Raw genomic sequence first — 72,089 nt, 5'->3', positions numbered from 1 at the left:
CATATGACAGGACTTCACTATCACTCGAGTGCCAAGCCTGATTATGGGTGGTGAGCTTATCTAGCAAACGGGTGATCACTATAAATGATTTGTCCATAAAGCACCCTCCTGCGGCTGTGTTGACGGCAATCTGGTTCATTGTCTCCAAACGTTTATAGAATTTTTCGGTGAGGATAGCATCCGAAAATCCATCGGTTAGAGATTGAGCTAGATAATATTTGAAACGCTCCTATGCTGAATACAATTGTTCCCCTGGAAGTTACTTGAACTCGAATATCTTGTCTCTAAGCTCAGCCTTTTTGCTTGGCGGGAACCATTTCTTTAAAAATGTATTTGCCAACTCATTCCAAGTATGAATGGAATTGCTTGGAAGCTTTTCATACCATTCCTTGGCTTGACCAGCCAAGGAATATTTAAAGACCCTCAACCGAAGTGCATCGGCAAAAACAACTCCTTGAGATTGTTGAGAACATACATGCAAGAAGTTCCTTAAATGACGAAGTGGACAATCTGTTATATCCCGTACTTTATACATTCGGGTAATTCGAGAAAGTCGTGGCAAGTTAAGGACAAGATTATTTTCAAGAGTTATTTTAATGCACGAGTGTTTATAAATATTATTTATGAATATTGGTAGTATGGAAATATTGAGAAAGGCTAAGGGTAAAAAGGTAAAGTTGCAAAGTGGCATCATGGGAATAATGTGGAAGGCTAGGGGCAAAATGGTAATTTTACATGGTGTTCAAGAAACTTCATGAAGGGTCATATTGGCCATGTGAAAAAAAAGGGGAAAAGAAAAAGGATGAAAATGATGACAAAGAAGTCATCTTTTTATTTAAGAAAATTTCAAGAAAATGGAGGAGAATTCTAGAAAATAAAAGAAAGAGAAAAAGAAAAGAAAATTCTAGAAATGGGGCATGTGCCCCTCACGTACCTACAATAACTATGTGTGTCTATATATATATATATATATATATATATATATATATATATATATATATATATATATATATATATATATATATATATGAGTTCCTCTTTAATTCAAGACAAAAGAAAGAACAAAAAAAAAAAAAAAAAAAAAAGAGAGGAGAGCAAAGGAGGAGTATTCGGCCACCATGGCCAAAAATTGGCCATGGAAAATTGATGAAGAAAAATTATTTTTTCCTTGTATTCCCACTAATTTGAAGGCCCTAATTAACATGGAGAGGTTGTTGGAGCAATTCAATCATCCACTTGTGCAATATACGGATTCTAGCCAAGAAGGAAGCTAAGTGGAAAAGGTAAGAATTTAACCTTCTTTTATATACTAAAGATGATTCATGCATGTTAGAATATGTGAAAATGAATGAAATTCGTGAAGTATGTATGTGCATGGTGTGACCGTGTGGTTGGTATAGTTGGCCGTGAGTATAGTGTGGTGTGGGAAGATTGAACTAATCTTGTGTAGTGTGTTACTTGTTGTTGTAATATATATAGAAAAAGATGGAAAATTCATGAAAAATATGTATGATGTTATTGTGGCCGAATAGGAGTTGGTTTGGCAAGTTATGGAGAATTAATTCTAAGTGATATTTTAGTTGTTGTATTGTGGATTCCATGACAGAAAATGAGGACTTAATGTGGTTAGAGATGGAGTAGTGTATTGAATTGAATTGAATTGAATAGACTTGAATGTTGAAGTGTTGCTAGAATGGTTGTTGATATTGTTGATAGTTTGGCCGGGTTGAATTCCCGGATTGTTGTTGATTAAAATTGGCCGAGTTAAATTCTCGGGGATGGCGTATTTACAGGCGAAATGCTGCCGAAATTTCTGTAGACAAGTGTTAATTCAAGATTGAACTTCTAAAGGCTCTAATCAACGTTTGGTAAATGTGACCAAATTGTAGATTCTGGAGGATTTGGAACTTGAATTTGGAGTAGCGTAAGAAGCGAAAAAGGTATGTAAGGCTTCACCCTTCCTTCTTTGGCATGTCTTAGACCTAATAGGTCTGGAAACGAGCCTCGGGGACGATCCTATTCCTAGAAACCCGAGTTTGAATTTGACGCTTTTTCATTCAATAGAATTGAATTAAGTTTGGTATGTTTTGTTGAAATAATTGTTTAAACATCTCTAACTTGCCCAAATGGAACTGAATGACCCTAAGACCTTCATAAGTGACTCCATGAAGCTTAACGTATGTAAATTGTGTACGCCACCTCGGTTGACTCGAGGTGGGCCCACTACTCCCGAATTTTCTCCTGTTGTTCCACTTGGTTTATTTTCGTACTATAATTAAAGGAAACTTGTGGCTATCATTCCGACTACTAACTAATAGTTGTTTTAACTAATCCATTGATTCTAAGATATGATTCCTGTCCCAATGACCCATAAATGCTTTCGTAAATGTTCGTATTTCTCAAAATGGAGGTTTATAACTCTGAAAGTTCTTATGACTAAGATGACGAATATGATTTCATAATGACAAAGATGATGTTAAACATGAGAAAATGTCTACGAGGAATATGTCAGCGATACGTTCCTACCATGGATATGACAATATGAAAAGGTTAAGCTATTCCTTGATTTCTCAACTCTATTTACGGATAATGGCTAGTTTAAAGATTCCAAGTATATGAAATGATGCCTTATGATCCTGCTCTATGTTTTCCCATGATGTCACTCTCCATTGATAGTCTCGCCTTATAATTATTGTTCCTTCAAGGCGAGACGAAGCGTCCATGATTATTCCATAATGGAATCGGAGGCTACCGATCTTACGTCACTCCGATAGAGATATGACTTTCTTTGGGCTCTTATGCATGCTGTTATATGTTATAAGTATATGTATATGTATATGGGGAAGACGGGAAAAAGGGCAGAGCGCTATAGACGCTATCCACCTGATCAGTTGGTATTATATGACATGATATCGTCCCGGACGCGAGAGATATGTGGTTAAATGGATCGGCTGTCGACGCCTCGGCAATATGATAAGAACTATTTTTTAAATTCTATGATAGATGTATATGATACATGTATGAGTATATGGGGAAGATGGGATAAGGGCAGAGCGTTATATAGGCGTATCCACCTGATCAGTTGGTGTTATATGACATGATATCATCCCGGACGCGGGATGCCCGGCCGTGGCACATATGTGGTTAAATGGATCGGCTGCCGACGCCTCGGCAATATGATATATTCTATTTTCGATATATATGAAAGAGAAATGTTTTCAAAGAAAGTAAAAATATGATATGATATGATATGTTTGGAAAAGCAAAGATATGATATGATATGACCAGATAAGCATGCATGGCATCCGCCCTCAGAGGCACTCATATGTACAGGTTATTCTTTTAATTATTCATATGTAAATTTCTTACTATGTTATTATTCATGCCTTACATACTCAGTACATTACTCGTACTGACCCCTCTTCTTCGAGGGCTGCGTTTCATGCCGCGCAGGTACACCCAGATAAGCTGAAGCTATTATAGAAGATGTTCTAGCGAAGTTGGCGAGCTCCACTTGTCCCGGAATGCTGCCGAGTCAGAGCTTGTATGCTAGGATTTTTGGATTGATGTTAGAGACTTTACAGACAGAGTCGTGGGTATAGAGTGTCAGCTTTGTAGACGGCTTCGCCAGTCGATATGTTATTATGTTTTATGTCACGAGTCCCATATGATAACAGATTTTACTTATGAAAAAACAAATTTGAGAGCTTAATATGCATTTTATTCTTAATTGGTTCAAGAGTTTATATATGTGACAAGAGTCAGCGGGTTCGCTCGGCTCCAGATATGGAGTCGGGTGCCCATCACACCCTAGTAAGGTCGGGGTGTGACACAATCCTCCAAAGAATTTCGAAAATAGCCTTCGAGTTTCAGCAGTTGATAGTTAGAACGATCAATCTTTAAGGTAGCATTTCCAGTTCTAGGAGAAACCACAACGGAAGCATAATCCGCTTCATTTATGAATTCCGCAAATATATTTTCATCATCATCCTCTTCTGGAGCAGGTTGATTCACTTGGAGTCCACCTTGGCGATTCGGTCTTCCTGCCATATTCACCTGGTTCACCAAAACAGCAAATGAGGTGTGATGGAATAGAAAAAGTTTTAAAGAAGAGTTCACAACAATCAGTAATTTCTAAACCATATTCCCTGGCAATGGCGTCAAAATTTGATACGCTCAAATTACACCTGTTAATGGCTTAAAACGGACATTATAGTAACCCAAACAAGGTTGGGGTCGAATCTCACAGGGAATATGGAGAGAAAAAGGTACAAAATGTATGCGATACTCGTCCTTAAAGGCTTTAATCCTATTCCGAGCATTTTACAAAGGAGATTTGGTTTGTATTTGCTACTTTGAAGTAATTGAAATTTGTTTAGATTGGAAGAACCAAAGTTGTGTCACCGCGATGATTAGACGTTATGCTATGGGTGTCAATATGATATATTTCTAATGGGTCGCGATTATGTATGCGCTTAATCTCTAATACACTTTCCAATATTTTCCAATGGTTAGAAAGTATTTCTTTTCATGATTTTCCCAAGCAAAAAAGTTATAAATAAGGTTGATTAAATATGCCAAGTAAAACTCATCTTATTCCTAAGCGAGTTTATTAAACGAGGGTTAGCGCCCCTAGTCCTTGTTATATTATTTCAAATCACACCTTAGTTCATCCTTCCGAATAAACTAGGGTTTGAGCATGAACAAATGTTTGCAACCATTTGTAGAACAATGAATAAGAGAAATAATAAAATACATCACATCCTATTATACATATATACAATGTTAGATACCCATTACATATCACCCATCATCTTGGGTCCACAACTCTAATTCAAGAGACTACTCACACATTTTGGTCTCAAAAGTGGTAAGTAATAAATGAGACATAAAGCTTACAAATATAATAAAGATGATGGAATATGGAATCTTGTGTCTTCACTAAACTCCAAAGGGAGAGTATTCAATGCTCACCAACCAATGGGACTTTTTAGCTTAGTATCATAAAAAAAAATTGAATGCAATAAATGACCTAAAATTTTCTTTAAATAGGCTCCAAAAACGCACAGCAAAAGCTGACAAAATTGCCCCCCTGATGGCAAGATCGACGGACCTTCGATCGTTCGACGATCCATCGATGTCTTCGTCTTTTGTAACTCCAGCCCTGTGTGCCATTCGACGGTGGCGTCGATCAAGTCGACGCGTCATCGAGTAATCCGTCATTTTCTCCGCTGTTGAGAGGACCTGCTTGATGACACAAATGATGAACCGTCGATATGTTCGACATTTCGTTGATGCCTCCGTCCTTTGTCGTCTTCAACTTTGTACTCTTTGGAAATTTATGCTTTTTGACGATTCAAAGGACGGTCCGTCGATTCTCATTTCTGGCCAATTCTTTTGTTGGTCTTTGCTTTTTGCTTTTGGACCACTGTTTTCCTAAAACACAACAAAAACATATTAAAGAGAACCAGACTTACTTGAAAACAGCCAAAATTCATAGTAAAAAGGCATCGAATGTGCCACAAATCTGCGGCACATCAGTTACACCCCACACTTTCAGAGCATGAACATGTCACGTACATCATCGTAGTAATGGAATATCATGACGTCCCATGATGTTTTGGAAGATACAAGCCATGGGAAGTATGTAATAATGAAGTAAAGGATGAATTACGATCTCGTAAGTCGTAATCGGGAAAGACTAATTTAAAATACAAGAACATGGCCATTATCAAGTATAATAAATGATAAATATCATGTATGGAGAGTTTTTGGAAGATTTCGAGATCAAGCAAATTGAAGAAAATAAGTTTGACAGAAATTTGAGAAATGTCGGTAGGATTTTGGGCAGATTTTAGTCAATTTTAGAGGGGCATATCTCCTAGTATATGAGGAGTTTTAAGGTGTTTTAAAAGTCAAAAATGAAGTTCGTAGAGTCTAGTTTCTAATGCAATAAACCGCTCGTCGATAGGACATTGGAGTAGAGAATTATGGACGTTACAAATTCAGCTGACAAAGCAAAAACAGAGCTGCTACAGTACTGCTACAGTGTTGCTACAGTGATGCCGACTTTTAGCCACTATAAAAGGGTCAAAAACCCCATTTTTTATTCATCATATTCTTCAAAAATTTCTAGAAAATTAAGCAACTTAAAAGAGCAAATATACATCATAAAAGTGAGGATTTTGAGTAATTTCAAGTTACGAAATATTAATCGAGGTCCGGGTAACGCGCAGTTGCGATGATAGTACTGTCTTGTGGTGAAATTAGTTTGGATACAAAGGGAATATTGAATATATTGTTGCTCTATCAAGAATAAGGCATGAATCTCTCCTTGTTAATATTAATTTCAGTTTATTTATGGAGATAGAGTTATTAAATGATCGTATAATGAGCTGGTGATGGAGAAATTGAATAAACATCATGTGGGATGTTTATGGAGCATCTTGGTGTTGATATTATTATTGTTGATGTTGGTATTGTTGTTATTGTTGTTGGTTATTGGACTGTGATTTCGGGCTAGGAATATAAAAGGGGGAGATGCTGCTTGAATTTCGGCAGACTATAAATGGATTTATTTGAAGGACTAAGACAAACGTATAACGATGAGTCTAAAGATTTTGTGAACCCTCTTAAATGTAGACTTGCGAGCTCGGATGTGTAGATAATTGGAGGCTGAATAGGTATGTTAAGGCTAGACCCTTTCCTTCTAAAGGCATGATCCTTTTGTTATAAACCTTTGTGTTATACCCATAATATCCTTGGTTTCAAAAATGCTTGAAGTCCACGAATCTCGTGATCCTTATGATGTTATTGAGCTTCTAAAGGCATGATTCTTTTCCTACCAAACAATACGTGAAATTCCAAGAAAATCCTCATTTCCAAGAATGTTAGAGATTCATGACTCTTAAAGTTTTTTATGATGCTAAAGATGAATAATTTTTTTTTATGATAACCATGGCGATGATTATGAGAGATTTATATATCAAAGCTCGAAGGCATATAGATTTCATCATATTATGAGATGATTTTATTCATAGAGATTTCCAAGTACATGAGATTTATTTTATTATGAGGTGATTGAGCTTACTTTGCAATTTCTTAATTTCTTTCATTGTTGGTAATCTCACCTTATGAACCTTGTTCCTTCAAGGTGGGATAAACGATGATGATTGATCCATAATATAATCAGAGGCTACCGACCTTACGTCACTCCGATATAGTTGTGCTATTCGATATAGTTGTGCTATTGATTGGGCTCTTATGCATGCTATATATATATATATATATATATATATATATATATATATATATATATATATATATATATATATATATATATATATATATATATATATATGTATATGTATTTTCTCACACCGCGCCGTGCTATATTCGGCCGGGCATGACACGTAGATGTGCACACCACTGCAGTGGGCATGTTCTGATATTGCCTCGGACGCGGGCTAATGATGATAACACCGAGCCTTAACGGTTGGGCATGATATTATATATATGACACCACGCCTTAATGGCTGGGCATGATACTATATATATGACAGCGAGCTGATGTGGCGTGATTTTACGCCACAATCGATGCTTTTTAGCTATAAGTTTTGCGTGTTTTTAAGCGAGTCTATGTGATTTTACGTGTTTTTTAGTGTTTTTCAGGAAAAGGGACAGATTTGACTTGATCACAGTTGAAGTGCAAGAACATGTCGTAAATGCAGTTTACGGACCGTATTCCACAATACGGTCGTATTCCATGGTCGTGTTAAAGAATAAGAGAACCGAAACTCAAGTTGGAAAGGCCGGTGATTTACGAGCTCGGTTACGGACCGTATTTCGGTTACGGTCCGTATTCCATTTCGTATTTAACCAATCGAGCGGTTAGCGTAAAAGTCTGGTTTTTGGAAGCTGAAAGACGACGAGGAGGTTTACGGACCGTAAACCACTTTACGGTCTGTTATATCCCGTACTTTGTGCGTTCGGATATTTCAAGGTAGTCGTGGTAAGTTAAGGGCAAGACTATTTTCCAAAGTTATACAAGGATTAGGGATGAATATTATAATATTTGAGCATAAGAATATATGTATGACATTGGGTGAGTGTATGGAGTAAATCAGCTAACACAAGTTACTCTATGATAGCCCTCGTAAGTATAAGTTAAGGTGGGGCTCACACGTCGGGACATTATAAAAGACATATGAAGAGATATATGGGTAGTACATGCGAAGTTGAGCAAGTCCTAAGAAGGACCCATAAGCCAAAAATGAGTGTAAGCCTCCAAAAGGACGATTTAAGAAAACGTTTTCGGATGACATTCGACTTGGAGGGCAAAAACAAAATTATAAGTTTGGAATTTTGGAAAATCCCCAGAAATAGAAGTTGTAGATAATTGAATTATCTTTCCAACGGTAGGTTGTGGACCCTCACATGATGTCAGGATCAAAGGTTATGTCCATTTTAAGATCAAGACCTTAAGCTGCCAAAAAACAAAAATAAAACTCCGCGGGCCCCACATGGGGAGGTCGGTGAAACCGACCTAGAGGTGCTATAAATACCCCCATAAAACCCATCTTTTCAGCATAATAAACCTCCAAAAATTCCTAGAAGTCTCTCCACACTCCCCCCAAATATTATAGCCCAATAAATCGAGAATTTAACAAGATTTCGCCAAACTAGTCCGTGAAAGGTGATTGTTCTTTCTTCTACTCAAGTGTGGCGTTGGAGAAAATTTATGTGGCTGAGTTTCTTCAAGTATAAGATTTTGGCGAATTTGGAACTTGAATTTGGAGTCGCATATGAGGCGAAAAAGGTATGTAAAGCCCTTCCTTTCCTTCTTATGGCATGTCTTAACTATATTAGGTTGAAGTCTGAGCCTCGGGAAAAGTTCTGTGCATTGAAATTCGAGTTTAATTTTGACTACTATTCATTCAGCATAATTGAACTACCTTCCTTACATTTTGTTGGACAAATGTTGAAACTTCCATAACTTTCCCAAACGAACCCGGATTGCTTTGAAACTTTCACAGATGCTCCCATAGGGTCTAATATTCATAAAATTCTGTACGCCACCTCGACTTGACCCGGGGTGGGCCCGTTATTTCCGAATCTGCCCCTATTGTGTTACTAATTTGTGTTGAGCAATAATTAAAGGAAGCTTTTAGCTACTCCCTCAATAAATAAATGATTTGCATATGGGTGATGTGATGATTTGTGTGTATGTCTGACCGGGCTCGGAGTGCCGTGGTATCTGTCCGCCTCCGGGTGCCGTGTGTGTGTGATGAAGTATGATGTGTCCGGGTATCGGAGTGCTGTGGTATCCGTCCGCCTCCGAGGTATTATGATTATGCCATGATATGCAACCCGGGAGCCGTGGTATATGTCCGCCCCCGGGTAGACGGAGCGCCGCGGTATATGTCCGCCTCCGAATATCGTGGATAAGTGATCCGGTGCCGTGGTATCCGTCCGCCCCGGTATTTTGATGTGATATATGATGTTGGTGTGTATAATTTGAGTACGTGTTATTGTGTTTCTTTGATGTCTTTGTCATGAAAGAAATATAAACATGATCCGTATCGCACCTTGCACGTTCTACTCTCTCCGTATATAGGTATAATACCGTATCGATTCCGTTCGTTCGCACCCCCGACTCCGACTTCGGTTCGTCGTCGGCACACTTCGCGTGCGTCCGACTCCGATTAGAGATCCGTCAGATATATCTCAGTACTTCTGATTCCGATTTCGCCTGGTATGCCTTCTGTATCTCCGATTCTGTTTACGATTCTGTCTGTTATAGTTCTGCACTTCTGGGTCTGGTTATGGTTCTGTCTGACATATTTCTGTTTGCATGTGATATTGACCGCTGGATCCTTGGCCGCGGTATATATGTGTATGTGATGTTACCGCTGGATACTTGACCGCGGTATGCGTGATATTGACCGCTGGATACTTGACCGCGGTATGCGTGATATTGACCGCTGGATACTTGACCGCGGTATGTGTGATATTGACCGCTGGATACTTGACCGCGGTATATGTGATATCGCCGCTGGATTCTTGGCCGCGGCATATGTGTGTGTGATACAACATGATATGTGGTAGGATGTATGATTTGTAATTCGGATTTAGGTATTCTGGTATCTGGGTCATTATGCTTACGTTCTGTATACCTTACTTCGACTATGATTTTTTCTTCGTACTTTCGCTTTACATACTGCATATATATCCATACCGACCCACTATTCTCGGGCCTGCGTTTCATGCCACGCAGTACTCGGAGCCGAGGTTATTATAGCGTATGTCCCGGCGAGATGGCAAGCCCATTCTCCCGGAGGGCTGCCAAGTCAGAGTTTGTTTGTTATGATTTCTGGAGTTATGTTAGAGACTTTGCGAGCGGCGTCGTCGCTGGGTGTGATTGTCAGTCGGTATGCGGCTCCGTCAGCCGATATGTCAGTCTGTATTATGTAATGACATTTTGTATGATTGCAAATTTGTTTGATTCGGAGGCAAAAAAAAAAAAAGATTTCTGACAAATTTTGCTATGTATGTTGTCTTATTTGATTTAAAAAGTTTGACGTGATCTTATGTGTGGTAAGAGTCTGAGGGTTCGCTCGGCCCTAAATAAGGGTCGGGTGCCCATCACGTCCCATCGGAATTGGGGCGTGACACGGTCCGTCCTTTAGAAGATGAGATTTCACAGAATTGGGAAGTCGACCTGGGCCCGAACTACTTTACGGTCCGTAAAGTGATTTACGGACCGTATATCAGCACGACGGGACTGAAGTGCAAAATCTGTAACTTGTGTATTTTCCAAACGTATAAATAGTCATTGTAGGGTTTTACTAGAAGACATTCATTATTATTTTGTCTCTTAACGTAGAACAAAAACTTCTCTCCAGTTTTTGAAGGTTCAAATATCAATACAAGTATTCAAAATTCTTTTTTTTCATTCAAGAGTAAGCAATTATGAATTTTTCAATTTCTTATTTCTTGTTCTTGATCATGAGTAGCTAAAATCCCTCGCTAGGGTTGTGAACCCAATGATGGGTGTTTTGTGATTGGGTTTTATGAATGATATACATATAATGGATTATTAGGGTTTAATTATTCTTCATTATACATTCATAATTAATGGTTGCAAACATTGATTAAAGCCAGAAACCTTAATTTATTTGGAAAAATTAATTAGGGTTGGTAAGAATAATTAACAAGAACTCAAAGCTTTAAACTTTGTTTAATAAATTCTCTTAGGAATAAGATGGATTTACTTGGCATGATTAATCGGTCTTCACTTGAACTTTCTTATATTTGGGAAAATCATAGAAAGACATAATCTTTATTTATTGGGAAATAATAGAGATTCACATAGTGATTAAGTGCATTCATATATTAATCCATTAGAAGTATATCAAGATCAATACCCATGATCATACACCCTATCTAACGGGGACACAACCTTAGTTTCTTTTACCATAAATTTACATCAAAGCAATAATTAGCAGTTAGTTACCAACACCCTATTTTTACCAAAATCATCGGATTAAGACATTAGACCTAAACATAGCAATCTACGAATTTAGTAACCTTTTCACACCCTATTCCCTGTGGGATTCGACCCCCAACCTTGTTGGGTTACTATATTTGACAACGTCCGCGTTATACCATTAATAGGTGTAATTTGAGCGTATCAAATTTTGGCGCCGTTGCCGGGGAATACGGTTTTGAAATTACTAAATAAGTGTTTGCTTTATTGAAAGTCTTTTTTCTTATTCCATCACACCTTGTTTGCTACTTTGTGTAAACCAGGTGAACATGAATCAAAATCGGCAAAATCAATAGTCTTAGAACCGTGGGAATCGTTTGAACAATCAAACGAACGATTCGATGAGGAGAATATTTTCTTGAGCTTGCTCGGAGAGAAGATTATGCATCTGCTATTGTTCACCTCGGGTTGGAGCCGCTGTGAAAATTGACTCTTTATATCGGTTGTTGAAACTTGAGGGATATTTTCGGAACTCTACCGAGAATGACCCTCAACGTCATTTGCGAGAATTTTGTGGACGTGTGTGCTAATCATATCCGGACAATGTTCCACGGGATGCTATTCGGTTGAGGTTATTCAAATATTCTTTGGGCGGAGAAGCAAGAACATGGTTCGAGAAGCTGCCCCGAAATTCGATTACTACATGGGCGAGAGATGGTAGTCAAATTTTTCTCACAAAGTGGTACCCCCTAGCAAGAAAGGCTGAGAAATTCGAACAAGATATATGAATTTAAGCGACGGAGAGGAACAACTATACGAAGCTTGGGAGAGATTCAAGGATATTTGCGAAAAGTCCAAATCATGGTTTTCCGGAGAACATATTAATGGAAAAGTTCTACGAGGGTTTAGATCCGGTGACACGCGTCGCTAACAATGCAGCTGATGGGTGTTTTATGGATAAAACTTATCGACGGTGACCACCATACTTAACAAGTCGACGACTCATAATCAAGCTTGGCACTCAAACAACGCCGATGTGGTGCCATACGGTAGTGCTATGATCCGTAATATAGTGAAGGAGAACCAAGATACCAGAGACTTTGGCGAACTAGCAACAAATATTTCCTTGTCGACGAAGAAGTTTGATGAATCTCGAATCAAAAAGGTAAATGTTTGTGAGGATGATGCTTTGTCTACACCAAAGGGATGTACCATTCTCAAGATGGTCCATTCCTTGATGGGCCACCTATGCGGAGTTGAAGATGCTAATTATGTTAATAACTCTCAAGGGGGTTATCAAGACGAACTACCAAGGCGGCTATCGGGGTCGAAATCGAACCAATGGAGACCTCGGCAAGGTCGGGGGTGCTTATAACAACTGCGGTAACTACAACAATCATTATGGTGGTGCGAACCAAGGGGCTACAACAACGAAGCAACAATTTTGGGAACAAGAGTTCAAATCCTTACATACCACCGAAAGGGCCGTCATCGGCGAAGGTAGTTCAAAAGTTGAATCAATGCTTGAGAAGATTCGGCTAATCAATCGAAGTACGAAAGGACTTTATATCGGGGCGACGAAACAGTGGGTTCTCATACAGCAGCTATACAGAAGCTTGAGTCGCAGATGAGGGATAATTCCAGAGAGCAGCACCCTCCTAAAAAGGGAGGACTTCCAAGTGACACCATCCCAAATCCAAAGAATGGGGGAGGCGGTCTAAACAATGTGTTCGCCATTACTACTAGAAGTGGCAAAACAATACAGGGAGCTGCTGACCGGTTGATTGATCTTGAGCAGATGGATGAAAAGAATGAGGTGCAGGATGAGACACCCATTATTGCTGATGAGAAGCCTACTGACAAGAAGGGTGCTGATATTCCAAAGATGGTGAGAGCCGATGAAAACACGAGCAAGGCACGGTGAAAGGGGCTCTCCGTCCTTGACACGACCAAATCTAAACCCCCTTTCCTCGAGAGGTTGGTGAAAAGAATGAAGATGCCAAGTTCGAAAATTTTATGATCAGGTGAAGCGTTATCTTTGAATTTTCCTTCTTGGATCTTTCAAGGAGATGCCGGTTTTGCTAAATTTGTGAAGGATTTGCGACCAAGAAGAAACGGTTCGCCATAAAACCGTGAGTTTGACTCACACTGTGAGTTCCATTATCTCAACCACAACTGTCCAGAAAAAAAGAGATCCTGGAGCGTTCACCATTCCTTGTTCTATTGGGTACCATGACTTTGCTCGAGCTTTGTGTGATAACGGGGCGAGTATAAATTTGATGCCCCTTGCTATATACAAACAATCAGGTTTGGGAATGCCAAGGCCGACGACGATGAGATTGCAGATGGCTGATAGGTCTACCAAAAGACCTGTTGGGGTGGTTGATGATGTAATTGTGCGGGTTGGTGAATTTTTATTGCCCGCTGATTTTGTTATTCTTGACTGTGCTGTTGATCGGGACATTCCTATCATTCTGGGAAGACCTTTCCTTGCTACAGGGAGAGCTCTGATGGATTCGGAAAAAAATGAAATCAAGTTCCGAGTCAACAATGAAGAAGTGACTTTTCAGGCTAGCAAAGGGATGAAGTTACCAAGTGCTTACGAGAGCATTTCGGTAATCGATTCATTGGATGTTGTTGATGATGCAGTAGAGTTCAAATTGGAAGAAGAGAGCTTGGGTGAGGCCTTGGCTGGTATTTTGCTGAATTTCGATGCTGAAGACATGGAAGGCTATGAGGAGACAGTCAATTCACTTGTTGGGTTGGGTTCCTACACATACCACCCAAAGAAGCTGAGTCTTGATCTAGAAAATAGAACAACCCCTCCAGCAAAGCCTTCTATCATTGAGCCGCCAAAGTTGGAGCTTAAGCAGCTCCCATCACACCTGAAATATGAGTTCCTTGGTCCTGACAACACACTACCGGTGATTATTTCAGCCTCATTGACAGAGGACCAGATCGTGCAGCTCTTGGAGGTATTGAGGGAGTATAGGCATGCTATTGGTTGGACCATAGCAGACATTCGAGGTATCCCATCTGGGATCTGTGAGCACAAAATTCAATTGGAGGATGGCAGCAAACCTAGTGTAGAGCATCAGAGGCGACTAAATGAGAATATGCAAGAAGTCGTCAAGAAAGAGATCATCAAGTGGCTAGATGCAGGCGTGGTTTTCCCGATCACTGATAGTAAATGGGTGAGCCCGGTCCAATGTGTTCCTAAAAAGGGCGGCATCACTGTGGTGCCAAATGTAAAGAACGAGTTGATCCCGACCAGAACGGTCACCGGATGGAGAGTTTGCATGGATTATCGCAAGCTCAATACTCGGCCCACTAGCAAGGACCATTTTCCTATGCCCTTCATTGATCGGATGCTTGATAGGCTAGCGGGGCGTTCCTACTATTGTTTCCTTGATGGGTATTCGGGCTACAATCAGATAAATATTGCTTTGGAAGACCAAGAGAAGACCACTTTTACATGTCCTTATGGGACATTTGCATTTAGCAGGATGCCGTTTGGGTTGTGTAATGCACCAGCCACTTTTCAGAGGTGCATGATGTCAATTTTCTCTGACATGGTAGAGGACTACTTGGAGGTGTTCATGGATGATTTTTCTGTGGTAGGTGACTCATTTGAAAATTGTCTTGGCCATCCGGGTCAAGTGCTAAAAAGGTGCGAAGAGACCAATCTTGTTCTAAATTGGGAGAAATGCCATTTTATGGCGAAGGAAGGAATCGTCCTCGGTCACAAAATTTCTGAAAAGGGAATCGAGGTCGACCAAGCAAAAGTTGATGTGATTTCAAAACTTCCTCCACCTATCTCAGTAAAAGGTGTCCGAAGTTTCTTGGGGCATGCTGGATTTTATCGGCGTTTCATCAAAGATTTCTCTAAGGTTGCCAATCCATTGTGCAAGCTTCTTGAAAAAGAGGCTAAATTTGTGTTTGATGAGAAATGCCAGAAGGCGTTTGAGGAGTTAAAAGAGCGTCTCACCACTGCCCCTATCATTGTTGCACCTGACTGGTCCTTACCATTTGAACTGATGTGTGATGCGAGCGGTTTTGCAATAGGTGCTGTGCTTGGGCAGAGGCACAATAAAATTATGCACCCGATCTATTATGCTAGCAGAACGCTGAATGCTGCACAGATGAATTACACAGTGACGGAGCAAGAGCTGCTTGCCATTGTGTTTGCTTTTGAGAAATTTCGGGCCTACTTGTTGGGGTCCAAAGTTGTGGTTTATACTGATCATGCAGCCTTGAGATACCTCATGGCAAAGAAGGAAGCAAAGCCGCGACTGATCAGATGGGTGCTATTGCTACAAGAATTTGATTTCGAGGTGAAGGACCGAAAGGGTACCGAAAATCAGGTGGCTGACCATCTTTCGCGTCTTGAAGAAGCAGGGAGACCTTCTGATGATCTTGATATCGATGATGCTTTTCCTGATGAACGGGTGTTGGCTGTGTCGATGGAGGTAGCACCGTGGTATGCCGATATGGCCAATTATTTGGTAACAGGTATAATTCCCGATGAGATCAAGACTTACCAAAAGAAGAAATTCTTGCGGGATGCTCGGCAGTACTATTGGGACGAGCCTTATTTGTTCCGAACATGCGCTGATAACATCATTCGGCGTTGTGTTCCGGAAAGTGAAGTAATGGCAATTCTAAAGGCATGCCATGACTCTCCTGTTGGGGGTCATCACAGTGGAAATCGGACTGCAGCAAAGGTACTTGAGTGCGGCTATTACTGGCCGACTATCTTTCATGATGCTAATCTTTTGGTGCGGTCCTGTGATCAGTGTCAGAGGCAAGGGAATATCGGCAGAAGGCAAGAGATGCCTATGAATTTTGTCATGGAGGTGGAAGTGTTTGATGTCTGGGGGATCGACTTTATGGGCCCTTTTGTGAGTTCTGGAGGAATGAAATACATCTTGGTGGCTGTGGATTATGTGTCAAAATGGGTTGAAGCGGTTGCTTTACCCAATAATGAGGCCAAGAGTGTTATGGGGTTTCTTAAGAAGAACATATTTACTCGTTTCGGTACTCCGAGGGCGATAATCAGCGATGGTGGATCCCACTTTTGCAATAAAGCGTTCGCGGGGCTGATGGAGAAATATGGTGTAAAGCATAGGGTGGCAACGCCTTATCACCCCCAGACAAGTGGACAGGTTGAAGTGTCCAATAGGGAGATCAAAAGTATTCTTGCAAAGACAGTGAATGCCAATAGAACTGACTGGGCCCGCAAGCTCGATGATGCTCTATGGGCGTATCGGACAGCGTTCAAGACTCCAATTGGGACTTCGCCCTTCAAGCTTGTATTCGGGAAAGCTTGTCATCTGCCGGTTGAACTTGAACACAAAGCTATGTGGGCACTGAAAAAGCTGAACATGGATTGGGAGGAAGCAACCAAGCTGCGGTTGTTCCAATTAAATGAGATGGATGAATTTCGGTACCAGGCGTATGAAAGTGCAGCCCTTTATAAAGAAAGGATGAAGCAATACCATGACAAGAAGATTCTGAAGCGAGAGTTCTACAAGGGCGACTCTGTATTGCTGTTTAACTCTCGGCTGAAGTTGCTACCGGGTAAGCTTAAATCCAGGTGGTCTGGTCCATTTGAGGTGGTAGGTGCTTCTCCCCATGGGGCGGTTGAGTTGAGGTCCGGAGATGGCACTCGGACATTTAAGGTGAATGGGCAGAGGTTGAAGCACTACCATGGCATGATTTCGGAGGATAGGATCGTTGATCGCTACAGGTTGAAACACCTTGGAACGAACAATGATCTGGTGTACCAAGACAAGGAGTGATTGGTCACCACCGTCGTGCCGCGACGTTAAATCAAGCGCTTCTTGGGAGGCAACCCAAGTGTAATGTTTATTTTTCTTTGTTGTTTTTTTTCGTACATATAGGGTAATGGTTGTTTTGGTGCAGGAATATATGACAGAGGAATTCTGCTGAAACGCAGGTAAGTTCAGTTGTCAAACACTGTTCAGCGGCATTGCAAAATACGCCTGAAGTTTACGGACCGTATTCCACAATACGGCTCGTAAACCAGGGCGTATTTAACAATACTGCAAAACAGTAAGCACTGTAATGGATATGCTAGTTTACGACCGCGGAGGACGGACCGTATTTCACAATACGGTCCGTAAACCTGAACGTAAACTAACATGAGACAATACAGTGTCCTGCCCCTATAACATCACCAAATACGGGACGTAAATTGATTTACGGTCCGTATTTCAAAAAAAAAAAAAAAAAAAAAAAAAATGAAAAATACAATAATAACACAGCAACTTCAATTATAGCAACGATTTAAATTAAAGGGCATTGAACAGTCGGTCATTCCCTCCATTACCACCACCACTGCCCCCACGATTTCCCTCCATTAATCCCCTCCCCATTCTCACGTTCCTCTTCATCTCTCCACACCCCACTCTCCATAAATTCCCACTCCACATTTTCCCTCCATTACTTTCCCCATTTCCTCACCACCAACAACCCCACGAACACCACCCACCTCCTAACCCATATAATTTCACAATCCCCCACTGCTCTAGGTTTAAATTCGGTGGAAATTGAAGTTGTGCACTAAGTATCTGTGTTTTATTGAGCTCTGATTCATCCAGTTCAAGGTATGATTTACTCTCCCCAGTGTTCTTCTTGTTGTGTCTGTGAAATTAAGCTTGGTTAATGATCTTGTGGGGGATGAATATTGTTAGTTCTTCCAACTCCCTGTGGGTCATTGTTAATCCAACCCAAATGGGTTGGAGGGCATTCCTTGCTTCGAAATTTCAAAATTTGAAGTCTTGGTCTGCCCACCAATGGATTGACTCTGCGGGAGTTGTGACAAAATTAATAGAAAATAGGTGAAGTCTGAGTAACCTAAGCCCCAAACACAAAGTGAAACCGAGATGTGCATTAAAATCCTGAAATAAATCATGTCTGTGGTCTGTGGTCTGAAACATGATTGTACTTTACGGACCGTATTGTAGTTTACGGTCCGTATTTAAACATGTTATAATGGACAGAATGTCCTGTGAGCAAAAGTGCAGTTTACGGTCACAGTTTACGGACCGTAAAGTGATTTACGGTCCGTCTTTTGAGTTTACGACCACAGACAGACTATAGAAGCTTAAGCAGAGACAAGTTTGGTGGAATGTTTCTTTGTGCCTAATATGTCGTGTCTTTTGCAGGTATGCGTCAAAAGAGAAGAGCAACGAAAGTGGGGGCCCCGGGCAAGAAAAAGAGAGCGCGCTCGGATTCTAGGTTGATAGATGAACCTTCCACTTCGGAAGAGGAACAATCAGGATCCGAGCATGTTGAAGTGATACCGCCACCAAAAGTCCGGGGGGCCCCCACCCATGCTACAGTGGCAACCCCATCAGCCCAGCCCCCATCTATGACGCCATCAAAGTCTGCATCAGAAGCCTCCCAGTCTGAAGAGGGGGATTCTGAGGCGGAAACATCAAGTAGGCGGGATGCCACCCCGACCCCGCCGGAGAGTGACTCAGAAGGTCTTAGTCCGGGCAGTGGTCCGGCTGATGAGACGCCGCCTAAGGGTCGCAAGCTGGTCAAAAGGACAAGACGATTAGAGGAAGACAAGCTGCGGTTCTCGGTAAAAGGGTCAAAGGAGCTGTATGATCAATGGATGGCCGGGACTGAGACTGGTGGCCAGCCGTCGAGAAAGATATTTGAAGAACGACGGCTGATTTTCGATGGTGTTTCGGCACACCCACAGCTGGATGCCACCATCCAACAGTACAAATTAGATGCATTCACTCATGAGCCGGGAGATTATGCCCCGCATATTGTGCGGGAGTTCTATGCATCATATGGGGCAGCCTTGCAGTCAATGAAGAAGCCGAGCCTTGCTTGGCACCAGATCCCCATGCTGGAAAATGTGACGATCAGAAACTCCCGGGTCGATATTTCCTCCAAAGCCATCAACCGGGTCTTGTTCGGAGAGGATTTTGTGCCCCCTACTGATCTGCGTCTGTTCCTAGACAAGCGAGACAGAAAGGACGACAAATCCGTCAGGAAATGGACTGCAGCGGCTATCACATCTGACCCACCTGAGCAAAAATGGGTTAATGATTGGAAAGCAAAGATCACCAAAAGCTGTTTGTCCACAGAGGCTAAGTTCTGGTGGACGCTCATGCGTTACAGGATCACTCCAACCCAGGCAGACAATACCCTTTCCACCAGCCAAGCGGTCACTATTGCCTCATTCATGTCCAGGTACCCGATGAACGTAGGGGAATTGATAGCGGAGGAGCTGCATGTGCGGGCCCACAAACCAAATCAAAACATGGTTTTCCCGTGTCTGATCACGGCACTGTGCCGGCGGGCCAAGATTATTGAGCTTCCAGAGTGGGACGGCACGATCATAGCTGCTCATGTCGGGGATTGGAGGAAAAATAAGGTGGTCAAGAAGACAGACTTGGAGGCAGATCAGCCAGGTGATGACGACGACACTCAGCTTGAGTTGAGTCCGAGCCATGCTTATGCGCCTACTCTAGTGGGTGCCGAGTCTGGAGCTGCCACTACTGAGCCTGAGATTCCCACGACAGGTGCTCCAGATGCTGCTAGTACACAGGCTGAGCCAACCACAACGGGTGTTTCTGAGGCACAGCCCCCACCACCACCTCCGGCCACACAGGGTCCTCATGCGGGGTCCGCCTCTGCGGCGCCGGAGTTTGATCCGAGCCGGGATTGCCGCACTTCGGCTCGGCTATTATAGTCGGTCAAAATCAAAGCGGTGCGGACCGAAAGGCAAGTCGACAGAATCCTGCAACAGTTCCGACCGAAGGTGGTGAAAATAGTGCAGCAGTTGGTCACTGAGGCGACCACAGAGATCCGTGCAGAAATTGAGAAAAAGCACGAGGTGTATCAAGCTAGACTTGACAGCTTTGAGGCGACTTTGTTGACTCGAGAGCAGACCGCACCCAGTGGGGAGTCTAGTTCTTTGAGGCGTGAGCTAGAGAAGCTGAAAAAGGAGCTTGAAACACTCAAGCAGCACGGGATGATAGCCGCACCAGCACCAGCACCACGGCCCATTTTGCCTACTACATTTAAGGTGCTGGATTTGCTTGATTCTGAGGAGGAGACGGAGGCGGCTGAACCCTCCGTTCGCGATACTGGAAAGAGGGTCAGTGAGCCATCTGAGGACCCGCGGGAGTTGGCCAGGAGGTTACAGCAAGCAGAAAAGCAGGACCTGCAGCAGGCAATCTTGCAATCACTAGTTGAGCCGCAGCGCCAACCAGGAGAGTCCTCCAGTCAACCGCCGGATGCAGCAGGCCACTCATGAGGTGCTCGCTAGCACCAAAGGTATAAATTTTTTCCCCCTCGTCCTTATTTTTGTAAGCACTGAGACAGTGCTTGGTTCTTCAGTTGGGGGTGGGTAGGAAGTAGCATTGTATTGTAAATAGGTGTCTAGGAACCCCCTCGGCTTTTCTTTGCCAGAGTTCTTTTCCTGAGGGGGATTTTATTATGTTGAAACTGGCATGTTTAGGATGTTGTTAGGTTGCGCAGAATAATTTTGACTTAGTTGGTGGTACTTTGTAACTGATGGCATGTGTTGTGGTTTGTTGAAAATTTTGGACCCCTCAGAAATTTTTCACCAAAAATGCATACGGAGAACAGTTATTGTCTGACATGATTGATTCTTCATATGACATTGTTATTATTGAGGTATTGGTTGTAATGAATGACTACTTAGGAGGTCACAAGTGTAAAAATGATTATCCTTATGCCGATGTGTGTGTGAGTTGTTAGTCTTACTCTGTTTACGCATGTATAATCTAGAACTTGCCTGGTTAGTCTTGTTTGAAATCTGAATGTGAGTTTGGTTGTGAAATGATCGTAGGCTTTCTTTGCGTTAATAAGTCACTTTGCCTAAATAAGCCTACCAAAAGTAAAAGTATCACTAGTTCCCTTTTTTTGAGCCTTTTGACTTTTTTCTTGGTTAGCTAAGTACGAAACCTTACCCTTTGAACAATTAATCCCTCTTCGCACCCGTTCCCTCCTTGATACTGCTAGATAAGATATGGAAAAACGCCTAAAGTTGGGGGTGAATTAACTGTGAAGTAGATGTTAAAAACATAAGTTGGGGGTGGTTGAGTTTGCTAGTAAAGATTCGATGTGGGAATTGCATATATATCTAAAAAAAAAAAAAAAAAAAAAAAAAAAAAAAAAAGAAAACAGAAAATTGTAACACAAAAAGATTTGTAAGCTGGATAGGAATGAAATCACATCGAGGTCGAAAACGCTTAAGAAAAGAAGGGGCTGGAAAGAAACGAGGCAAATCAGGGTAAAGAGATGTTGTAGTGTCAAGGAGGGTGAGTCACTAATACCCAAAATGTATCCTACCCGTCCCTAAGCCTACATTACAAGCCGAAACAAGTCCTAATGTGATCACAACCGAACGAGCCTAGGATGATAACACGGAAAATAAGGGCAAGCCTATGGTATTTGCATGTGTAGATATGAAGTTCTTTGTGAGCGTGAGCGTCTTTCTTCTCCCTTTCGTCTTCATCCCATTCTTGTTTTGTATATGTGTGTTGGGACATTTATTGGTCTATGAGAGGGCATAAGGATGAGATTTGAGCAAAAGAAAGTGTCCGCCTAAAGTAGCATTTGTGTGCAACATGATATGTTCGATAATGTGATGTCATGCATTGAAGCTTCATTGTTAGTCGTAACGTTCTTGAGTTGTGCATACTGCTGTAACAATAGCAAGTCGGAGTGGTCGTTTAAAGGAAAACATGCATGCCGATAGTTCAGAGTCAAAACCAATGTAGACATAATATTCTGTGCCAACTATGTGTTAGATTGAGTCGTGTTTTGAGGGGCTTGCTTGAGGACAAGCAACGACTTTAAGTTGGGGGTGTTGATGTGGCGTGATTTTACGCCACAATCGATGCTTTCTAGCTATAAGTTTTGCTTGTTTTTTAAGCGAGTCTATGTGATTTTACGTGTTTTTTAGTGTTTTTCAGGTAAAGGAACATATTTGGCAAGATCACAGTTGAAGTGCAGATCATGGTCGTAAATTGATGTTTACGGACCGTATTCTACAATACGGGCCGTATTCCATGGTCGTGTTTAAAGATAACAGAACCAGAAAGTCAAGTTGGAGAAGATGGTGGTTTACGAGCTAGGTTTACGGACCGTATTTCGGTTTACGGTCCGTATTCCATCACGTATTTAACCGATTGAGCATACGGCGAAAAAGTTGAAGCGAGAGGATGTTGAAATACGACCATGCGGTTTACGGACCGTAAACCACTTTACGGTCCGTATTTAAAAAGGGAAGTTGCACACGAATTGGAAGACAACTTGGGCGTAAACCATTTTTACGGTCCGTAAAGTGATTTACGGACCGTATTTCATCATGACGGGACCGAAGTGCAAAATCGTAACTTGTTTATTTTTCCAAACATATAAATAGTTCATTGTAGGGTTTTAGGAGGAGTTCTCATATTTTTTTAGTTTTGACTTAGAACATACAATACTCTCAAGTTTTTGAAGGTTCTAACATCAATCCAATTTATTCTCAATTCCTCTTTTATTCAAAGTAAGCAATTATGAATCCTTCAATTTCTTATTTCTTGTTCTTTGTCATGAGTAGCTAATTTCCCTTACTAGGGTTGTGAACCCAATTGATGGGTGTTTTGTGATTGGGTTGTGATTGATATACAAATAATGGATCATTAGGGTTTGTTTATTCTTCATTCTTCATTCATAATTAATGGTTGCAAACATTGATTAAAGCCACAAACCTTTGATTTATTTGGGAAAATAATTAGGGTTGGTAAGAATAAACAACAAGAACTCAAAGCATTAAACTTTGTTTAATAAATTCACTTAGGAATAAGAAGAATTTACTTGGCATGATTAATCATTCTTCATAACCACTTTCTTATATTTGGGAAAATCATAGAAAGACATAATCTTTATTTATTGGGAAATAGTAGAGATTAACACAGAGATTAAGTGCATTCATTCTATGATCCATTAGGAGTATATCAAGATCAATACCCATGATCATACACCCTATCTAACGGGGACACAACCTTAGTTTCTCTTACCATAAATTCCCACCAAATACATAGATTAGCAATTAGTCATAGAAAAACCAATTTTTACCAAAATCATCGGATTAAGACATTAGACCTAGAACTTAGCATCTACGATTTTAGTAACCTTCTTCGGCTGCGATCTACTTGGTATAGTCCTTATGATCATTTGTATTCCATGTAGAGGCTCGTAGATGTGTGTGTACAGTTAGATGTTTTGTAGCTCCACCGGTTCATATTATGGTATAATATATTGGTGGCCTTGTTGGCCTTATTTGAGCTCTTGATACTTTACTATTAGCCTTGCCGGCTTTATGATATACGTGATAATGTGGCGACCTTGTCGGTCCGCATATGAACATATGTGCCGAATGATCGGATATTTCTATGTTGGGGCTTTTCTGCTTGCAGGTGTTCTTTGAGTTATGGTTTATAATGTTTAAAGTGACGGATGAGTCAGGTGGTTCCCGGCCTACGGGTTGGAGCCTGTCATACTCCTGGTAGTGGTGTGACACTATTTATCTATTGACGCAGTTAGTTGCCGCCCAGGCACAGCGACAGAATGCGGACCCAAGTGATCAGTCAGCTATTACCAGGGCCCGTGATTTCATGAGTTTGAATCCCCCAGAGTTTTTCGGGTCAAAGCCAGATAAAGACCCGCAATTTTATTGATGAGATGCTGAGAACATTGAGGATTGTCCATGCCTCCGAGACTGAATCAGCGGAGTTGACATCTTATAGACTCCGAGATGTGGCGGTATTGTGGTACAATAATTGGCTAGCATCAAGAAAATAAAATGCGCCTCCTCCCGTGTGGCAAGAATTTGTATATGCTTTCATCCGTCACTATTTGCCACCCGAGGTCCGCTGAGCTAGAGCGGATAGGTTCTTAAATCTAAAGCAAGAAAATATGAGTGCCCCGGAATGTAGCCTTCAATTTAATTCTTTGGCTAGATATGCCCCGGCTATGGTGGCTGACATGGGAGATCGGGTACATAAATTTTTGAGTGGCTTGGGGCCACATTTGTTCAAGGATTGTTTGACGGCTTCGTTGCAAGACAGGATGAATATTTTTCGAATACAAGACCATGCCCAGAATTTAGAAAGACAACGACATCCGCAAAGGGGTGATCGCTACATTGATAGAAGGCAAAGCAAGAGGGCCGGATCTATGTGGACAAGTAGCGATTATAGACGGGGGTCGAGGCAGACTTATTCCTAATATTCTGGCCAATCAGTGACCAGTGCACCTCGGCCGATTTGCGGGAAGAAGATTTGATTGCTCCTTTTGTTCAGGGCAGGGTCAGAGTTCGAAGGCCCCAGATTCTCAGTTTGGCGTAGATTATAGCCAGCAGAGACCCCCAGTACTGCATTGCAGCCAGTGCGGTAGATTACATTTCGGACGATGTCATCAGGGTTCGGATGCTTGCTATGCCTGTGGCCAGATTGGGCACATGATGAGAGATTGCCCTTCGATTAGAGGTAGATTTAGGACTCAGCCCACAGGATCAGCGGTCGGTTCATCTTTAGTGCCCCCGGTCGGGCAGACTTCTCAGATGTCGGTAGGTCGAGGTAAAGGCAGAGGGGGAGAATCTACTTCAGGAGCCACTCAGCCCCGTGTGTATGCTTTAGCCGGACGACAGGATCTTGAGTCCTTCCCAAATGTGGTTACAGGTACATTGTCCATATTTTCCCATGATGTATATGTATTGATAGATCTGGGTTCTACACTCTCTTACATTACTCCATATGTTGCTGATCGTATTGGGGTAAACCCGAGCCAATCAAACCTTTTGAGGTATTTACTCTAGTTGGTGATCCCGTAATAGCTAGGCAAGTGTATAAAAACTGTGTGATAGTGATATGTGATCGCCAAAATAAAGCTGATTTAGTTGAGCTTGAAATGTTAGATTTCGATGTAATTATGAGTATGGATTGGTTGGCCTCGTGCTATGCTAATGTTGATTGCCAATTGAAAGTAGTTCGATTCCAATTTTCGGGAGAGCCCGTGCTTGAATGGAAGGGTAATGCAAAGATCTCTGAAAGGTAGGTTTATTTTCTACCTTAAAGCAAGAAAGATAATAGCTAAGGGCTATATTTATCACTTAGTCCGGGTTCATGACATCGAGGCAGAGTCGCTAACTTTTCACTCTGTTCCCGTAGTGAATGAATTTTCGGATGTATTTCCTGATGAACTTCCAGGCCTTCCTCCAGAAAGGGAAATTGATTTCGCTATTGATGTGTTACCGGACACCGAGCCTATTTCTATTCCTCTTTATCGAATGGCTTCGGCAGAATTGAAAGAGCTAAATGCATAGTTGAATGATATGCTTGAAAAAGGGTTTATTAGACCCAGTTCATCACCGTGGGGAGCACCAGTCTTATTTGTAAGAAAGAAAGATGGCTCCCTACGAATGTGTATTGATTACAAGCAGTTGAATATGGTGATGATAAAGAACAAATATCCTCTTCCAAGAATTGATGATTTATTTGATCAATTACAAGGCGCCAAGTGGTTCTCCAAAATAGATTTGAGATCGGGTTATCATCAAATGAGAGTTAGAGAAGAAGATATTCCTAAAACAGCTTTCAAAACGAGATATAGCCACTATGAGTTTCGAGTGATGTCGTTCAGATTGACTAATGCTCCGGCAGTGTTCATGAATTTGATGAATAATGTGTTTAGACCACTCTTGGATTTATTTGTGATAGTATTCATTGACGATATTCTAGTGCGTTCTCGCACAAAATCAGAACATGCAGATCACTTGCGTATTATTCTTGGAATTCTGCGAACTCGGGAATTGTATGCAAAATTTTCAAAGTGCGAGTTTTGGCTGAATTCTATAACATTTTTAGGTCATGTTATTTCAGATGATGGCATTCGAGTTGATACGCAGAAAATTAAAGTTGTGAAGACTTGGCCAAGGCCTACGACGCCTATAGAAGTTCATAGTTTTTTGGGATTCTCCGGTTATTACAGAAGGTTCATAGAGGGATTTTTATCTATTTTAGCCCCATTGACGAAGCTAACCCAGAAGTCAGCTAAATTTCAATGGAATGATGCTTGTGAACGTAGCTTTCAGGAACTGAAAGATAGGTTAACTTCAGCTCCAGTCTTAACACTCCCGGAAGGGCCAGATGGTTATGTTGTATATTGTAATGCTTCCGGTGATGGGGTAGGATGTGTGTTAATGCAGCACGGTAAAGTCATCGCTTATGCTTCGAGACAGCTACAAACATGAAAAGAACTACCCAACTCATGATTTCGAATTAGCTGCAGCTATACATGCATTAAAGGTGTGGAGACATTACTTGTATGGTGTGCATGTTGATATCTATACAGATCACAAGAGTTTTCAGTACATTTTCAAACAGAAGGAGTTGAATCTGCGGCAGAGGCGGTGGCTAGAATTATTGAAAGATTATGATGTGAGTAGTTTATACCACCCCGTAAAGGCAAATGTAGTAGCGGATGCGCTTAGCTGCCGATCAATGGGCAGCCTATATGAAGTCCGCCGAAGAAGAAAGAATTGATTCATAAGCTCCACCAACTAGCTAATCTTGGAATACGTCTAATTGATTCAGGTGGTGCAGGAGTTACTGTTAATAATCCCACAGTTTTGTCCTTGAATGTGGAAGTAAAAGAGCGCCAATATAAAGATCCTCATTTGAGCCATTATAAAGACACATTTCATGAAAAATAGAAGTCTCTATTTGAAACTTCTATAGATGGAGTTCTTAGATACCGAGGCAGGCTATGTGTTCCGAATGTTGCAGAATTACATCGTCGAATTCTAGAAGAAGCTCATTATTCTCGGATTTCTATTCATCTAGGAGAAATAAAGATGTACCATGATCTCAGGTTGATATATTGGTGGGATGGCATGAAAAAAGACATAGCAGGATTTGTAGCTCAATGTCCAAATTACCAGCAAGTGAAAATCGAACATCACAATCCACGAGGATTATTGCAAGCAATGGAGATTCCTATTTGTAAATGGTAAGTGATCAACATGGACTTTATTGTGGGGTTTCCCCATTCCCGAGGCAAGTATGATTCCATATGGGTCATCATGGACAGACTCACGAAAGCAGCTCATTTTCTTCCTGTCAGAACCACATATTTAGCAGAAGATTATGCAAGGTTGTATCTCAAGGAGATTGTGAGGCTCCATCGTATTTCGATATCCATTATCACAGATAGAGGAGCACAATTTACAGCCAAGTTCTGGAAATATTTCCAAGAAGGCTTAGGTACTCAAGTAAAGCTCAGCACGGTATTTCATCCGCAAACTGATGGACAAGCCGAAAGTACCATTCAGAACTTGGAGGATATTCTAAGGGAATGTGTTCTAGATTTCGGTGGTAGTTGGAAGGATCACTTACCTCTAATTGAGTTTGCATATAATAATAGCTACCATTCCAGTATTCAAATGGCTCCGTATGAAGCTTTATATGGAAGGAAGTGCAGGTCTCCAATTGGATGGTTTGAAATAGGAGAAGTACAGCTAATAGGCCCTGAATTGATTCAGCAAGCGGTAGAAAAAGTCAAAGTTATCCAAGATCGATTGTTGACATCCCAAAGTCGCCAAAAATCTTATACGGATAACCGCCGACGAGACTTGAAATTTCAAATTGATGATTGGGTATTTCTGAAGGTGTCGCCAATGAAAGGGGTGATGAGATTTGGCAAAAAAGGGAAATTAAGTCCTCAATGCATTGTACTTTGTAAGATTGTCCGCAAAATAGGCCAAGTAGCTTATGAACTAGACAAACCTCCAGAACTTGAATCAGTCCATCCAGTCTTTCATGTATCAATGTTCCATAAGTGTGTCGGAGATCCTAATAGAATCGTGCCGGTAGACGATGTTCAAGTGACGGAACGGTTGACCTATGAGGAGGTACCCATTGCCATACTAGTTAGACAGGTAAGGAAACTTAGAAACAAAAAAGTAGCCTCAGTCAAGGTCTTGTGGCGAAATAATAATCGAGAGTAAATGATTTGGCAAGCGGAGGAAAGCATGAAGTCCCAGTGCCTGCACTTATTCCAACCCCCAAGAGAGATTCGAGATGAAACGCCAGTAATATAAGGTATGCATGCAGTAAATGAAGTGTAATAATTAGAGTATCTAAAACCCCTATTTCTATCATTACTCAGATATTATATCCCCTATCTTCAGGAGCTTTTGTAAGTCTTTCTTAGAGTTTTATTGTGTTGTGGCCATAAATGTGTTGATACTGTGTTGTAGCCCTGTGAAGTAATATTATTATGGGTTATTGTGATAGGATGGTAGTGCCATATTACAGGGGAAGCTCTGGCGAAATTTTTGTAGAATTCCCGAGTGTTTAACATTCGAGGGACGAATGTTCTAAAGGGGGGGGGGAGAATGTTACACCTCTCCCTTTCATATGTTGAGTTTTGCCGAATGCTAATTGTCCTAGATTTGGGAAGTAGGATAAATTTTTTGAGGTCATGGAGATAGATATGTCCATCTTGAGTATATAATGGATTAAAATCATGTTTAGTAAGCATCGGGAAGGTTTAAGACTCATCGGATCATCGGATTTAAGTTTTCGGTGGAAGTTTGGTAAAATATCACATTCTGGCGCACTTTGTTGCACAACATGCGAGCAGCGAAGCGCGCTTTGCGGCCAAGCAGTTGTGCAGTAAAGTGTACTAGTGAAATTTTGTGATTTTGCAAGGTCTGCGACACAACATGCGTTTAGCAAAGTACGCTTTGCATCTCGCAAAGCTCACCGCATGTTGTGTCGGTCCAGAATTTTCTAGACTACTATAAATAGAACCAATTCGACCCAAAATCAGTTTTTTACAATTTTTGGGCATAGAAACCTCTATAACACTCTCCAATATTCATGTATAAGAAATCAAAGGGGATCAATGGTCAACTACATTAAAACCATGAAATCAAGTGTATGAAACCTAGTAAAAGCTCATCTACCTCAAGAAATTCCAAGAGAAGTGAAATAAGGTTTTGGTGCAAGAAGAGGAGCTCCACTTTTGAGTGTTGTTCATCCATCATCTAAGGTGAGTTTTATGACCCTTTTACAATGGTTTGAGTGGTTAAAAGTTGAAACACTTGGGTTATGGAAAGATATAGAAAATGAGTCATAAATGTGGGAATAGTGTTACTGTTGAGTAGTAGTTTGGAATGAATCATGAATATGGATATGTTGTGATTGTAAGTAGATTATGAATGATATTTAGAACATGGAATGAGCATTATACGTGAGAGAACATAATAGTGAATTATGACCATGATTATGGGGAAATTGAAGTGAAATTGTGAAATGTGGATAATGTAGATAAATGATTATTGTTGGCTATTATATCATGAATGTTGTTATGAACGTTTGGGAGTTGATATAGAATATGGGGAAAGTAGTATAAACAAAGGAAATGCTGTCCAATTTTCTTTAGCTTTAGTAAGCACGCTTGAGTAAACGATTATCTAATGATCATGCGACTTCTGTTGAAGGTAGAAACGTGGGCATCGAAGGAGAACAAGCAAATGATAGATTAGTTAAGCGTAAAAGGTATGTGAGGCTAGTCCTTTCTTTCTATGGCATAAATCCGATGGTATGATCCCTCTTTCTTCTCCATGAGTTCTCAATATTCTGGAAAGTCAAGAGTCTATGATCATGAATAGCTATATGAGATAAGAGATATGTTATGAGTTCAGTGACGATGATGATAAGCTTGAGTCTAAAGATTATGGAGTCCACGATATGATGTCCCCATAAAGTTAATGATGTTGTTGTTGTACGTACTCACCTTACATACTAATTCCTTCAAGGTGAAGGAGAATACCATTGAGCTAGTGATATCATTATTGTATACACTCACCCTATACACATATTTCCTTCAAGGTGAGGCAGAATACTATTAAGTTAATGATGCTAGTATTGTATACACTCACCTTATATGTTATTCCCCTCAAGGTGAGGCAGAGTACTTATAGATGTCCATAATGGAATCGGGGGATCACGACCTTACGTCACCCCGACAAAGTATAGTTGTCCATGATTCTTTATGCATGTATTATGATAAGCATACTGTGATGATTATATGATGATGAGCATATTATGATGATGATATTACACTGTACCTATATGGACGGGTAGACATACACACCATTATAGTAGGCAGCTTATCCCCCGGACGCGGGAGGCCTGGACGCAAGTTACTTATTATTACACCGTACCTACATGGACGGGCAGCTTATACTTATACATTTATGCATATATGATATGATGACGAGTATGAGTAAGACAACATGATTTATTTCTTTTATGATTCACAGTCAGTTATAGATTGCTCTTCATTTGATGCCTCCCCATTTCATTGATGTTTCATTATTGTTTATGCCTCTCATACTCAGTACAATGTTCGTACTGACATTCATTTTCTTTGGACGCTGTGTTCATGCCTACAGGTAGAAAGGGAGGTGATCCAGGCTCGTAGGAGCTATTAGCTGATTTGCGAGCACTCCATTTTCCGGAGGTGCCATTGATTATTCTTTTGGTATATATATGTATATGTATGTTTTGGGCATGACGGAGTTGTTACACCCCGTACCTCGGAAAAGCACTAGTTAAATTTGAATGTAAGTATGTCGAGTTATGACTAGGTAAAATAACTTTGGAGTATGAGGAACGAGACATTATTAAGTATATTATTTAAGTAAAGGATGATTATGATCTCGTAAGTCGTAATCAGGAAAGACTATTTTGAAACACAAGAACATGGCCATTATCATGTATGGAGAGTTTCGGAATATTTCGAGATCAAGCGAATTGAAGAAAATAACTTCGACGAAATTTTGAGAAATGCTGGAAAGATTTTTATTCTCCATTTATATTTGGAGTTTTAAGGCATTTAAAAATCCTAAAATGAAGTTCGTCGAGTCTAGTTTGTAATGCAACAAATCGCTCGTTGATAAGACCTCGGAGTAGAGAATTATAGACGTTACAAGGCGAACTATCGCGCGAAACGGGACGCTACGGTCTTTGCTATAAATCTAGGGAGCCGTGACGAATACCGGGGCTAACCACCGAGCACCACTCATTCTACTACTTATCATGCTCATTAAACGTTCTTTTATTAAATTCGTACTCAAATCATAAGAAAATAATTTTCCATTTGAGAACATAAATACTTTTATATACATAAGCCTCTCGGCTAGCAAAATGACAATATACACATATATATAAATATACCGTAGTGATCTTGTGAGACCATATAACCCACATTGAGCATCTACGAACCTCTACTGGAGTTCTAGACATAGGGACGGGACAAGACCCCGTCATGCCCAAAATATATGTACACAAAAGAATAATCACAAGCACCTTCGAACAATGGAGTGCTCTCAAATCAGCCGCTAGCTCCTATAAACCTGGATCAAGATCACCTCACTGTCTACCTGTGGGCATGAACACAGCGTCCAAAGAAAACGGACGTCAGTACAAATATTGTACTGAGTATGAGAGGCATAAACAATAATGATACATCAATGAGATAAGGGAAACATCAATAAGGAGCAACTGTATATGACTGTCACTTATAAAAGAAATAGCACATGCTGACTTACTTAATATCCATCATCATATCATATATGCATAAATGTATAAGTATAAGCTGCCCGTCCATCTAGGTACGTTGTGATAGAAATTAACCTGCGTCCAGGCTTCCCGCGTCCGGGGTATAAGCGGCCCACTATAGTGGTGTGTATGTCTGCCCGCCTTAGCGGTGTAATATCATCATCATGTGCATATCATAGGTTTATCATACTATTATCATAATGCATGCATAATAGCACAAGGATGGCTATACTTTATCGAGGTGACATAAGGTCGTGAACCCCCAATTCCATTATGGACATTTATAAGTATTCTGTCTCACCTTGAAGGAAATAATATATGAGGTGAGTGTAAACAATAAATGACCTAATTATCATTATAGGAACATCATATCATGGACTCTAGATTCTTTAGACTCAAACTTATCATCATCGTTATCGTACTCATAGCATATCTCTTATCTCATATGGATATTCATGAACAAGGGTTCTTAGTTTTCTTGGAGAGAGGGAATTCGTGAAGAAGGAGGAAATTCATGCCTTAGAAAGAAAGGACTAGCCTCACATACCTTTGTCATTTAATTAATGTATCACTTGCTTGTTCTCCTTTGATGCTCACGTTTCTACCTTCAAGAGAAGTCGCATGAATGCTAGCCAATCGATTACTTAAACGTGCTTACTATTTCTAGGAAGATTTGGGTAGCATTTCCTTTGTTTATACAACTTTTCCCATATTCTATATCAACTCCCAAACATCCGTAACATCGTTCATAATATCATAAATAACAATCATCATTTATCTACACTATCCACATTTCACAATTTCACTTCAATTTCCCCATAATCATGGTCATAATTCACTATTACGTCCTTTCACGTATAATGCTCATTCCATGTTCTAAATGTCATTCATAATCTACTTACAGTCACAACATATTCATATTCATGATTCATTCCAAACTGCTACTCAACAATAGCACTATTCCTACATTTATGACCCATTTTCTATATTCTTCAACAATCCAAGTGTTTCAACTTTGTCATACCTTAAACAACATAGAATAATCATGAAACTCACCTTTGAATGCGTAAGAACGGGTTTTGGTTGGTAATACTTCACTTGGAGAAAACCCTAACCTCACTCCCAAGAGAATTCTTGTAGCTTATTAACCCTAGCAAGACCTCTAGCACATGGGTATCTCGATTCTTGCTTATTGATAATCAATCTCTCTTGGATTTTGGCTTGAATTAGTTTATGGAGTGGAAGAGAAGGTTTTTAGAGAGCTTTTGGATCTGATTTGGTAAGATAAAATGTCCAAATGAGGTGGACCAAATTATATAAAAGGGAACTTAAAATCCCGTCGGGCAATTCTATGCCAATTTTGACGGGCCGTCAAAATTCCTATGGGCCATCAAAATGGCCCGTAGAACTGCCCAGTCAAATATGGGTCACTGTGACCATTTGACGCTAGGCTGTGTCAATTTGACGGAGCATCAAAATTCCTACGAGGTGTCAAAATTCCTGCGGGCCGTCAAATTGTCAGCAGAAATTTTCTCCTCAGACAGTCTGGCATAGAATGGCCATAACTTTTGATCTTGATATTGTGTGAGGGCGCACGACATATGGTTGCAAATCTCTTTCAATTATCTACAATTTCATTTTTAGCGTTTTTCCCAAAGTCCAAACTTATAATGGCGTTTTGGCCCCTTCGAGTCAGATCATCCGAAAATGTTTTCTTAAATCGCCCTTTTGGATGGCTTATGCCCATATTTGTCTTATGGGTCCTTCTTAGGACTTGCTCAACTTTCCATGTACTACTCATATATCTCTTCATATGTCCTTTATAAAACTCTGGCGTGTGGTCCCCACTTGGCTTACAACAACGAGGGCTTTTCGGCAAATGACATATGAACTAATTCAACCCATATGGTCTCCCAAATGTCATTTGTATGTCATTATTACGCTCTTATAATATAAACTTTCTCCTTAATCCTCGCATAACTTTGCTCTTCCTCCGGCCCATACTAAGCTAGCTACGACCTTGATAGCGCGAAATTTTTCAAGGTGTAACAAGAATGGTGGGAAGGCACTTGCTGTGGCGTGCAAGGGTGGCATTTGCATTTGGGCTGCTTCATATCCGGGCAATACAACTTCAGTAAGATCAGGTGTCACATTGGGCACTCTCTATAGAGGGTCGGGAACTAAATGGACTCTCGTGGACTTCCTTCAACGTCCTGAAGAAGAACAAATTATTGCACTTTCGTGGAGAACGAATGGAAAGTATTTGGCATTAGCTTCATTTGAGAGCTCTTCATTTATCATTTGGGATGTTGTTGAAGGAGTCGGAACACCAATTCGACGTGGCTTATGGGGAATATCTTTGTTGAGATGGTCCCCATCAGGAGACTATTTCTTGTCTGCGAAATTTGATGGGACATTCTATCTATGGGAGACTAATACATGGACATCAAAACCATGGTCGTCAACAAATGGTTTTGTGATGGGAGCAGCTTGGGATCCTGATGGTAGTAGAATACTCATTGCTTTCTCTGAATCTTCAACATTGGGTTCCATTCACTTTGCAACAGGGCCACCGTCTCTAGATGCACATCTTATACCCGTTGAGTTGCCAGAGATACAGTCCTTGACTGGCAGTCGAGGAATAGATAAGATAGCATGTGATGCTTCAGGAGAGCGTCTAGCCTTATCTTATCGAGATGCGGATGACTTGTACAAGGGTCTTATAGCAATATATGATGTTAGAAGAAGTCCACTGATTTCAACATCTTTGGTTGGCTTCATTAGGGGTCCTAGAGATCACCCCAAGCCAATAGCCTTTTCATTTCACGACAAGTTTAAGGAGGGACCATTGCTTTCTGTGTGTTGGACTAGTGGATTTTGCTGCACCTATCGCCTCATATTTCACTCACATGTTCTTCCATAATCAAGTTTTACAATCCAACTGTGACGTGAGAAAAAACAATTTCATCAAGATCACAGTGCTGGAAATGCCAGATTGAAGAATCTGATTTCATAATTCAAGGTGGATCATTTTATGAAACTCCTTATATGTTGTTACACCTCGCACTTTCAGAGAATGAGCATGACCCATACATCACCATAGTAATGGAGTATCGGAGACGTCCCATGATGTTTTGGAAGGTACAAGCCATGGGAAGTACGTAACAATGAAGTAAAGGATGAATTACGATCTCGTAAGTCGTAATCGGGAAAGACTATCTTGAAACACAAGAACATGGCCATTATCAAGTATAATAAATGATAAATATCATGTATGGAGAGTTTCGGAAGATTTCGAGATCAAGCAAATTGAAGAAAATAAGTTTGACGAAAACTTGAGAAATGTTGGGCAGATTTTTAGTCAACTTTGGAGGGGGCATATCTCCTAGTATATTAGGAGTTTTAAGGTGTTTCAAAAGCCGAAAATGAAGTTCGCCGAGTCTAGTTTCTAACGCAACAAACCTATTATCGATATGACATCGGAGTAGAAAATTATGAACGTTACAAACTGAGCTGACAGAGCAGAAACAGAGCTGCTACAGTACCGCCGACCTAGCCACTATAAAAAGGGTGAAAACCCCATTTTTCTTCATCAAAAATGCTCCACAATATTCCAGAAATTTCAGCCAAGAAGAGGGCTTTTGTACCACATGGAAATGAGGATTTTGAGTAAGATTCAAGCTACGGAATATTAATCGAAGACCGGGCAACGTGTAGACGTGATTATAATTTCAATTTGTGTTGGAGTTACCTTGGGAAAAAGTAAATATTGAAGATCTTTCCACTTTGGTAAATATGAGGTATGAATCATTGAATCTTTCTTTTTATCAACCTTGATTAAGGAATATTTGCAAGAATAAAAGTTGTAGTTGTTGTGTTGTTGTTGTTGGCTTATGGATTGAGGTTGAAGAGAATTTTGGATGAAAATATATATAATTATCTTGTAGAATGTTGAGGGTATTGTTGTTGTTATTTTTGGTTATTAGACTGTGATTTTGGGCTAAGCATATAAACAGGGGAGATGCTGCCCGAATTTCGGCAGATTCTAAATGGATTTAAATTAAGAGTTTAAGACGAGCGTATGAAGATGAGCCTAACGATAGTATGAATAGTTGTATATGTAGATTACGAGGCTACGAATGATCTTAAGTGAATTGCAAGACAGGAATTAAGTTGGAAGTCAAGAAATTATCTTCCAGGTATGTTAAGGCCAGACCCTTTCTTTCCAAAGGCATGATTCCTTTCTTGTGAATCCATACATGTTTCCTAAAATGTCCTTATTCTCGAAAGCTAGAGATTCATGATTCTTAGACTTCTTATGAGGCTAAAGATAAGTATATTTTATGATGACGATGATCCTATTTCTAGAAACTCCTATGTTATAATTCCCTACATGTGTTTCATGACATCCTTACTTCCAAAAGTTAGAGTTCATGATTCAAGGTATGACTTCTTTCTTGATAGTCCATAAATGTTTTCCAAAATGTCCTTATTTTCCTAGTCAAAGATTTATGATTCTATAAGCTTTTATGACAACAACAACGGACAAGTTTTTATAATGTTAATGACGATGCTAAAGATGAAAATGTTTCTATAGTGATTACGACGATAATGATGATTTCATATTTAAAAGTCCCAAGCTTATGCTTTTAATGTAAATATGAGAATGTTGAGTTATTTTCGTGATTTTCTTGATTTTTATTCATTGTTGTTGATCTCGACTTATAATAATTGTTCCTTTAAGGTGAGATAGAACGACGATGATGATTCCATAATATAGTCGGAGGTTACCGACCTTACGTCACTCCGATGTAATTTTAGCTCTTATTTGACTCTCATGCATGCTTTATATATATATATATATATATATATATATATATATTTATATTTTCTCACACCGCGCCGCGCTATAGTCGGCCGGGCATGGCACGTAGATGTGCATACCACTACAGTGGGCATGTTATGATATTACCCCGGACGCGGGAGGCCCGGACGCAGGCTAATGATGATAACACCGAGCCTTAATGGCCGGGCATGATAATATATATATGATACCGAGCCTTATGGCCGGGCATGGTACTATGTATATATATAGAAATGTTTTTTTTTAAAAGGCTAAGCATGCATGACGTCCGCCTTATGAGGCATTCAGATGCACAGATTATCTCTCTTATTCCATGTTACCTTTCATATCTATATTATGTTGTTATTCATGCCTTACATAATCAGTACATTATTCGTACTGACGTCTCTTCTTGTGGACGCTGCGCTCATGCCCTGTTATAGCCCGTACTTTATACGTTTGAAGATTTCGAAGTCGTCGGGGAAAGCTAAGGACGAGACGACGTTCAAATTTTTTTTTAATGAGCAAGTAGGTCAAGAGTAACATTTATGGACATTAGTAGTATGGAAACATTAAGAAAGGCCAAGGGCAAAAAGGAAATTCGCAAAATGGGCCGTGGAAATAATGTGGAAGGTTAGGGACAAAAAGGTAATATTGTGGAAGCCAAGGGGCAAAATGGTAATTTTGCAAAATTTCAAGAAAATTCTTTGAGGGGCCAAAACTTACATAAGAAGATACTTGGCCTTCTTTATAAATTTTCAAGAAAAAGGGAAGAAAGTTCTAGAGAAAGAAAGAAAAGGGGAGCAAAGTGTAAATAAAAAAGGGACTAAAGTGTATAAGGGAAGACACTTGGTCTTCCTTGACCAAGAAAGGAAATTCAAGAAAAGAAAAGAAAAATCAAGAAAAAAGAAGAAAAGTCTAGAAAGGGAGAAGGGAGATATAAGTCCATACTTGAGGGACTTAAATGCAAATATGAAAAGTGGTGGAATTATATATATAGAAGGGGGGTGATCATATTTTAGCAAAGAAGAAAGCAAGAACAAAAGAAAGTTAAGAGGGAATATAGGAGGCCTATTCGGCCAAGTGCAATGTTCCAAGGAAATTTACAAAATATTTCTTCAAAAATTATTTCCTACCAATTAAAAGGTCCCTAGCAAGTTGGAGTGTCCATTGGAGCAAGAAACCACATGTTTTTGGGAGTTGCAAGTTTTATTCAACAAGGAAGATTAGAAGAAAAGGTAAGAATTTATCATCCCTTATATGTTTTGGATATTGTGTATGATGTGGTGTATGAAAAGGAATAAGATTCATGTGTTAGGGAATTGTATGTGTGGCCGTGTGTTGCAAGGTCAAGCCGTGCATGTATTGTGTGTGTTGAGTTAGTTTTATGTTGTGTGTTGGTTGTTGTTGTTATATATAGAAAGGGATGAAAAATTCATGAAAAATAGGCATAAGTGGGTGTTGGCCGTGAGTGAGGTGTGTGTGTGTGTAGCCGTATATTTGCATGGTGGTGTGGCCGTGTAGTTGTAGTGTAGTATGGAGGGAAATGAGTTAATTTGATTTAGTGGATTGGTTGTGTCGTGTGGATTCAATGTTGCTAATGAAGTTAGTGACTTTAGTGAAATGGTAGTTATTGGAGACTTGTTGTAAAAGTGTATGTGAATGTAAGATAATGTCTCGCATGCATAGAAAACAATGTTGTAGTATGATGTCGTTAATGTGGGAAGTATTAAATGGCTATGGTTTCCATTAAGGATGGAAGGTCTTGAAGAAAGTAATATGTTGATGAAAATGTTAAAATGTACTTTGAGTTGGCTATTGAGATTTTTGTGCAATTATTGGCATTGTTGTTGTTGGTTTGGCCGGGTTGAATTCCCGGGGTTGTCGTTGAATGAAATTAGCCAAGTTGAACTTGGTGGCATGGTATATTTACAGGGGAAGTGCTGCCGAAATTTCGGTAGCCAAGTGTTGTTTGAAGAATCCAATTCTAAATGTACTAATGAAGTTTTGGTAAACATGACCAAATTGTAGATTTTGGCGAACTTCGAACTTGAATTTGGAGGAGCGTAAGAAGCGGAAAAAGGTATGTAAGACTTCACTTTCTTTCTTTGGCATGTCTTAGACGTGTAGGCTTGATTTCGTGTCTCGGGGACTTCCCTAACTCTAGAAATCCGAGATTGAAAAATAGTTACTATTCATCCAGTGGCATTGAACCAAAAGTGCTTGATTAGTGAAAGAAATGTCTAAACGTCTCAGAACTTGCAAGGATATGATCCGATTACCCTAAGACTTTCATAAGTAATATCATGAGACATATTGCACGCAAATCGTGTACGCCGCCTCATTCGACCGAGGCGGGCCCACTATTCCCGGATTCCCTCTTATTGTTCCATTAAGTTCATTTTCGTACTATAGTCAATGAAAGTTTTTGGTTATCTTTTCGACTACAAAATAATAACTATTTTTATTAAACCCTTGCCACCAAGGCATGATTTTCCTTCCTAAAAATTTATAAATGCTTTCCAATTTATTCATTTTTCTCTAAGAACCTAGTTTTATGATATTGAAAATCCCACAGACTAAAACAACGACTATAATCCTATGACGACTATGAATCTATGATGCCTATGATCCTATGATGACTATGATGGCTATGATCCTATGATGTCTATGATTCTATGATATCTATGATTATGTTTTACTATGACACGCTATGACACGCTCTATGTTCTCTTGATAATGTCCATGATTTCATTCCATGTTTCTTCTAATGATATCTGTCCATTGTTAATCTCGCCTTAAAATACTCATTCCTCCAAGGTGAGACAAAGCGATCCCGAAATCCATAATGTAATCGGAGATCACCGACCTTACGTCACTCCGATGGCCACTACAAGAAAAATGGCCTTTAGGGAAGGGAAATCTAGTCCCTAAAAGTTCAAATCTGGTCCCAAAAAGGTCAATTACGACGGGAAAATTCTGGTCGCCACCCGTCGTAATAGCCTCCGCCGCTAAAGGCCAATAGCGACTGGTTTAAAAATCTGGTCGTTAAAAGTTTTTGGGACGGTGTTTATATCTCGTCGTTATTGCATTTTAGAGACTACATATCTCGTCCCTAATGGATGATTAATATCATGGAAAATAAATATTTTTTGGTCGTGAAACCTTTTTAGCGACCAACCGTTCTTTGGTCCTAGATTATCTTTAGAGACGAGCATTTCTGGTCTTTATTTGAAATTATTGTACTAATTTTAACAAGCATATTTCTGGTATTTTATTCATCACGAGTGGTCCCTAAAGCTCGATATCCAAAAAAGTTATTTTTATCAATAAATATCAAATGGATATTGAAAAAAGTACATATAAAAAGCTTATATATAGAGAGAGAGAGGAAAAGAGCTAGTTATTAATTACAATAAAATGGTTAACATCGCATGATGTTAGTTTCAATATTTGCTTGACACCTTAACAAAAAGACATTGCTAACACCCCGAGCTAGACTATTATATTGAGTTGTACATAATATTTCTAGCAAAATAATGCATCTTGACTTGTAACTTTGATCTTCAAAAACACAGCAAGTACAAAATTTGAAAAGAATGAATAACTCTTAGTAAGATAATTAATATATGTAAATGTTACACTAGTAGTGGTTATACCGCTTACCCCAAAGCAATCTAAATTCATTAGGTGTTATCCAGCAAAATCATCGAGCTGCAAGAGTATAAAAAAATTTAATTAGAAAAACTTCGGGACGCATTAACCAAAACGCAACTAAAATAGTAATGCATGTGTCAAGCATAATGGAAGTGTTTGAACTTAAGGAGTCATTTCCCATTTAAAGAGAAACATGCTCTTGCTAGAATATGTTCCCAACTAAATTTTTTACATAAACTATTGATGTTAAGTCTCTTGTACAACAAGACACTCTTCTTGCACGACGACAATATATGTTTCTTTTAAACTTCCGATAAACTCTCTTATACAACAAGGAGAATACCAAATCAAGAATTTGCGAGAGAATAGGCTGGATTGGAGACAAGAATTGTATGGTTAATATATAGACGACAATAGGGTTGGAATATTGGAAGCTACTAGCATTGGTGGTGAAGATAATATTATGCGATAAGCTCTTCAAAGTGATTGTTTGAAATTTTGGTTAGAAGTACTGACTAGCCTTTATTCTTGTACTACGCAAAATTTCAACTAGTATGGAGAGATAATATATGTAAATGTTACACTAGTAGTGGTTGTATCGCTTACCCCCAAAGCAATCTAAATTCATTAGGTGTTATCCAACAAAATCATCGAGTTTTTCAGTATAAAAAAAAAAATTAATTAGAAAAACTTTGGGACACATTAATCAAAACGCAACTCAAATAATAAACATGTGTCAAGCATAATGGAAGTGTTTGAACTTAAGGCGTCGTTTCCCATTTAAAGAGAAACATGCTCTTTGCTAGAATATGTTCCCAACTAATATATGTTCCCAACTAAATTTTTTACATAAACTGTAGATGTTAAGACTCTTGTACAGCAAAAGACTCTTCTTATAGCAATATATGTTCCTTTTAAACTTCCAGTAAACTCTCTTATACAGCAAGGAGAATACCAAACCAAGAATTTGCAGAGAATATGTTGCGAGTGGAGACAAGAATTGTATGGTTATATAAAGACGACAACGGGGTTGGAATATTGGAAGTTGCTAGTCTTGGTGGTGAAGTAGAATATTCTGTGGTCTTTAAAGCACTTGTTTGAAATTTTGGTTAGAAGTACGGAAGCTAGCCTTTATTCTTGTATTACGCAAAAATTTCAGGGGGTATGGAGAAAAGGAGGATTATTTATCATCATGTTCGAGTCCTATGGGAGGAGAACATCGTGGTAATTTTTACTAACTATGTGTTCTTTTTTTGCAGGTGTTGTATATGCAAGGTAGATCATTTTCACTAGACCTGTAGGATGTCTAAAAAGCGAGGTTGCACCTTCATGTTGGCGAAAATGGAACTGCATCATAAAGGAATACAAGGAAACCAAATTCGGATATATATTCAACAAGTTCATCATGGAATTTATGCGGAAACTAGGAAATTGGAAACATGGAGGTACTATTGGCTTGGTGCGTGATTGCTTTAATTTTGAATATACAACTACTACCGTTGATTCTATTTATCTAGAAAATGATGTGGTGTAGGTGTGCTCCATATTTAAGCTGGTTCTCTTCCCATTAATCCTACGATTAGAGCAAGTGATATGGGAATTTATGGTTTTTCATCAAAAAGAGAAACACGAAATTTGAAAGGGTGCGGACTAGCGAGCTGGGCTTTATGGGGCATACTTTTAGTTATGTTTTATGGGACACACTTTTAGCTAAGGCATTACTAAAAGTTTCCCTTAAAAAGTTAAAAAAATATATATATATGCTTCAAGGAAAGCACACCCCCTCACGGCGACTTTTAGTTATGTTGACTAAAAGTCTGCGCGGAGGGCGGACTTTTAGTTGTGTTAAGTAAAAAGTACGCCGGAGGGGGCAGACTTTTAGTTGTGTTTAAGTAAAAGTCTGCCGAAGGGGGCAGACTTTGCTAATCCTTATGCAGCTTTGGTAGAGGATGGGGATGATGTGGTGGTGTTAAATGATGAGAATATAGGTGCAGTAGTCTTTCATGAAGATCCTAAGGTGATTACGGATGTTAGGATTGAGAATAAGGGAGGAAACTTGCATGCGATGGGTGATTTACTGACGGCGGTTGCCATTTACACAAGATAAAATTTACGATGGAAATAATGTGGATAATGGGAAAAATGCTATTGATGCGGTACGGTCGAGCGGAGTTTTCCGATGAAGAGGGAATTTTGCAAGTTAATGCGGTGGGGAATGCGGAAATTTGCGGGTTGAAGAATCGAGAGAATGTTGATCTTTGCGGTGGTGCCGGTGGTGGAGGACGATCTTGGGAAGCGAGTTGAATGATAATTTAAATTTGGTTCTTTCTGCGAAAAAAACGGTTAGGCTGTTAACTTTTACTTAACACAACTAAAAGTCTGCCCCCTCCGGCATACTTTTAGTTGAACATAACTAAAAGTTTCCCTTAAAAGTTAAAAATATATATATATGAGGGGCCCCTCTCGCGGACTTTTAGTTGTGTTTAAAGTAAAAGTACGCTTTGTGTTTAAGGAAGACGGAGACTTTGCTAATCCTTATGCAGCTTTGGTAGAGGATGGGGATGATGTGGTGGTGTTAAATGATGAGAATATAGGTGCAGTAGTCTTTCATGAAGATCCTAAGGTGATTACGGATGTTAGGATTGAGAATAAGGGAGGAAACTTGCATGCAGTAACTGGTGATTTACAGCAGCAGTTGCCATTTACACAAGATAAAATTTCTGATGGAAATAATGTGGATAATGGGAAAAATGCTATTGATGCAGTACAGTCGGCAGGTTTTCCTGATGAAGAGGGAATTTTGCAAGTTAATGCAGGTGGGGAATGCGGAAATTTGCGGGTTGAAGAATCGAGAGAATGTTGATCTTTGCGGTGGTGCCGGTGGTGGAGGACGGTCTTGGGAAGCGAATTGAATGATAATTTAATTTGGTTCTTTCTGCCGGGAAAAAGACGAGGGCTGTTAAGCAATGGTTAGTGCACCAGTGGCGAGAAGATTGAAAAACCGGTGGAGAACACTACGGCTCAAGTGCGAAAAATCAAAAAGAGGCATCGGCGAGTTGGGGAGGAAATATGCGGTTTGGTTCTTTGATCACCATCTTGATGGTAATCATATGGAGGTTGTGGAAAGTACTGTTGCTTTGCAACTTGTTGCAGATGCAATTCATGTAACTGAAAATTCTTCAATAACATATAAAATGCAAGAAAGGAAAAAAAAAACTTTTTTAACTTTGGTGTTCTACTGATTAGAGCTATTAGTAGCGTAAAGTGACTTCCTACCACTTGAATTCCTTCAAATAGTTGTGATTATTCAAGCTGTTCCAAAGTTATAAATTGTACCTTTCACTTTAAGAACTAATGGTTTTGTAATTTATGTTAGAGCTAACTTATTTGAGATCTTCACTTTTACGGATACTCATTATGGAGGTAGACATTTATAAAAGTTTGTCCATAAAAGTTAAATTCACATATATTTGGTTAGACCTTGCTTCAAAACATGGGTTCCATAACTTTTTCAAATTTTTCCTATTGAGAGTGGAAGAGTTAAACACAAAAAAAGAGTATTGCAATCTTCTCAGATGCTATTATTTTCCAGGAGTGCTAAATACAAATGACAATAGAGACTAGATGGGCTATGAGGTATAAATGTATTTGGCTTAAAAGTAACAAGACTAGTCCCTATTTGCCTTGGCAAATCTCAACATGGCCTTTCTAATCCTAAACACATACCCACAACACATACAACACAAATTACCGGAAACTAAACAAAAAGACATTCATACAACCAAAATAAGACCACAAATCCAACTCAGCTTATACTAAAACGAAATAAAGATTGAGTTTTTAAATAGAAATAGAAGGTTTTTCAGATCATAAATACAAACCCAAAAGAATAAGCTCAAAAGTTCAACTTGGTGCATATACAAAACATTGAAACAGAATCAAAAGAGTGAGTTCTTAGATAGAAATAGAAGGTTTTTCGGATCATAAACACGGATCCAAAAGAATAAGCTAAAAAATTTGACTTGGTGCATATACGAACATTGAAACGTAATCACAAGATTGAGTTCTTAAATAGAAATAAAAGGTCTTTCATATCATAAACACATACCCAAAAGAATAAGCTCAAAAATCCAACTTGGTGCATATACAAAACACTAAAATAGAATCAAAAGATTTGAGTTTTTATCTTTTTGATTCTAAACGCAGAAATAACAGAAGAGATATCAAAAATTATAGAAAAAAACAAAGATTGAGAAGCGCAATAGTACCTTGAGAGGTTTTTTGATGAATAAGAGAAGAATACGAGGAATTAAGAAATCTATTGGTAGATCTATGGGTGAGAGTATGATGGATACGATGTGTAGAGACTATGGTACGAGAATTGTGACCACCGTGTTTTGAGAAGACGAGAGAGTTTAATTTAACTTTTAGAATGTTTTATTTCGGTGTATACTACGTTTTCTCTTACTTTTGGCGCCTTATTTTTTCTTGAAAACTTAAGTTTTTATTTTAGTACAACATTTTAGCGCCCGCTTTTTTGGAAAATAGTAGCCTTTTAATATTTTAATATTATATTTGGTGGCATCTTCCTACTCAAAGCTCATCAATTATAATTTGGGACCGGTTATTAAATTCTTTTGGGACTAGATTTAGTACCTTCGCAATAAAATATAGAATTAAGGACCGAAATAAAATCTCGTCCCAATAAATGTACTTTTAGAGACGAAATTATTAACTCGTCCCTAAATATTGGTCGCAGATAAACCTTTTTCTTGTAGTACATGACTTTCTTTGGGCTCTCATGCATGCTAATGGTATGACATATATATATATGAATGTGAAAATGTAACTGTATATGTATATGGGGAAGGGGAAGGGCAACTGTGTCCACCTGATTCAGCTGGCTTATCATCCCGGACGCGGGATTTATGGGAAGAGCCGTACGCGGCGACTGTTTATATAATATACTTGGGATACTGTTGGGGAGGGGGGTGGGAAAGCCGATGAATTCGGCATCTGTAATTGTGAGTAAAAAGCACTGTTTTCCGAAATGCATCTGTTTTCTATGTACAACAATGAGAAACACCGTTTTCAAAAAGAAAAGCAGCTAAGCATGCATGGCATCCGCCCTCAGCGGCATCACATGTACAGGTTACTCCTTTATCATATACTATAGTCTATGTTTCCATACAGTCATTACTCTGCACAGGTTACAGTTTTACATGTGATATGTCTTGTATGTACCAAATACTCCCCTTACATGATATGCTCGACAGCTTTTCATATGCTGTTACCGTTCATGTCTTACATACTCAGTACATTGTTCGTACTGACCCCTCTTCTTCGGGGGCTGCGTTTCATGCCACGCAGGTACTCCCAGACGGATAAAGCCAGGATAGGAGACATTCCAGCAAAGTTGGCGGACTCCACTTGCTGCGAGTGTCGCCGAGTCAGCAAGCTATGCTATGATGATCGAGTCAGAGTTAGAGACTTTGCAGACAGAGTCGTGGGTCTAAGGTGTCAGCTTTTAAAAGGGTTTCACTGGTTGACGTGTTTTATTAAACGGAGCCTTCACATTTTCAAATTGTATTTACTTTGAGAAACGACGAAAAGATTTTCAGAAAAAAATTATTGCTATGTATTTTACTTCATTTTGTCTTAAGAATGTAAAGAGTTCATATGTGTAGTAAGAGTTAGCGGGTTCGCTCGGCTCCGTACACGGGGTCGGGTGCCCATCACACCCTGATCAAGATTGGGGTGTGACATGCCCGCAGGTAGGCAGGGAGACGGATTAGACCCGTAGGTCTTCTATCAGTGAATTCTCAGGAGCACTCCACTTTCTTCGGAGCTGCAGCCTACTTGGTATTGTCCTTATGATCATTTGTATTCCATGTAGAGGCTCGTAGATGTGTGTAGAGTTAGATGCTTTACAGCTCCACCGGTTCATAATATTGTATAATATATATATATATATATATATATATATATATATATATATTAGTGGCCTTGTCGGTCTTATTGTGAGCTCTTGGTACTTTACTGTTAGCCTTGCCGGCTTTATGATATACGTTATGTTGTGGCGACCTTGTCGGTCCGCATATGTACATATGTGCTGAATGAGCAGATATTCCTATTTTGGGCCTTTTCTGCGTGCAGGTGTTCTTGAGTTATGATTTATAATATTCAAAGTAACGGATAAGTCAGGTGGTTCCCGGCCTACGGGTCGGAGCCCGTCATACTCCTGGTAGGGGTGTGACATAGGTCATTTGGAAATTGCAGGGCTGTGCATTTGGAAATCAAATCTTTATCTTAACCAAATTGAAGTAGTTCACTTTGTATTTCTAATGGAGAAGTTCCTATTTTATATACCTATGCTTGGAGGGTTTTGATATAGACGTTGGAATTTTATAACAAACAAAAAAAAGCTCTGATGATGGAAGTTGTCAAGATGTTTATATCGTTCCAATTTCTGATGCTTTTGGTCATAGACCAACCTATATGGGGGAACTGAAGGGATAACTGAGGAGCTTGTTTGTGTTACCCTCATCTGCCTTACAAAAAGGACAGTGAAATCTACTAAAGGAGTTTGTTCATTGACGTATTATTAACCTCAATCTTACGCATAGTAGTAAAACCACGTCAAATTTCCATTGCTACTTTATGACATGTTGAAAAAGTGAAAAAAAAAAAAAAATTAGGTAAAATGAGACATTCGAGAACTTCTTGGTAGTAATATGGTTGGAAACAAAGTGACAAACAAAGTGAAATAAAGGAAAGAGGGTGAATCTATTTCACCATAAGTGTATTCTTGGGTTCGAATAACCAAGGAGCAAAAATGGGGAGCTCACGCGGGAGGGGTTATAAAGAAGGTGTATACTCTTTTTGTACAAACATACAGCTTAGTCCTCTTTAAGTCGTCTTTCCAACTTGGTAAACAACACTTGAGGTAAACTCTCAAGTCTCAATCAAGAAATGTAACACCTGTTTTCATACACATTGTTTATTACTTAGCCATAGCCAAGTAACAAATGTTCTCACTTCAGTATGTAATTGCTAGCAATTATTTTTTCATTCTTCAACCATTAACCCCATTTGCTAGTTTTAGTAGGTAATAAAAGAGAATGCTTAACCTACTTTTATGTTGCCTCTTTACCCCGCAAAGATGTAAGGTCCGTGTACATTCTATTCTCCCCAGACCCCCTTGTGGGATTACACTAGATATGTGTTGTTGCTTAACCTACTTTTATGTTATGTTGCTTGGATTTTCAAAAATGTTATTGGATGTGTAATCTGATCCTTTAAAAATAGTCCATATTTGAAGAATTCGATAGGGGTACGGCGACATTTTCAAGACTATTCGAGCAACATGGCTCTTAGATGACAGTGGGCATAGCATCCATGCCAACCTAACAGGAACTGATTTTGTGACAGCTCAATCCACCCCACCAATTCTTGAAACACAACAGCTATTCAGGATCCACCCACGAGGGAGAGGGAATTATTAATTATTTGAGTAACGAAATAATTATGTTTTGTTAGACCCTCTAAACAAATTAGGATTTGGTTAAAGGAAAAAGTATTGGAGTCAGTAGTATTGATCCCCAACTTGGTACAAAGACCTGATCTTAATTAAACATTGCTGTCTGTATCAAGATTTGCTTATGAGTGATTACCGATTAAAAGCCATTATATTGTTCCAAAGGAAGTGCAGTTGCCTCTCTTCTAAACTTATTTTTGTCAACATCAACCTATAAATTGACAAAATGTTAATGATTATAGACTGTGGAAAACCGAAATTTAAGCTATTTAACACATGCGTGCATGGGTGAATTTATAGCTAAAATGGGGCACGTGAACCCATGGTCTCTATGTAAAACTAGGTATTTTATATATACATTTTCTAAAATTGCCCCGCTTGGTGGGATTATACTTGGTATCTTGTTGTTGTTGTTTCTAAAATTGATATAATATTATCTGCTAGCACCCATACTATAAGAAGGTCAAATGGTGCACTTGATTAAATGTTGAGTTATCACTAGAGGACTAGGGCTCTATTTATCTTTTTTAAAGGTGCATCCATATTCTATAAATTCTAAATTTGCCTTTGCTTACATGCATAATTTAATGTTAGTGGTGGGACATTGTTAAATCACACTGATGATAGAATAATTATCACTCTCTCAATCAAGAAAAGAAAAGCCTAATTTCTTGGAGATTAGCATCTACTATGTTTTTTGTTTAGGTACTAAATGATATGAACAGGAAAGAAATCATTATTAGTTTTACGCTAATGAGAGAAGAGTAGTTTATGTTGATTGCCGGTTTCAGCTGCTAGTGACATTCTGACTGAATCATCCAAGTAACTATCAAGCCTGTCCTGTGTGTGTACATAAACTACTCTTCTCTCATAAACTGGTAATCACCAATATCTATGCTTTTTTTTTCTTTTGCATCTTATAAAGAAATTGCTTTCTTTTCTATATCCTATATCCTCGGTTATATTCCTTTGATTGATTTAAATTATATATATTGACAGCATAAAAGTTATTTTACGTAATTATTGAATTTTAAATTGTCATATATAGCAGATTAGTTACTATTTTAAATAGATTGCTACTTTTTTTTGTTTATGAAGAAATTTATCTTTAATAATTTAATAAATAACCTAATTATGTAAATAATTTTTACACCATCAATGTATAAGATATAAACTTTTGTTTAATCAAAACCTTTTCTGTCTAGTTATTTTCTACTTTCTTAACACATCTATCGTTTTAAAAACTTTGGCCTGTTATGACTAGGGGTGTCAATGGTTTTCTAAAAACTGTCTTAACCAGCCAAAACATACCAAATCAAATATCATGTTTCTTTTAAAAAAGCCCTAGGTTTCTATATAAATCTATAAACGTACCAAATAAATAGGTAGGTTTTTAATTTGTATAAAAATACACTGAAAAATATGAAAACGTACGGAATACGAGTGAAATATATTTTATATATTAAGTTTTAACATAATGAAACAATAATTAATCGCCTTGGGCCTGGGGTGATGAAAACGACTACAAGCCAACATGTAATTAACTGTTAAAGTCCCAAATCTGAATCATTATGCTACTGCTATTGAAACTAAATAAGTTCTAGCAAGTTGAGTAGTAAACTACAAGGTATTCCAACGATCTTGAGTAGCAAGTTAAAAGGTATTAGATCTCTTTCCTCTCGTATAATTTAAATTTCTCTTTGGATACTTAATCTTAGTAGTTCTCGAGTCCCATCGTGATTAATTTCTTTTCACTCATGTAATCTAGATTTTTTTGTCTTTGCTTAACTTTATTTTACACTACTGCAAAATAGTAGGATGTATCTTTATTCTTGTCGTTTTTCATGCTCCCTTGATTCATCTCCTTTTGAACAATAAAACTGCCTAGAGAGTGTTTGTCAAAGTACTATGAAAGTATGCATTATCGTGTTCTAATTTCTGTTTGTGACTCTTACATTAAAAAAATAAAAAAATTTAAAAAAAAACAAAAATTAGCCGAATCGTACAGATACAAAAAAGAAACTGATATGATGGAACAGTCCCGAAAAATCTAATGTTGATTATACAAAATAAAATAACCGAAAATTAATATGATCTAACTTTTATAAAATAACCGACCAAACAATACCATTTACACCCCTAGTTCCTCCTCCTTCTCGAGGAGTCATGGGGATATTAGGTAGGAAGGGAAGACAAGATTAGTCAAATCAAATCGAGATTAATTAACATAGAGAGATTTGAAAACCAAAAAACTTAATTTCAAGGAAGGAGTCCCCAGATAATTCATAAAAGAAAAATAATTCATTTAGGAATGCTTTTTTTTTTTTTTTTTTAAAGGAAAAAAAAGCTTTTGATTCAAATTGGGAACACGAGTTCTAGTCTGTTTAGCCATGTTTCTGAAGTTGTAAGTATTGTTTTTTTAAATAATGCTTATTTTATAAAGTTTCAGGTGTTTGGCCAAACATTTAGAAAAATATATATTTTTGAGTGGTAAGTGAAGAATATTACAAAATAATATTGAGTGAAAAATACAACTATATATGTTTCTCTTCTTACCTTTCTACGTGAGACAATGGCTTTATTCTATAGCCACGCCTCTCTATTTAGGTTAGGATTGGACTCTACAATCCCAAATTAATATATACTTTTGAGTAGTAAGTGAAGAATATTACAAAATAATATTGAGTGAAAAATACAACTATATATGTTTCTCTTCTTACCTTTCTACGTGAGACAATGGCTTTATTCTATAGCCACGCCTCTCTATTTAGGTTAGGATTGGACTCTATAATCAGACCCAAGCTATGTTATTATTTATCCTTGGGGTGCGGCCCTTTCCCGGACCTTGCTAACGGGGAATGCTTTATGCACCAGGTTGTCTTTTTTTTTTTTTTTTTATGTCAATACTTAAATACTAATCCTAAGCTAATTAGGCTCTATTACACATTATTGTCTATCGCCCCCACCCCCCGGCCCCCTTCAAGTTGGATGTAGGCAATGATACAACTCCAAATTTATTCCAGAGTCCATGTAAACGAACCTTGTGTTTTCGGGGCTTGAAAAGTCGTGGCTTGATCTGTTACACCTTGGAAAATTTCGCGCCATCGAGAGTCGTAGCCAGCTTAGTATCAGCCGAGGGAAGAGCAAAGTTATGCGAGGATTAAGGAGAGAGGTTATATTCTAAGAGTGTAATAATGGCATACATATGACATTTGGGAGACCATATGGGTTGAATTGGTTCATACGTCATTTGCCGAAAAGCCCTCGTCGCTGCAAGCCAAGTGGGGCCCACACGTCGGAGTTTTATAACGGAAATATAAGAGATATATGAGTAGTACATGAAAATTTGAGCAAGTCCTAAAAAGGACCCGTAAGCCAAATATGGGCATAAGCCATCTAAAAGGATGATTTAAGGAAATATTTTCGGATGATCTGACTTGTAAGGGCCAAAATGCCATTATAAGCTTGGAATTTGGAAAAATGCTAAGAATTAAAGTTGTAGATAATTGAAAGAGATTTCCAACCATAGGTCGTGGGTCCTCACACGATATCGGTATCAAAAGTTATGGCCATTCTACGCCAGACTATCTGGGCAGGAAATTTCTACGGACCATTTGATGGTCCGTAGGAATTTTGACGGCCCGTCAAAATTTTGACTCTCCGTCAAATTGACACAGCCCAGCGTCAAATGGTCACAGTGACTCATATTCGATTGGGTGGTTCTACGGGCCATTTTGACGATCCGTAGGAATTTTGACATGAAAATTGGCATAGAATTGCCTGACAGACCAAATTTTAAGTCATTAAAAATGAGACCTAAGTCCATTTATTCATTTCATTTCCACACCACTTCTCTCTAGAAAACTCTAGAATATTCTCCGCTCTTCATTAACAAGAAAACAAAGGAAATCAAAGATCAACATCAAGAATTTAAGTGAATCAAGTGTATGAAATTCATCAAAGTCCACCCAAGCCAAGAGATTTCAAAAGAAGTGAACTAGGGTTTTGGTGCAATAAGAGTAATACCACTCAAGGCTTATCCCTACACCATCTAAGGTAAGTTTTATGATCAATTTATGTTATTTAGAGTATTGAGGGGTTGAAAGACATGGATTATAGAAGGAAATAGAAAATGAGTTACAAATATAGGAATAGTGACATTTTTGAGTTGTAGCTTAATATGAATCATGATTCTTCGTATGTTAAGAGTATAGTTATGTTATTAATTACATTTAGAACATGGGGTAAGTATTATATATGAGAAAATGCAATGGTGAGCTATAATCATAATTGTGGAGAAATTGAAGGGAAATGGTGAGTTGTGGGAAATATAGATGAATGATGATTTTTGTTTGCGATATTGTGAATGTTGTTATGAACGTTTGGGAGTTGATATAGAATATGGGAAAAGTTGTATAAACAAAGGAAACGCTGCCCAATTTTCCCTAGAAATAGTAACACGTTCTTATTGCCGATTAACTAACGTTAATGCGAATTCTCTTGAAGGTAGAGACGTGGGTATTGAAGGAGAACAAGCAAGCGATAGAATAGTTAAACGTAAAAGGTTTGTGAGGCTAGTCCTTTCTTTCTATGGCATGAATCCTATAGCATGACTTTTCCTTCCTCTTCATGAATTTCCTACATTCTGGAAAACTAATAGCCATGTTCATGGATAACCACATGAGATACATCATGAGTTTAATAGTGATGATGAAGAGTTTAGTATAACGATTCTAGAGTTTATGATAAGATGTTCCTATGACGTTAATAGTATCATTTATTGTAACCACTCACCTTATATACTATTTCCTTCAAGGTGAGGCAGAATACTTAAAAATGTTCCATAATAGATTCGGGGGTTCGCGACCTCAGGTCACCCCGATGAAGTATAGCTATCCTTGAGTTATTATACATGCATTATGATGAGTATATGTTCATGACATTATACTGTGCCTATATGGACGGGCAGACACACACACCACTATAGTAGGCAGCATATACCTTGGACGCGGGAAGCCTGGACGCAGGTTAATTACTATCACACCGTACCTAGATGGACGGGCAGCTTATACTTATGCATTGATGCATATATGATATGATGATGATGATTATGAATAAGCCAGCATATGAAATTTCTTTTATAAGTTACCGTTATATATAGATGTTCCATATTGATATTTCCTTTATGTCATTATTCTATTTCATTGTTTATGCCTCTCATACTCAGTACAATGTTCGTACTGATATCCGTTTTCTTTGGACGTTGTGTTCATGACCACATGTAGACAGGGAGGTGAGCTTGATCCAGATTCGTAGGGCTGTCAGCTGATTGAAAGCACTCCTTTGTCCTGGAGGTGCTTCATTATTCTTTTGCGTATTCTCATGTATATGTATTTTTGGGCATGACGCGGTCTTATCCGGTCCTTGTGTCTAGCACTCCAGTAGAGGCTCGTAGATACGCAGTGTGGGTTAGATGGTCTCACGAGAGGCTTATACATATAAAAGTATTTTATGTCCTCAAATGAAAAGATGATTTTTCTTATGCCTTGAGTATATAATTGATAAAAGAGCATTAAATGAGTATGACGAGAAATAGAACGAGTGGTGCTCGATAGTTAGCCCAGGGTACCCATCACGGCCCCTAGCTGGGTCGTGACATGATCAATATGATCCTTTTCGCTTTCTTCTTCTCTCATATTGTACCTTCTTAATGCATTAACAAACTGAGTGAAGGTTGGATATGGAGCCTTGTTCAGCATAAAGTCCTCAGGGGTCGTTTGGTGCGCAGACGAAATTATCCCGGTATTATAATCCTTATATTGATTTCCAAGGTCCTTAGCAAAATTTATAACCTTGTTATCTTCATCTAACAGTTTGTGTATAGCGGCGAGACTATCACAAATTCCTTTCAACTCTTTATATATTCATCTATATATTTTGATGTCATCTAGATACTCTGAATTAGTTGCTTAAGTTGAAATTCATTATCCTTGATAGTTGTAGGTAATTATCCTCAAGATTCTCCCAAATTTGTTTGGTCGAAGTGCAGCCAATAATAAGAAACATTGACTCTTCAGTCGTGGTTCTAGTTAGCCAACTTCTCACCAAGATGTATTTTTCATCAATTCTATAAACTTGAGGCTAGCCTTTTCTTCACCGTTATTTTCATTTACTACAATCTTAGATGATAATTCCTTCACAATAATGTCACCAATCTTTAGGGCATGCATCATTTGGCTTATCCGAGTTCTCCAAACAAGATAGGTTGACGTTTTAAAACTTAAGGTATGTCAAACTCTGAACTGATGAGGATATCCATGTGAAAGGGAGAGAGTGAAGAAAGATGAATTGACCAATAAAGAACATGGAACAAGGTTCAGGATACAAAATAACATAGGATAGAATGAAAGCTCTGATACCTTGAAAAGAAATGGATTTTGGGTCTAACTCAACCATAAAAGTTAGCTCATGAGAAGAGGGTTGCCCAAGTCCATATAAGGAGATCACCCATCCATTTTGTCACACCCCGATCCCATAGGGCATGATAGGCACCCGACCCTTACTTAGAGCCGAGCGAACCCGTTGTTTCTCGTTATAATCATAATCTCACAGGACTCTTAAGTCATGAAATGAAATGCATAATGAAAGCTTTTCGAAAACATTATTTTCGTCTTTCTCGAATCAAATAAAATCTATAATCATATGAATCTGTAAAGTAATGCATAATGACACATCGACTTAAATAGCGCTTTGCAAACGGCATCGCCATATACATGACTGCGTACGCAAGTCTCTAACATAAATCAATATACCATAATATAGATACTCTGACTCGGCAACACTCTGGAAAGAAATGGAGCTCGCCAATCCAGCTGGAACATCTTCTAGCAATATCCACTACTCATCTGTATACATCTGCGTGGCATGAAATGCAACATCCACAAGAAGGGACGTTAGTATGAATAATGTACTGAGCATGAGTAACAACATAACATAGACATGAAAGTAACAAGGAATAAGAGAGGTAACACAACGTACATCTGAATGCCTCGTGGGGCGGATGTCATGCATGCTTAGCCTTTTAAAAAAAAAAATATTTCAATACATATACATAGTAACATGCCCGGCCATTAAGGCTCGGTGTCATATATATAATATCTTGCCCAGCCATTAAGGCTCGGTGTCATATATATTATATCATGCCCGGCCTTTAAGGCTCGGTGTTATAATCATTAGCCCGCGTCCGGGGTGATATCATAACATGCCCACTGCAGTGGTGTGCACATCTACGTGCCTGCCTGACCGACTATAGCATGACGCGGTATGAGAAAATACATACATATATATATAGAAAGCATGCATGAGAGCCAAGTAAAAGCCATAAGTACATCGGAGTGACGTAAGGTCGGTAACCTTCGATTATATTATAGAATAATAATTGTCGCTTTGTCTCACCTTGAAGGAACAATTATTATAAGGTGAGACTATCAATAAAGAATAGCATTTAAAAAAAACATAGAATAATATCATAAATTTCATAAGGCATCAATTCATATAATTTTGGAATCTAAAAAGAATAGTCATCATTCATGAATAAAATTGAGACATCAAGAAATAGTTCAACATTCTTATATCGTCATTGAAAATCATAAACTTGGAACCTTTAAACATGAAATCATTCTCATCATAGTCATCATAGAAATATTCTCACCCTTGACATCATCGTTGTCATTGTAAAACATATCCATCGTTGTTGTCATAAAAGCTTACGGAGTCATAAACCTCTGGTTTAGGTAATACGAACATTTTGGAAAACATTCATGAATTATTAGGAAGGGGTTATGCCTTGGAATCATGAAAATCTAACTTTTGGAAATAAGGAGGCTATGAACACATTTATGGAGTTATAATCATAGGAGTCATGCCTTGAAAGAAAGGGACGAGCCTTAAATACCTGGAAGATAATTTCTCGACTTCCAACTTACTTCCTGTCTTGCAATTCACTAAAGATTATTCGTAGCCTCGTAATCTACATATAAAACCATTCATACTATTATTAGAATCATCATCACACGCTCGTCTTGAAAATTTAATTAAAAAATTGTTTTAGATTCTGTCGAAATTCGGGCAGCATCTCCCCTATTTATATGCCTATCCCAAAATCATAATATCAACAACCAATCAACAACAACAATACCAACATAATCAATACCATTATCCATACCAATATACTTCCTAAAACATCCCACACGATGTCTTCTAGATTTCTCAACTAACCAACTTGTGATACGACTATTTGAATACTTTATTTCCATAAAGAAGTCGAAATTAATACCAACACATCAATAACAACATCCTAAACATCTTACAAGAAAAGTATATGTATTTTCATCCAAATTTCTCTTTAACCCTCAATCCATAAATCAATAACATCAACACAACACACCATAACCACTATTCTTGAAATTATTCCTTAATTCATATTAATAGAGAAAGAGATTCAATAATTCATGCCTTATTTTTATGAAGGTAGCAAAATCTTCAACATTTACTTGTTCCCAAGCCAACTCCAACACCAAACGAAATTATAATCCATCTACGCGTTGCCCGGACTTCGATTGGTATTTCGTAGCTTGAATTTTTGCTCAAAATCCTCAATTTTAAGTGGGATTTAGGATCCCTTTTGTTGGCTGAAAATTCTGGAACATTTGGCCCATTTTTTATGAAGAAAAATGGGATTTTTAGCCCTTTTATAATAGTTAAGTCGGCATCACAGTAGCAGTACTGTAGCAGTATTGTAGCAGTGTTGTTTCTGCGTCGACAGTTCAGTTTGTAACGTCTATAATTCTCTATACTGATGTCCTATCAATGAGAGATTTGTTGCATTAGAAACTACACTCGATGAACTTTATTTTAGGCTTTTGAAACTCCTTAAAACTCCTAATATACTAGGATATATGCCCCTCCAAATTTGACTAAAATCTGCCCAACATTTCTCAAATTTTCATCGAGCTTATTTTCTTCAATTTGCTTGATCTTGAAATCTTCCGTAATTCTCCATACATGATATTTATCATTTATTATACTTGATAATGACCCTGTTCTTGTGTTTCAAAGTAGTCTTTCCCGATTACGGCTTACGAGGTCGTAATTCGTCCTTTTACTTCGCTGTTACATACTTCCAATGGCTTGTACTGTTATACCCCGCACCTTCAGAGCATGAGCATGACATGTATATCACCATAGTAATGGAGTGTCGGAGACGTCCCATGACGCTTTGAAAGGTACAAGCCATGGGAAGTATGTAACAACAAAGTAAAAGGACAAATTACGAGCTCGTAAGCCATAATCGGGAAAGACTATTTTGAAACACAAGAACATGGCCATTATCAAGTATAATAAATGATAAATATCATGTATAGAGAGTTTCGGAAGATTTCGATGCTATAGCCCGTACTTTGTACATTTGAATATTTCGAAGTAGTCGTGGAATGTCGGGAGCATTTTCAAGAAATTATTTTAATGTATGATTTAAACATTATTTATGACTATTATTGGTATGGAGATATTGTGAGAGGTTAAGGGCAGGAAGAGAAATTCGCAAAATGGTTTATGAAAATAATGCGGAAGGCTAGGGGCGAAATGGTAATTTTACATGGTGTTCAAGAAGCTCCAGAAAGGGGCCATATTGGCCATGTGAAGAAAAAGAATGAAAAAGGATGACCAAACTAAGTCATCCTTAAAAAGGATGAAAATTCTAGAAAAAGAAAAAGGAAAAGAAAATTCGAGAAAAAAAAAGGGGGGGGGGGGGAGAAAGAAAAATCTAGAGAGGGGCATGTGCCCCTCACATGATTAAGAGAAGTATATGTATATATATGTGGGAGTCATCATCATTTATTCAAGAAAGAGGAAAGAAAAAAAAAAGAGAAAGAAGAAGGAGAAAGCATAGGCCTATTCGGCCATGGTGAAAAAAAAATGAGCTATGGGAAATCTTGTCTCAAAAATTATTTTCATCATGTATTCCCACTAATTCGAGGGTCCTCTACAACATGGTGTAATTATTTCGGAAGATAAGTTGTTCGTTTCATTGATTTAACACTTGAGTCAAGTGAAGAAGTTGGGAGAAAAAGGTATGATTCAACCCCTTTTTTGTATGTTATAAAAAGTTTTGTTGATGTTGTGGTATGTGGAAATGAGTAGAAAGCATGAAAATATGGATACTAGGTGGTGGCCGTGTGTGGTGTAGTTTGGCCGTGTATGGTGTGTGTGTGTGTGTTGTGTTGTTTTAAAAGATTAGGCTAGTTTCATGTAGCAAGTTGGTTGTTGTAGTGTATGGAAAAAGATGGAAATTTATGAAAATGTGAGTGTGGTTACTATGGCCGAGAATGGTAGGGTGTTGGTAGGCGATGACGAATTAATTTCATTTGATATTCTAGTTGGTGTCGTCGTGAATTTTATGGTGCTAAATGAAGATTTAATGGCTTGAGGGGAAATGAAAATCGTTTGTGGATTATGGGACAAGTTAATGCAATATGCTCCCTTATGTTTACATAAATGATGTAGCTAACGTATGATTGTTGAAGTTTTTTTTATGATTATTGGTATTATTGTTGATAATGTGGCCGAGTTCCATTCTCGGATTGTTGGTTGTTGATATAATTGGCCGAGTGAGAATCTCGGAGATGTGGTATGTATAGGGAAAATGCTGCCGAAATTTCGGTGGACAAACATGAATTTAAGTTGAACTCTTGGAAGCTATAACTCACAATTGGTAAACATGACCATTTGTAGATTTTGGAGAAAACGGGGTTCGAATTTGGAGAAGCTTAAGGAGCGGAAAAGGTATGTAAGGCTTACCTTTCCTTTCTTTGGCATGTCTTAGGTATAATAGGCTTGAATACGTGCCTCGGGGACCACTCTAATTCTAGAAATCCGAGGTTGAATTTAGTTACTATTCATTCAGTAGAATTGAACTAACTAAATTACGCTTTATCGTAAAGAAATGTTCAAACGTCCGTAACTTTTGAAAACGAAAGTGGAATGCCTTGAAATCTACGAGGATAATTTAATGAGACATAATGACTACGTTTTTATGTTTGTTACCCGACTTGACCCGAGGTGGGCCCACAATCCCCGAGACCTAATTGTATTGTACTATTTGCCTTACTTCCGTACGATAGCCAAGGGAACATGACTAATGTTCCGAGATTGTTATAAAGACCTGGTAATTCAGATTTAAGGGTTTTGATTTGATTATTCCGATATAAATATTCCGATACGAATGATCTGATTTGAATATTTTGATATAAGCATTCTGATGTAATAATTCCGACATAAATATTCTGATATAAGTATTCTGAGTTTGGCATTCTGGTACGAGCGTCCGATATAAGTGTTCGTTACGGGTATCCCGATCTAAATATTCCGGTATCGGTATTCGGATATGAGCCTTTTGACCCGAGTTTTACGATATGAGTATCCTCACAATGTTATTCGTATACGATCTCGGATCGCTTAAAAGTTCGAAGAGGTTTACGTACTCGATCTTAACTTTAGATACTAACTCGAAAGAACCGAAACTTGTTACCGAATCCTCGATGTCGTCGGTATACCTATCCATTGAGTACGGATTTATGTGCGTATGGTTTCTCTCTCTACTTGCTCGTACGAGGCTCGATGTATCTTTCAACGCGTCCGGGCCGGGTTACGTATGTTCTTGTGCGTACTCCGGGTGCAATTCTTGCTGGCCGGGCCGGGTTACATTGTCGTGCTCTTCTGCATTGTTCACCGCGTCCCTCATAGGCGGGCTGGGCTTTGTTTATGCATATGATATTATGATTTGATGATGTGGGGACGGTGGCCAGGATGGCGTATGATACGTACGTTCACGCGTCCGTACTAGAGGGGGCACGGTTCTATTACGTGTCCCTCGCTGGAGGCGGGATGCGTATCGGCATATGTTTATGACAAAATATGATACGTATGCATAATTTGTGATACGAAAGTATGCGTTACGATATTACGGATAAGATGATCATTTTACGTAGCCGATCAACGACAAGATTCGTATGTCATAAGTACGTACCTCACGATTCGACGAGGCTACTGTCTACTTCGCCTCGCTTGCTCTCGATTATGATACGAATCTGTCGGTATATCTACGTACGTTTGATTCTGATTATGAATTTGTCCTGTACGTCTGACTCCGATTACGACTCTGTTCGATATAGCTCTGTACGTTTGCATATGAATACGAATTCCGTCAGGTATGAAACATTATTTGAATCTTCTGTACCATCTGTAAACCGTCGGATATGTGCCCTCAGCGAAGCATATGATATGTTATGTGCTCCGTCTGACGTGTGAGACCCCTGATGCATTCTGTATTTTGTGCACCTCTTCGGACATGCGATCTGTGATTGTAAAACAAGCATTTCGGTACTTTGGACGACTCGTTTACTTTTTGTACTCCTTCTGATATATGAGATAGGTACGTATGATTTGTGTCTGAAAAATAAACGTCCGGTATTTTGATTATTTTGAGTAATGTAGTTATCCTTTAGTCTTGTCTGTTTTCGATTATGGTTTTGTTTTTACGTATTGTATGCCTTACATGCTCGGTACAATTTCCGTCATGACCCTCTCTGTCTTCGAAATGCGTTTCATGCCCGCAGTACTCCCAGTGGAAGTTATTATAGAAGATGTTCCGGCGGAGATGGCAAGCTCCATTTTCTGAGTGCTGGCTTGAGTCAAAGTTTGTACATTATGATTTACGGATCGTATTTAGAGACTTTGCATACGGCGTCGTGGGTGTTGGTTGTCGGTCAAAAGCGGCTCCATCGTAGGCTACGTTATATATGTGTTGGTTCGTTTTGACTACGAGATTTTATGTAATTTGAAAGTAACGAAAATAATTATTTACGAAAGTTGTATTTAGTATTTTATAAAAAAAAAAAAAAATTATGTGTGTAATAAGAGTACGTCGGGTTCGTTCGGCTCGGATGTGGGGTCGGGTGCCCATCACGCCCATCGAAATTGGGGGCGTGACAAAGTGGTATCGGAAGCGAGGTGCTGTCCATGGGGTTGTGCAATAAGTCGTGTCCGGTAGAGTCATTTATGGTGTGAAGCGCGCGCCACGTTTATAAACGGGAGGCTACGAGGCATCTAGGGATTGTTGACCTTCTTTCTGTCATAGATCGTGCGATAGAGCCAAGTCATAGGAAAATGAAAGCCTATATGTAAAGCCTTACATACGACGGAAGGAGGTAAGTAACGATATAGAAAGGTCACGAGGGCAAGTTTGAAAATATTTGTTCTGATATTGGAGACAGAAAGTTCTGGATGGTCCGGATGCGATATATAGTTGTATGCACTGTAAGGTATTGTTGGTATTTGCTGCACACAGATTTCGAATGATAAAAACTTGTAAAGGTGATACGGAAGGCCGAAAAGGGTAAAATAGTAATTGTACAAGAAAGGACGTGTTGCAAACATGTCTCGGAATCTGTAAAAGCTTGACTGGCTCCAGATTATGTAGCAAAGGCCATACGAGGAAGGAGACACGATTGTATCAGCATTAAGGCACAAAATTACATCTAAGTTTCGGAGTTAAGCGTGCTCAGGGGGGAGCAATTTCATGATGGGTGACCCCCCTGGGAAGTTTACTGAAAATTTTCACAAATGTAGATCCAAGAGACAAATGAGAAATTAGAATGTACAAGATGGTTGGAGACCGTAAAAAGGCCACGTAGCATGCGACAGGCCAGATTAGAGAAGAGACAGAGAGTACACTACGGCGTGGGAATTAGGATAGGCTTGAACGACGTGTGGAAGTATTTTGTGGGTTAGTTGATACTAATTATGTGTGTATATGTATATGAACATGGATGACATCTCATACGTGAGGGTATCGATGGAGAACGAAAGGAAAACTTATGATAAAGAATTTTGCTATGTCGTGCACGGAGTCGGAAAGAAGAACCGTTGGTGCATAAGGAGCCCCTTAAAGGGGGGGAGACCATATTATATTAGACCAAAAGGGAATTACCATATTCTTAAGTATCAGAAAGGAAACCTATGACATAAAAGGAGGATTCGTGCAAAGGCTAAGGAGAATAAGGTAATGGATAAGGAATAGACATAAAAGGAAGGGCAACCATAAAAGAACCCCCTCCCGAAGTGCTACAAGACCCCATAAGGTCAGATGAACATTCGAGGACGAATGTTCTAAAGGGGGGGGGGGGGGGAGGATGTTATAGCCCGTACTTTGTACGTTTGGATATTTCGAAGTAGTCGTGGAATGCGGGAGCATTTTCAAGAAATTATTTTAATGTATGATTTAAACATTATTATGACTATTATTGGTATGGAGATATTGTGAGAGGTTAAGGGCAGGAAGAGAAATTTGCAAAATGATTTATGAAAATAATGCGGAAGGCTAGGGGAGAAATGGTAATTTTACATGGTGTTCAAGAAGCTCCAGAAAGGGGCCATATTGGCCATGTGAAGAAAAAGAATGAAAAAGGATGACCAAACTAAGTCATCCTTAAAAAGGATGAAAATTCTAGAAAAAGAAAAAGGAAAAGAAAATTCTAGAAAAAAAGGGGGGGGGGGGGGGGGGAAGAAAGAAAAATCTAGAGAGGGGCATATGCCCTCACATGATTAAGAAAAGTATATGTATATATGTGGGAGTCATCATCATTTATTAAAGAAATAGGAAAGAAAAAAAAAAGAGAAAGAAGAAGCAGAAAGCATAGGCCTATTCAGCCATGGTGAAAAAAAAATGAGCTATGGGAAATCTTGTCTCAAAAATTATTTTCTTCATGTATTCCCACTAATTCGAGGGTCCTCTACAACATGGTGTAATTATTTCGGAAGATAAGTTGTTCGTTTCATTGATTTAACACTTGAGTCAAGTGAAGAAGTTGGGAGAAAAAGGTATGATTCAACCCCCTTTTTATATGTTATAAAAGTTTTGTTGATGTTGTGGTATGTGGAAATGAGTAGAAAGCATGAAAATATGGATACTAGGTGGTGGCCGTGTGTGGTGTAGTTTGGCCGTGTATGGTGTGTGTGTGTGTTGTGTTGTTTTAAAAGATTAGGCTAGTTTCATGTAGCAAGTTGGTTGTTGTAGTGTATGGAAAAAGATGGAAATTTATGAAAATGTGAGTGTGGTTACTATGGCCGAGAATGGTAGGGTGTTGGTAGGCGATGACGAATTAATTTCATTTGATATTCTAGTTGGTGTCGTCGTGAATTTTATGGTGCTAAATGAAGATTTAATGGCTTGAGGGGAAATGAAAATCGTTTGTGGATTATGGGACAAGTTAATGCAATATGCTCCCTTATGTTTACATAAATGATGTAGCTAACGTATGATTGTTGAAGTTTTTTTTTATGATTATTGGTATTATTGTTGATAAAGTGGCCGAGTTCCATTCTCGGATTGTTGGTTGCTGATAAAATTGGCCGAGTGAGAATCTCGGGGATGTGGTATGTATAGGGGAAATGCTCCCGAAATTTCGGTAGACAAACATGAATTTAAGTTGAACTCTTGGAAGCTACAACTCACAATTAGTAAACATGACCATTTGTAGATTTTGGAGAAAACGGGGTTCGAATTTGGAGAAGCTTAAGGAGCGGAAAAGGTATGTAAGGCTTACCTTTCCTTTCTTTGGCATGTCTTAGGTATAATAGGCTTGAATACGTGCCTCAGGGATCACTCTAATTTTAGAAATCCGAGGTTGAATTTAGTTACTATTCATTCAGTAGAATTGAACTAACTAAATTACGCTTTATCGTAAAGAAATGTTCAAACGTCCGTAACTTTTGAAAACGAAAGTGGAATGCCTTGAAATCTACGAGGATAATTTATTGAGACATAATGACTACTTTTTTATGTTTGTTACCCGACTTGACCCGAGGTGAGCCCACAATCCCCGAGACTAACAATTGTATTGCACTATTTGCCTTACTTCCGTACGATACAACAACAACAACAACAACAACCCAGTGAAATCCCATCGTGATGCAGGGAGGGTAGAGTGTGCGCGGACCTTACTCTGCCAAGGTAGGACGGCTGTTTCCGAAAGACCCTCGGCTCAATAAAAGCATAAAAAGAAGTAAGAGAAGGTTACGAGATTCGGATAAGAGATTCAAAGTGATATGGAAGAAATAATGCAAGCAGCACAGATAACACAGGATAATCAAAGCACAGGAAATAACGAGATAATAGCGAAATCGGAGCGAGATAACACGGGATAATCAAAGCATGAAACGCGAGATAATAAACGATCGGAGCACAAAAAATTATATTGCAATAGTGCGACTACTAATAAGAACGGATAACGGGAATCGAGACTATCTACTAGCCTTCTACCTTAATTTGGGTCCTCCAAACCCTCCTATCTAAGGTCATGTCCTCGGTAAGAGCGTGGTTGCGCCATGTCGTGTCTAATTACCTCTCCCCAATACTTTTCTACCTACCCTACCTCGTACGAAACCATCCGTGGCCAACCTCTCACACCTCCGCACTTTGGGGCATACGTGTCTCTCACTCTTCACATGCCCAAACCATCTCAATCTCGCTTCTCGCATCTTGTCTTCCACCAAGGCGACCCCCACACTTATCCCGAATAACCTCATTCCTAATCTGTCCTCTGGTGTGGCCACACATCATCTCAACATTCTCATCTCGGCAACTTTCATCTTTTGAACGTGAGAAATCTTAATCGCGCCAACACTCCGCCCCGTACGGCATAGTCGGCCTAACCACTACTTTGTAGAACTTGCCCTTAAGTTTTGGTGGCACGCTTCTTGTCACATAGCACTCCGGAAGCAAGCCTCCATTTCATCCACCACCGCCCCAATACGATGTGCGACATCATCGTCAATCTCCCCGCCCCTTGCATAGACCCAAAGGTACTTGAAACTACTTTCTTCTCGGGATGGCACGGGTACCAAGCCTTACTTCCAAGTCGGCCTCTCGAGGTGCTTCAACCGAACTTACACTCCAAGTACTGCGTCTTGGTCCCTGCTGACTTAAATCCTTTAGACTCCGGAAGTATGTCTCCAACACTCGGCTTAACGTTAACTCCGCTCGAGTCTCGTCAATCAGGACTATGTCGTCCGCGAAAAGCATACACCATGGCACCTCACCTTGAATTTGCCGTGTCAATCCATCCATCACCAAGGAAAATAAAAACGGACTAAGAGCTGATCCTTGATGCAACCCCATCACAACTGGAAAGTGCTCTGAGTCTCCTCCTACTGTCCTCACCCTGGTTTTGGCTCCTCCCTACACATGTCCTTGATCACCCTAATGTACGCCACGGGTACACTTTTAGCCTCCAAGCATTTCCATAGGATCACATCTTGGAACTTTGTCATAAGCACTTTTCTAGGTCGATGAATACCATATGTAAGTCCCTCTTCCTCTGCCACCTATCTTTTGCTCCACCAACCTTCTCATAAGATGGATGGCTTCTCGTAGTTGAACGTCCCGGCATGAATCCGAGCCCGGTTTTTAAAATGACACACCCTCCTCTCCTACCCTCATCTCCACCACCCTTTCCCACACTTTCATAGTATGGCTTAGCGGCTTAATACCTCTATAGTTGTTGCAACTACGGGATATCTCCCTTATTCTTGTATAGAGGGATCATTACACTCGCCCTCCGTTCTTCGGGCATGTGCTTAGTCTTAAAAGATGACATTAAACAACCTAGTCGAGCCTCCCAAACCCCGTGTCGGTCCCGCGCTCTTCCGAATTCCCCGGAATCTCATCGAGTCCGGTCGCTCTTCCCTCGCGCATCCTACGAACAAGCCCTTAACCTCGTCAACCTTAATACTCACCCGCAATATCCAAAATCGCGACGCTACTGTATATGTTCTAAATCACCCAACACAATGTCTCTGTCCTTCTTCATTCAAGAGTTTGGAGAAGTATGGCGCCATCTCCGTCTGAGAGTCTCTCTCTCTAACAATACTTTGCCATGCTCGTCCTGATGCATTTTACTTGATCCACATCACGTGCCTTTCTCTCCCTCGCCTTGGCTAGCCTGAACAATTTCTGGTCCCCTCCTTTCTCTTCTAGTTCAGCATACATACGTTCAAAAGCTGCCGTTTTTGCCGTCGAGACTAATGTTCCGAGATTGTTATAAAGACCTGGTAATTCAGATTTAAGGGTTTTGATTTGATTATTCCGATATTTATACGAATGATCTGATTTGACTATTTTGATATAAGCATTCTGATGTAAAAATTCCGACATAAATATTCTGATATAAGTATTCTGAGTTTGGCATTCTGGTACGAGCGTCCGATATAAGTGTTCCGTTACGGGTATCCCGATCTAAATATTCCGGTATCAGTATTCGGATATGAGCCTTTTGACCCGAGTTTTCTGATATGAGTATCCTCTAATGTTATTCATGTACGATCTCGGATCGCTTAAAAAGTTCGAAGAGGTTTCTGTACTCCAATGCTCTTAACTTTCCGATAATAACTCGAAAGAACCCGAAACATTACGAATCCTCGATGTCGTCGGTATACCTATCCATTGAGTACGGATTTATGTGCATATGGTTTCTCACTACTCTGCTCGTGCAAGGCTCAATGTATCTTTCCCGCGTCCGGGCCGGGTTCCGTTATGTTCTTGTGCGTACTCCGCGTGAAATTCAGCGACCCGGGCAGGTTACTCGTTATCTTGCTCTTATACTTTTGTTCACCCGTCCCTCACGGGCGGGCCGGGCTTTGTTTATGCATATGATATTATGATTTGATGATGTAGGAATGGTGGCCGGGATGGCGTGAGTCCGTTCCGCCGCGTCCCGTACTAGAAGGGGCGGGTTACCGTGTGTCCCCTTCTGGAGGCGGGATACATTATCAGCATATGTTTATGACAAAATATGATCTGTTATGCATAATTTGTGATCTGAAAGTATGCATTCTGATATTCTGGATAAGATGATCATTTTCTGTGCTTCTGATCCTGAACAAGATTCTGTATGTCATAAGTCTGTACCTCTGATTCTGACGAGGCTCTGTCTACTACGCCTCTGTACTCTCGATTCTGATCATGAATCTGTCCGGTATATCTCTGTACGTCTGATTCTGATTATGAATTTGTCCTGTACGTCTGACTCCGATTACGACTCTGTTCGATATAGCTCTGTACGTTTGCATCTGAATACGAATTCCGTCCAGTATGAAACATTATTTGAATCTTCTGTACCATCTGTAAACCGTCGTATATATGCCCTCGGGGCCGAAGCATATGATATGTTATGTGCTCCGTCGACGTGTGAGACCACCGACGCATTCTCGTATTTTGTGCACCTCTCTTCGGACATGCGATCGTGATTGTAAAACAAGCATTTCGGTACTTTGGACGACTCGTTTACTTTTTGTACTCCTTCTGATATATGAGACAGGTACGTATGATTTGTGTCTGAAAAATAAATGTCCGGTATTTTGATTATTTTGAGTAATGTATTTATCCTTTAGTCTTGTCTGTTTCAGTTATGGTTTTGTTTTCTGTATTGTATGCCTTACATGCTCAGTACAATTTTCGTCCGACCCTCTTCTTTAAGGTCGCGTTTCATGCCGCACGGTACTCCCGTACCGTGAGCCGAAGTTATTATATAAGATGTTCCGGCGGAGATGGCAAGCTCCATTTTCCGGATGCTGCCGAGTCAAAGTTTGTACGTTATGATTTACGGATACGTGTCGAGAACTTTGCGAACGACGTCGTGGGTGTTGGTTGTCGTCCGTGGCGTTCCATCAGCCGATACGTTATATGTGTTGGTTCTGTTTGACTACAGATTTTATGTAATTTGAAAGTAACGAAAATAATTATTTCTGAAAGTTGTATTTATTATTTTATATAAAAAAAAAAAAATTATGTGTGTAATAAGAGTCTGTGGGTTCGCTCGGCTCCGGATGTGGGGTCGGGTGCCCATCACGCCCATCGGAATTGGGGCGTGACATTCGAGATCAAGCAAATTGAAGAAAATAAGTTTGACGAAAACTTGAGAAATGTTGGGCAGATTTTTAGTCAACTTTGGAGGGGCATATCTCCTAATATATTAGGAGTTTTAAGGTATTACAAAGCCTAAAATAAATTTTGTCGAGTCTAGTTTCTAATGCAACAGACCGCTCGTCGATAGGACATCGGAGTAGAGAATTATAGACATTACAAAGGCGAGAAGTCGACGCGAAACGGGAGTGGACTGCGATCTTGCTACAGTGACGCCGCCTCAGCCCTTATAAAAAGGGGGCAAGCCCTCATTTTTTTGATCCAAAATTCCCCAAAATATTCCAGAATTTTCAGCCATCAAAGGGCTCTTAAATCTCCCATAGAATTGAGGATTTTGAGTGAAATTCAAGCTATGGAATATCAATTGAGCTCCGGGCAATGCGTAGTTGCAAATATAATTTCGTTTGTGTTGGAGTGGCTTAGGAACAAGTGAATATTGAAGATATTTTCACTCTAGTAAATACAAGGTATGAACCATCAAATTTCTTTCTTTATTATCATTGATTAAGGAATAATTACAAGAATAAGGTTATAGTTTGTTGTGTTGATGTTGTTGATTTGTGGATTGAGGTTTGAAGAGAAATTTGGATGAAAATACATATATTTATCTTGTAGGATGTTGAGGATGTTTGTTATTGATGTGTTGGTATTAATTTCGGCTTCTTTACGGAAATAAAGTATTCAAATAGTCGTATCACAAGTTAGTTAGTTGAGAAATTTAGAAGACATCGTGTGGGATGGTTTAGGGGGTATATTGGTATGGATAATGGTATTGATGAGGTTGGTATTGTTGTTGTTGATTGGTTGTTGATATAATGATTTCAGGCTAGGCATATAAACAGGGGAGATGCTGCCCGAATTTCGACAGAATCTAAAAGGATTTTAATTAAAGTTTTGAGACAAGTGCACGATGACGAGCCTAACAATATTATGAATGGTTATATATGTAGATTCTGAGGCTATGAATAATCTTAAGTGAATCGCAAGGCGGGAAGTAAGTTGGAATTCAAGAAATTATCTTCCAGGTATGTTAAGGCTCGTCCCTTTCTTTCAAGGCATGATTCCTATGATTATAATTCCATAAATGTTTTTATAGCCTCCTTATTTCCAAAAGTTAGATGTTCATGATTCCAAGGCATAACCCCTTCCTAATAATTCATGAATGTTTTTCCAAAATGTTCGTATTTCCTAAACCAGAGGTTTATGACTCCGTAAGCTTTTATGACAACAATGATGGATATGTTTTACAATGACAACGATGATGTCAAGGGTGAGAATATTTCTATGATGACTATGATGAGAATGATTTCATGTTTAAAGGTTCCAAGTTTATGATTTCAATGACGATATAGGAATGTTGAACTATTTCTTGATGTCTCAATTTTATTTATGAATGATGACTATTCTTTTTAAGATTCCAAAAGTATATGAATTGATGCCTTATGAGATTTATGATCTTATTCTATGTTTTCTCTTAATGCTATTCTTCATTGATAGTCTCACCTTATAATAATTATTCTTTCAAGGTGAGACAAAGCGATGATGAGTATTCCATAATATAATCGGAGGTACCGACCTTACGTCACTCCGATGTACTTATGGCTTTTACTTGGCTCTCATGCATGCTTTATATATATATATATATATATATATATATATATATATATATATATATATATATATATATATATGTATGTATTTTCTCACACCGCGCTGCGCTATAGTCAGCCGGGCAGGCACGTAGATGTGCACACCACTGCAGTGGGCATGTTATAATATTGCCCCGGACGCGGGTGAATGATGATAACACCGAGCCTTAATGGCCGGGCATGATATTTTATATATGACACCGCGCCTTAATAGTCGGGCATGTTACTATGTATATGTATTGAAATGTTTTCCTTTAAAAGGCTAAGCATGCATGACATCCGCCTTATGAAGCATTCAGATGTACAGGTTATCTCTCTTATTTCTTGTTACTTTTCATATCTATGTTATGTTATTACTCATGCCTTACATACTCAGTACATTATTCGTATTGACGCCCCTTCTTGTGGGCATTGCGTTTCATGCCACGCAGGTGTATACAGATGAGTAGAAGATATTGCTAGAAGATTGTCACGACCCGGCTAGGGGCCGCGACGGGTACCCGGGGCTAACCACCGAGCACCGCTCGTGTTATCATTTCTTTAACCCATTTAACAATAATTCACCTATTCCTGGTTAACTTTAAAAAGAGGATCTACTTTTCATTACAAAAAATATAACGCTTTAATACAAGAACATATTTCAATATACTCATAAGCATACATAACACCTACGTCGTGGAACCACATAACCTATATCTAGTATCTACGAGCCTCTACTGGATGACATATACAGATATACACAAAAGGATCAACCAAATAGCACCTCCGGAATAGTGGAGTGCTCCTGTAAGTCCACAGATGGTTCCTACGGATCCGCACCGCCTCCCTGTCTACCTGTGGGCATGAACACAGCATCCAAAGAAACGGACGTCAGTATGAGAAATGTACCGAGTATGTAAGACATGCATCAATAAGTAAGGGAGAATGAGAAAATAACGTAAATGCAAGAAAATAACCAGTAACTGTCTGCCTCTTAAGGCGGATTTATGCATGCATACTCATAAAACATCATATCATGTATTGTTGCGGAACGTGCAGCCCGATCCATATATCATCATATATCAAAATAATGTCGTGGAACGTACGGCCCGATTCATCTCCCATATATCCCGCGTCCGGACATCCCGCGTCCGGGATGAGAACATGATATGCCAGCTGACCAGGTGGCTATGCGTCTATAGCGCCTCACCTTTCCCCATGTCCCCTGAAAACATTTTCATATCATATACATATATATAATATACATAGCATGCATGAGAGCCCAAGGAAAAGCTATGGCTCTATCGGAGTGACGTAAGGTCGGTAGCCTCCAACTAGACTATGGATTAATCATGACGTCACGTCTCACCTTGAAGGAACAATTACTATAAGGTTGGACTATCAATAAAGAATACAGATACGAATGATAATATCAGGAGGACACATGAAATAGGGTCATAATCTTATAAAAAGTAAATCTATGTGTTTTTATTTTTGGAATCTTAGAGAAAATATAGTCCCCCTTCATGAATGAAATCAAGAAGTCAATGGATTGCTCAACGTTCTCATGTCATCTTGAAATTGTAACTCAGAACCTCTAAACATAACATCGTTCTCATCATAACATGCTCATCATATGTGCTCATCGAAATTTGCTCATCATAGTATATACATGAAGACTCTAGAACGGCTATACTTTATCGAGGTGACATAAGGTCGTAAACCCTCGATTCCATTATGAGCATTTATAGCCGTTCGGCTTCACCTTGAAGGGATTAGTGTATGAGGTGAGTATAAGCAAGGAATGACATCGTGTCACTACTAAACTCATAACATTGCTCTTGAAAACATTTATGGGTTAACAAGAAAGAAACCATGCCTTGGAATTTTAAGCCTTTTAACTTTTCATAGCAAGATGGGGACATTTATGAGATCAGGAGCTAAGGATCATGCCTTTGAAAGAAAGGGGATAGCCTTATATATCTTTGACGTTTACTATTCTTATCGCTTGCTCGTCTCCCTTATGAGGCACTCGTATATACCTTCAAGAGAATTCATATCGTCGTTAGCTACGCAATTATAAGAACGGACTACTATTTCTAGGAAAAATTGGGCAGCATTTCCTTTGTTTCTACTACGTTTCCCATATTCTATTTCAGCTCCCAAACATTCGCAACAATAATCACAATATAGGAGCCAATA

At 39.2% G+C, this 72,089-nt stretch overlaps 1 protein-coding gene across 1 annotated transcript; it reads left to right on the top strand.

Moving 5' to 3' along the window:
• Window positions 1-27,539: 27,539 nt before the first annotated feature.
• Window positions 27,540-47,545, top strand: LOC132042435 (aladin-like). Its single transcript, XM_059432976.1, has 3 exons — window positions 27,540-27,562; window positions 34,228-35,234; window positions 46,946-47,545. The coding sequence occupies exons 1-2, from the start codon at window positions 27,540-27,542 to the stop codon at window positions 35,105-35,107; spliced, it is 903 nt and encodes a 300-aa protein (XP_059288959.1). The 3' UTR covers window positions 35,108-35,234; window positions 46,946-47,545.
• The last annotated feature ends 24,544 nt before the right edge of the window (window positions 47,546-72,089 follow it).

The sequence above is a fragment of the Lycium ferocissimum genome, unplaced genomic scaffold, assembly GCF_029784015.1.
Source record: "Lycium ferocissimum isolate CSIRO_LF1 unplaced genomic scaffold, AGI_CSIRO_Lferr_CH_V1 ctg1534, whole genome shotgun sequence".
Lineage (NCBI taxonomy): Eukaryota > Viridiplantae > Streptophyta > Magnoliopsida > Solanales > Solanaceae > Lycium > Lycium ferocissimum.
This window is presented reverse-complemented; position numbering and strand designations above follow the sequence as displayed.

What these genes read in the sequence shown, in the direction of transcription:
- LOC132042435 (XM_059432976.1), top strand. Translation starts at nt 27,540, where the DNA reads ATGGAGATTCCTATTTGTAAATG. An exon ending in GAGATTCCTATTTGTAAATG is followed by an intron (nt 27,563 to 34,227) that starts GTAAGTGATCAA and finishes AAATTTTTCAAG; the next exon opens with GTGTAACAAGAATGGTGGGA.